Source organism: Castanea sativa, chromosome 5, assembly GCF_040712315.1.
Source record: "Castanea sativa cultivar Marrone di Chiusa Pesio chromosome 5, ASM4071231v1".
Taxonomy (NCBI): Eukaryota; Viridiplantae; Streptophyta; class Magnoliopsida; order Fagales; family Fagaceae; genus Castanea; species Castanea sativa.
In genome coordinates, this window is record NC_134017.1 from 81,330,898 (window position 1) to 81,385,559 (window position 54,662).

At 33.3% G+C, this 54,662-nt stretch overlaps 3 protein-coding genes and 3 pseudogenes across 5 annotated transcripts; 3 read left to right on the plus strand and 3 right to left on the minus strand.

Moving 5' to 3' along the window:
* Window positions 1-3,447: 3,447 nt before the first annotated feature.
* Window positions 3,448-9,584, plus strand: LOC142636575 (helicase sen1-like). 2 transcript variants are annotated; one of them, XM_075810836.1, is made up of 7 exons: window positions 3,448-3,651; window positions 5,499-6,035; window positions 6,126-7,244; window positions 7,343-7,667; window positions 7,811-8,069; window positions 8,174-8,380; window positions 8,972-9,584. In XM_075810836.1, exons 1-7 carry the CDS (start codon window positions 3,541-3,543, stop codon window positions 8,994-8,996), a joined length of 2,583 nt encoding a protein of 860 aa, XP_075666951.1. In that variant the 5' UTR covers window positions 3,448-3,540; the 3' UTR covers window positions 8,997-9,584. The 2 variants fall into 2 exon arrangements, with proteins under 2 accessions (XP_075666951.1, XP_075666952.1); XM_075810837.1 differs by having other exon boundaries at window positions 8,980-9,584.
* Window positions 8,466-23,563, minus strand: LOC142636576 (uncharacterized). Of its 2 annotated transcripts, XM_075810839.1 has the most exons (15): window positions 23,413-23,563; window positions 22,642-22,679; window positions 21,751-21,841; window positions 20,075-20,180; window positions 19,902-19,972; window positions 19,272-19,341; window positions 18,631-18,693; window positions 17,502-17,573; window positions 17,276-17,377; window positions 15,799-15,873; window positions 14,209-14,307; window positions 12,573-12,689; window positions 11,167-11,223; window positions 10,299-10,388; window positions 8,466-9,035 (listed from the first exon to the last, which is right to left on the minus strand). In XM_075810839.1, exons 1-14 carry the CDS (start codon window positions 23,520-23,522, stop codon window positions 10,329-10,331), a joined length of 1,131 nt encoding a protein of 376 aa, XP_075666954.1. In that variant the 5' UTR covers window positions 23,523-23,563; the 3' UTR covers window positions 8,466-9,035; window positions 10,299-10,328. The 2 variants fall into 2 exon arrangements, with proteins under 2 accessions (XP_075666954.1, XP_075666953.1); XM_075810838.1 differs by lacking the exon at window positions 8,466-9,035 and having other exon boundaries at window positions 10,085-10,388.
* A 2,656-nt stretch (window positions 23,564-26,219) lies between these two features.
* On the plus strand, window positions 26,220-27,807 carry LOC142635929 (flavonol sulfotransferase-like; annotated as a pseudogene).
* Window positions 27,808-30,585: 2,778 nt separating this feature from the next.
* Window positions 30,586-32,045, plus strand: LOC142636604 (flavonol sulfotransferase-like). The gene has a single exon (XM_075810875.1). It carries the CDS (start codon window positions 30,722-30,724, stop codon window positions 31,751-31,753), a length of 1,032 nt encoding a protein of 343 aa, XP_075666990.1. The 5' UTR covers window positions 30,586-30,721; the 3' UTR covers window positions 31,754-32,045.
* Window positions 32,046-35,007: 2,962 nt separating this feature from the next.
* Window positions 35,008-37,130, minus strand: LOC142635930 (disease resistance protein RGA2-like; annotated as a pseudogene).
* An 11,603-nt stretch (window positions 37,131-48,733) lies between these two features.
* LOC142635931 (F-box protein At5g49610-like) lies at window positions 48,734-50,409 on the minus strand (annotated as a pseudogene).
* Window positions 50,410-54,662: the final 4,253 nt, after the last annotated feature.

Genomic DNA, 54,662 nt, shown 5'->3' on the forward strand with positions numbered 1-54,662 from the left:
GTATCCTAATATCAAATGTGCTACTCTCACTTATAAATCTTCACTTACGAAGATTTCTGAGCGGAGGATGCGATTTAAGTCAGCAACGTTGCAGAAGCTCAAGCGTGGATGTATGTGTTTTTATCTGTAAGAAGAGACATCCGAGGAGACAAAATTGGTCAGTTTAATAATAAACATAAAGACCAGCAGCAATAGTGTGCAATAAGAATTAAAGCAGTAGAAGGTAGCAGGATTGAATTACGGGTTAGTAAATCTAATTTCTAAGAAGTCACACCTGGTTCTCCCCATTCAACTAGGCAGTGAGGACCGTCGTACCAATTTTCTGAGGCGATGAGGTAGTCGTCCTTCATACCTTTGTTGGATTTAGACAGACAGGAAATCAACCTAACTACACTAGACTGCGACTTAATGTAATACCCTACATTCTTGAGTTTGTGGCACTCGTACATAAAGGCAACATCGTGCCATGTGAGGTTTAGGCCCATTTGCTCGTTCAGAGCATCCACACTACCTAAGACCCTAAACACGTTTGGTGCGCACTGGTCTGGGCATAGCCTATGGTTACGAAGGTATTCCCTAGTCACATTTCTTATAGGGAGAGTCATTCCACCTTCTATGAAGGCGATCATGGGAAGGATTACTTCTCCCGTTTTCCTAGTGCCACCTACGGCTTCTACTGGGCAGTATTTTAGACCTACGTCATTGGGAATCTGGTATTTGGCTCTAAAACCTTCCATCCCAGTATCGGTATTAACTAGGCACTTCAATCTACCCATCTAAGAGAAGCAAAAATGTGAGTTTAAAGAAGAAAAGAAGTTTAGAGTGGAGCTGAAAATAGAATCTGAGAAGGGAGGGGCAAAGAAAGCAAGAACTTACGAGATTTGGTTATGCAAGTCTTCACGAGTTTCTGGAGAGAAAAGGTGATGATTGATACTTTGATATGATTGAATTCTGAAGAAATGAATGAAGGCGCGGGTTTCCAAGCATTTTGACGTGCGGGAGGCTACCTCGAAATTAGATTTGTCTCGCTCAAATTTTTAGGGGGCGACCTGGACCGTTGGATGTTTATCTCACTGTTGAACGTGAGGAACAGGATGTAACTTGTGGTCATAAATGCGCGCGTTCCGGGCTTCGAAGCGTCAAACGGCATTTGTAGGGAAACGAAAGGATCCCCACACATGTGGCAGTCTACAGAGCATGTGGAATGTGTACTATTTGGTTCAAAACTCTATCTTTCTCCTCAGATGGGAGAGAAAAATAAAGTTTTGAGGGGCTATTGTAGGGGGTAAGAGCTATTAAATGAACAAATGGGCTTTGGGCTTGATCAATTGGTACCAGTTTGTTTTTGTCATTAGGCCTCTAAGCCCACGAGTCAGCCTACACTGCAGAGGTCCGAGGAGTTGTTCGAGGATGAATGTCTCCTCAGACAAGACCGCTGATGACCCTAGGACTTGCTAAGAAGGTTAAAGGCACAGTTCTGGAGAAAGCTAATGGGTAAGAGGGTGATCCAAGCACCTTCTAGAAGCAAGGACGTGAGAGAAATATCTAAAGAAAAGGCTGCAACCTCCACATTAAAGACCTTGCACCTACCTCCCTGGCCGCATTAATGGGGAAATGACCTCTGAACAGTAGAGTTCAGCCTTCTTGCTATTGTTTGAAAACTTCAAGAAGGTAGCAGATGGGACAAGTATCTAAAGGGAAGATTTGTATGACACATGGAGGAGCCAGTGAAGAAGAAGTATATAAGGAGGCAAGAAAGGAAAGAGAAGAGGATCCAGACCTTTCTGCTAAACAAAAATAGGAACTAAGGATTGTAAACATTGGCCTAGAAGGAGAACACTTATACGAATCGTCCTCGGCTTACGTTCGAAGAGATCTATTTGTCATATTCGTTCATCATTTGCTTGGATTGCAACAATTCTAATAACCTGTTAATTGAACTTCCAACATCCCGAACCTAGATTTCAAACACATACTCTACAAGTTTTATTGTATAATGCTTATTGGGCCTGAGCCCAACATTCGTTTGTGGGTCCGGGTACAATTGTGCACTTACAATATATATATATATATATATATATATATATATATATATATATCATCTAATCAAGGTTGTCAAAATTGAGATCCTACTTAGGATTGTGAGAGGTGGGTGGCATTGTGGATCGTGGATCGTAGAATCAGATCTTATATCATAAAATCCTACATATTTTTACACATTGATAATGATTTTGTACGTTGAATAATCATGTAAATTTTGAATTTATCCATAAAAAAACAAAGATTTGCATCTTATGATGCAATTTGCATGCCATACATTGCTATATCTATACTAATGAAACAAATATATTTAAGTTTTGATCCAATGTATCTAAAAAGTTCAATAAATGTTTAATTAGCAACTAAATACCAAAATATTTATTAACGCATATGGAAATATTTTTCAAGTTCCAAGTTTAAAATCCAAAATAAGTTATCAAATGGAAACTAGCTAACTAAAATATGAAATCCAAAAACAAGATGAATATTAAGGTGAAGTGAACATTTTAATTATTCTCATTCTAGGGTTCTTATAACCACCATCCTAATCATCATTATTCAGTTCATCATCTATGTAGACATTGTATATTTGTATACTAAAGTTGCAAAAGAGATCAAGATACAACTCACACTCAACTATTTAAGTTATACGACTCAGCAACAATTATAGAGCATGCTCAAACAAATCAATAAATCAATATATAAATACAAGTATACTAATAAAATTATATATAAGAAAAAGCTTTTAGTAATATTAGAATACAAATTAGTATATAGATCAAACAAATCTAACAATATTATAGCTTAATTAAAAGGTAGAGAAGCCAATATAAAATTTTCATTTAGAAATAATAAAGCATTCCTTCATTTTGATTACAAGTGAACTAGAAATAAGAAAACATTTACATAGGCTAACATAATTATATATATAAAATGTCATACTAAAACAATAATATTATCACACGCAACGCGTGAGACTGCGACTAGTGTGTACAATATATGTTACTGTTAGTTACAAAATTTGGGACGTTCATAGAAGAGTATTGCACTATTGCATTGTAGTTGCATGTATGTACAGAGAATCGAATACCGTTTGTGCAAGGATTAAGGACGAAGGCAGGAAACAAAGGGAATTTGCATACCCACTTGGGTCACTTTTATTTGACTTCAAGTCAATGCCTTCTTTTACACTCTTTTCTATTTTTTATTCTTTTCTAACGTTTTTCTTTTAATCTTGTTGTGTACGTTCATATGCTTTTTCTAACCTTTACAAGGAAGTTATGGAAGCTCATATAAGCCAAAAGCATATATGTTAGGAATCTCACTTTTTCTTTCTTACATAATAGCCTCTATGTTGGTCTTTCCATAGGGTAACTTCTTCCAAGTTGGTTCCTTTGATGCTAAGCTAACCTTCATAATCTCTATTTTGAAGGGTGTATGACATTTTGGCCATTGACTGACTATACAGAAGAGAGATTTTGAGAAGAAGGAACTGACAGAATGGAGAAGAATGCGGTGGAGAAGAAAGAAGTTCCAGGTCGACTCTTAATAGATTTGGTACTCTCTTGGTCTATTGAAGATGTTCGCAATGAGAATCTTTACAAAAACCAGGTTTGTCCACCATAAAGCTCTCACCACCCTCTTCATTGTACGAAATTAAGTTGTAACACACGGAGATTGTAGAGTATTATTGATTTCATTAAAGTTTTTTAGTTAGCCAAATGTCAAAAAAATATGAGGATAACAAGATGAATGTCACATCTGACCAAATGGGGTATTAATCATTAATTTATTTTATGTTTTTGTATACCAATAGAAAGTATGTTGTCAAGTTGGTGTACACCGTACACCCTTAGTACAATGATCACTCCACAGTTGGTATAAATGCTTGTGAGATGTGGGGGCCAAGGGCCAGGTTCAAGTTTCTAGGAGGGAACTTCACACACATATACACTTAGATTAGACTAAAGTAGAAATTTTATCTTATATAAAAAAATAAAAAATAAAAGTTGGCGTAACATTAATTTCACAATTGTAGGTTAAGTCTTTGTTCATTTGTTTTTTCTTCTTCTTTCCCCCCTCTTCTTTTCTTATATCTTCTCATGCAACTATTGGGAAAACCAAGAACTTGTTGTGATTATATAGTGTATAACATCAAATACAGAGTTCCAATATTGTGACTTGATTTTTCTATATACTTAGACCAGCTGGCACAAAATTTGATGATAACTAGTAAGTTACCCGTGCGATGCACGGATAATGTTGTCATATTTTATATAAAATGGTTTTGGAGAATGTTGTATAAATACTATAACATAATTATTATAGAACTTTATTTGTAATGAGTCTATTATTAAAAAAAAAAAATGTTGTAAATTTTACACATATATCCATTATAAATAGTCAATTGCAATGATGAAAAATAAATAAAATTTTGGAGGAATATTATAGAATAAAAGTTTATATAGAATGTGTCTTTCTCTTTCTTCTTAATTCTAAAAACAAATACACATACTAAACACCCATGATCAATTACATCATTAACAAAAACCACAAATTCACAATGTCCAACCTTAACATCAAAATAGTAATTGCCGTATGTTGTCACCCAATATAAAATGAAAGCCCCCCTTTCCTTGGTTGTAGGCAACTCATACGGATTATGATTAAATGAAATAACAATGTTAAAGCTAGGTAGGTGCCATTGAAAGATTGAAGGTAAATGACATCGTTTTTTGTCTGTGTATATTTAACATGGGATGGCTTAAAGGGTTATGGTTAGGTATATATAAAGGGATAGAAGTGCAAGAGGTGAAAATTATGAATTAAAATGCAAAGAAGTTTGTGTGTATGTGTGAGAGATAAAAAATCTTGAAACATTGAACTAAATGATACAAATAATATTTATTTTTTAATTAGAAAAGTCTTAAAACATTGAACCAAAAAGTCAATAATTAATTTATTCTTATCTAGAGAATATTTTAATTTTCTTTGCATAGAATGCGCCACTTGATAGAACCTTATTACTATTAGTCCTTACTTTTTTGTTTTTTTGTTTTTTTAAAAAAAAAAAAAAAAAAAACTAAAATAGTGGGTATGCTAAAATAGTGTGTGGTGTAAGCTTAGGCAATTAATAAGATATTAATGAGATAATAGTAAAATAAGTTAATATGAACTTTTAGGTGACAGTAAAAAAAAATTAATGAAAGAGGTAAAGAAAATGCTAAATGTAAAAGTAGAGCACCACTTGGCAGAACCTCATGCACTGCCGCATGAGGTCTTTACTTTTTATTATATATATATTGATTTGGATGCGGTTACATATTATTTCTTTATGTTCCCATTTCCTAGCAGAGATACAGAGCCTTGCATGTTCAAATCATGTTGATCACACTTGTACACGTACTAAACTTTCCTCTCAAAATTGCAGTCCTAACCCTGAAATGATTCACTAACAGGTGAGACAGATCCCACTTAAATTTTCCTCAACAACAGAATACATGACTTCATTCACTTATCCACTTATTGAGGAAACACATGCTGACTTGTTATCACGCATGTCAACACTGCATCTAGCGCCTAGGTGTGAAATATCGTCATTCAAACAAACCAAGAATTTTAAACCACCCAAAGACTTTTTTTACCGTGTTACACTTAAAAGAGAGAGTGGATTGCAGAAGAATGGGGGATATGAACCTGTGGTTGGAGACATCATTGCCTTGACAAATGTGAGACCAAAATACAAGGATTTAGACAGACCCAACAGACCCTTAATTGTTGCTTTTGTTCAAAAGGTGAAAGTCAACAATATTCTTACAATATTAGCCTCAAAGCCCATCTTGGCTGAAGAACAAGAGAAGGAGAAGAGGGAAACTTTTTATGCTATTTGCCTGATAAACATGAACACAAATATCCGTATATGGAGAGCATTGAACTCTCAGCTGGAAGGAAAAAACTTAGATATCATTGGAAAAGTGCTGCAACCAAACTCTGCTGTAAGAATTTTAATCATAGTTTACTTTAGTGTTGCATATTAATGTTTTTGGAAATAATTCTTAGTGACTTTTTTTTTTAACTTCTTGTAGGCAGCTAAAATTTGTACTTCGTGCATTTCTGAAAACAATTGCAGTACTACCTATGCAGATGTGAGGTCCAGAATCAGCTCCTCTGATTTAAATGACTCCCAGAAAGCTGCAGTTCTTAGCTGTTTGGAAACTAGGAAATGCAATCATCAGAATACTGTCAAGCTAATATGGGGTCCTCCGGGAACCGGGAAAACCAAGACAGTTGGTTATTTACTATTATATCTACTAAGAATGAAATGCAGAACTCTTACTTGTGCCCCGACTAATACTGCCGTTTTGGAAGTGACCCGGCGGCTTCTAAAGAATGTGACAGACTCACCTGAGTATGATACTTATGGGCTTGGAGATATACTTTTATTTGGAAATGGGGAGCGGATGAAGATTGGTGATCGTCATGACCTTCTTGATGTATTCCTTGATAACCGAGTTACTATACTATATGAATGCCTTCTTTCATCAACTGGTTGGAAAGATACATTACTATCAATGATTACTTTGCTCAACGAACCTAAACAGCAATATCATTTGTATGGAGAGGCAGCCAATGAATGTGATAACCCTTTGACATTTGTGGAGTTCGTACAGAAGAGATTCAAATGCATTTCAAAGCGTCTGACATTTTTTATGGAAAATTTATATACACACTTACCTACTTCTTTTATTTCATTAGAAGTGGTAAAGAAGATGATCAAAGCTCTTGATCTTCTCAAATCTCTGGAAACTTTGTTGTGTGCTGTTTGTGCTACTGATAAAGTGTTATTAGAGAAAGTCTTCAGAAAAAATGTAGGCAGCGGACTTGGTCACTTAAGGGAGTTGAGTATTGTGAGAAATGAGTGCCTTCTTATCCTCATATCACTTTCTCAAAAATTCCATGTTCCAAATTTTGAAAACGAGCATGGTATAAAAAAATTCTGCCTGAAAAATTCTTGTCTGATTTTCTGCACTGTATCAAGCTCTGCTAAAGTGCATGAAGTAAAGACTGATCTGGAACTACTGGTTATAGATGAAGCTGCTCAGCTTAAGGAATGTGAATCAACCATTCCTTTACAGCTTCCTGGCCTCCGCCATGCTATTCTCATTGGGGATGAACATCAACTGCCTGCGATGGTTCAAAGCAAGGTTTAAAGTTTTATTATTATGGTTATATTTTGCTGTCCTTGATTGTTTTTATGAATTATCACTGTAACAATGTAACATCCTTATTTTTTTATTACTAGATTTCTGAGGAAGCTGAAATTGGAAGAAGTTTGTTCCAGAGGCTGGTATTGATAGGACACAAGAAACACCTTCTTAATGTCCAGCATAGGATGCATCCATCCATAAGCTTATTCCCAAATAGGACGTTCTATGAAAATCATATTTTGGATGGCCACAATGTCAAAGGAAGAAGCTACGAGAGGCGTTTCCTTCAAGGGAAGATGTATGGCTCCTACTCTTTTATAAATGTAGCACATGGAAAAGAAGAATTCGATAACAGCCATAGTCTGAAAAATATGGCTGAGGCGGCTGTGGCATCTGAGATAGTTTCAAGCCTTTTCAAAGGTATGTCTAAAGTAGCAACTAATCCTAGTCTCAATTTTGGCAAAATGTTTTGCTAGGAAGGTTAGTTATGGTTAGCTTGATCATCAACAAGCTAATGTGTTCCATAAATCTCATTTTTTTCGTTTCTCCTTTCACTCCTAAAGAATCAGTTCGCACAAAGAAGAAGATTAGAGTTGGTATCATCTCACCATACAAGGCTCAAGTTTTTGCAATCGGAGAGATGGTGAAGAAGTACAATGCAGATTCTAATGATGACTTCTCCATTAGTGTTCGCTCTGTTGATGGGTTCCAGGGTGGTGAGGAGGATGTGATAATTATCTCTACCGTCAGATGTAATAAGAATGGAATAGTTGGTTTTCTTAAAAATCATCAAAGAACAAACGTGGCACTAACACGTGCAAGGTAACAGATAATGTATAAAGTATAAACTTCACTATGGCGCTGCGAAAACTTGCTTTGAGGCTCTAGTGGTTTCTGCCATTAATAGGCATGGTCTCACTTTGCAGGTATTGCCTTTGGATATTGGGAAATGAAGCAACTTTAACTAAAAAGAACACTATTTGGAAGAAATTAGTCAATGATGCCATGGAACGGAAGTGTTTCTACAACTTCCATGAAGACAAGGGTTTGGCTGATCCTGTATTGTCCCTTTCAAAATCATTAGTTTCACTCAGTCTGAGGGATGAGTCAGAATCATCATCTACAACTAATGGGTGAGTAACATCAGCAATTATCCAACTAATCATTTTTTCTACTTTAGAATAGCTCTAAAAGAAAAGCTTAGGGAAGTTTTTTTTCAATTTAAACATGCACTTACTAGATTGTCAAATGGGACTTAATTATGCTGTTGCAGTATTGTATTCATTAAATACATCAACAGCATGTTCTGCTTTGCTTTAGATGAATAGCATGTTCTGCTTTGCAAAAATCATAATACTGCATATAATATGACCCACATGCTTGAAGAAATCCCTACAGAGAACCTGAAATTATGTCCTGATTTATGTTGTCTTCTTACTGGGGATAGAATTTGAGTATTTTAATTCTGAAGCTATATTTATTATTGCCTGATATTGACTTGAGTCAATTGTCCATATTAAAATTTGAACTAAAACGAAGGTTATACATTCATCACCAACCTGAAACGTTTCTAACATATTATACATGTTCTATCCATTTTAACTAGTCCTCAAATCCAAATGCAACCCTAGAGTATGCTAAAAACTATTAGCTGGTTTTGTCTACTTAATATGCATGCTTTCTAAGACTCCCCTCATTGTTGACATGTCTACCGCAATTCCAAGACTTTCAGATAGTGGAGACGTCTAGAGAATCCGCAAGAATGGTTTCACAGGAGGAGAGGAGTTGCTGTGCACAAGAAAGACACAAAATGGCTTATGCAGTCTCTTACTTATTACGAGGTTTCTTAGTTTGCAAAGATACATGTTATAACCAGTGTACAAAACTTTTACTAGTAGTTGAGTAATTAGGTACACTTGTTTAAAGACAAATGCCTTTGAGAGGGGGAAAAAAAGAAAAAGAAAACAAAATGTTCAAGCATAATGTAAAAATGGTGTGAATATATTCAGGAAGTTTCAATTGGTTGTTATAATATCCAATCACAAATGGGAAATTGTGAAATTTTCTTTGTTGACGACTTTGATAAAAGATATGTATGTAATTACCTAACCCTGAAATTACAAATGGAGAATTTAGCAGGAGATTCTATTAACATACTATAAATCACAGGTGGAGAATCCTTGTCCTTTTTTATCTCTTACTGATCATTGCTAAACAGAATCATGAGAGATGATTTATGAATCCATTTATCCATGTCCGGAGTGAAAGAGTTGGAAATGCTAGATCATGCAATTCTTGCATAGCAACAAACTAGGCAAGGCATAGTTCAATGCTAGAGAACACATGTCATGCATTCAATATATATATATCATTTCTCTCATAATGTGTAAATCCCACAGAATGGAACCCACACTGCAAGAGAGATGATACATTAGATAATTACTGCAAATTGCAGGGGCTTAGGCCTAAGTACCATTGTCAACCCCCTTCCTAAAAGGCCTAAGAATGTTGACTTGAGACTGGACCACAACAGTGAGGAAATATTTTACTGGCTTATTTTGGCAATATTTACAACATATATCCAGCAAAACCCTCTATTTTCTTGTTTTTAAGTTTTTGGCACATTTGTCATAAACTTAAGTATGTTTCTGGCACTAATTCTTTAAAAGGCATTTATGCAATCAAAATATGTAATGTTGTGCTATATGTGAAGCATTATTTTAGGAAGACTGGCTTGAAATTGCACTGAATCTCTGATGGTTAGCAGCAGGAAAATAAATAAATAAAAAGCTGATCCTAACATAATGTTCATCTTTAAGTTCTTTCGATCCTCATCATCATAACAAATAAATTTCATATTCTATTGATTTATTTAATTTCGTAAAGTACATATGGAAAATCTGGGTAATGGTTTTATCCTTATCAGCCAATCCTTATACATGTACATACAATCTAGAGACACACTAAATGAACTTATGAAAATTTTGGAGACCGATATAAATAGTCCAATAGTCAAAATGGAACTACATCAAGACTAAGTTATAAACGAACCATGCACAAAAAAGGCAGTAACAACAGCAGTTACCGTCTTGAGTAACGATCTACAAGTGCCTTAGCTTCCTCTGGTGCAAAGAACCGTGCCTGCACATAGGCCATAGATACTAGCTTACATCCTTGATGTGTGCAATGCGTGTACGTACTATATAGACATAATATAAGTGCCAAGGTTCTACACAAGCATGATAATCATTGCGATTACATAAAAAGATACAAAACGAGGTGACCCCTTCCCAAAGAGATCCATGGTTTTAAACTTCAACTTGTACCCAATCAACCTTGCTTATACAAAGAGGAGTCAAAAGTCGTGAGGATTTTTGCATTTGAGATACAATTATTCCATCAAAGTCCCTTAAAAATATTTTAGTTGCAAATTAGGAAAATCCAACACTTCAAGAGTTGCTCTAAACTTCAAGCCCTCCCGTGTTAGTTCAAAAGCGGAGAGTTCAAAAATAAATAAATAAATAATTTTGAGTAGAATAGAAAATATATGCGCAGGCATGCTCATTACCTGTCAACATAAGCTGTAATCTCCTTAACTCTTTTACCATTAGATATTTGGAAAATAGTCAGCATGGATCCACAATTACACAACAAAACAACCATAACAATAATAAAGAAAAGAAAAGAATGCATCCACAAAGCATAGAAAGCTGTAGTGCCTATTGTAGCTTGCTGGTATTACTTGTGCGATTGAGGTAGAATAATGCACATATGAACATAGACACATACATGATTACATGTATATTGACACATAAATATACATATATGCATTTCAAAAGACACTATTATCGATGCATACATACATGTGTACATGAATTTCCATATACATGCATATGCCAATAAATATTCACATACTCACCTGAATAAACATCCTCTCTGCATCTCCAACTTTACCGTTTTCTTTCAAAATGATTCCCTGCAGAAGAATAATACCGATAAAATTTATATGCAAGCTCAGTTCATCTCAAAATATCTAAACTAGAAGCATAAACATCAACCAGCAGTAAAGAGGGAATCAAAACCAATAAAGAACAATGATGCATTGCGAAGAACAATGTCAGTAACCATTTTGCATGCATTCTTAGGACTGTGCACTCCATTCAATCAGTAATCAGTTCTTATTTTTCCATTGGCAATTTCCTCCATATTCTTGAAAGTTTCTATTCTCTCATATCATGCATTATTCGAACAGTAGTCACACAAATCAGAAAGAAGCATGAACACATAATTATTCTTAGATATAGTATCCAGAAACAATTCACATGATCCCAGGATATATAAAAGAATACTTAACAATTAGAATAGAGTATCTACATATATCTACATGCACTCAAAGTACTAATTCTGTTTTAATAAAATATAAACAAATAAAAAATCACCTTGGATGTTTTATCAGTTTGGAAAGACATACACACCATTTTGATTAAAAAGCTTCATGATTAATTTTGCAGGAACCGCCAGTAATGAAGATTCATAGAGAGAACTCCTATTAGTAAGATTCTTGTAATACTACTCATACCCCAATGTTTACCATATGCTATATAGCATACATGCACAACACAGACACAAAATCTACACTAGGATCTAGGGTTTTTCCCCTCATTAAAAAAAATGAAACTAAAATTTCAAAAAATCTTGATGAAATATTCCTTTAAAAAATTAGATAACATGGTGAAGTTGCAAAATGACTACTAATATATATGTTAAATTACCAATTGTCCCAAAAGTTTAAACTATTGGAATATGGTAAATTTAATCATTTAACCATATACTTCTAACACTCTTCTTCACGTGTGGGCTCAAACTTTTTTTTAATAGGTGAGGCGCAACATATGGGATTTTAAATGGAAGGTAGAGTAGAAGGGACATGAATCGAACTCAAGACCTTCTACTCTAATACTATGTTAAATTTTCGATTGTTCCAAAAGTTTAAGCTATTGGGATATTGTAAATTTAATCATTTAACCGTATATTACTAACTATATATATATATATATATATATATTTTTTTTTTTTTTTTCTTCACTAAAGTGTCTAGCAATGCAATGGTTTCATAAATTGAGATCTTTATAACCGAATACTTTGTTCATTATCATATACATTTCGTACCTGGTATTGGCATATTTTGATGAGATATGCTGGTGTATTGGTAAAGAATAATTTTCATCTTAGTTCTAAATTAACAAACATTCCAAGCTATCTGGCCAGTACATTCATTACATAAATGAGAGAGAGAGAGAGAGAGAGAGAGAGAGAGAGAGGAACCTTAGCTAAGTAACCACGGAAGTCATCTGGGTGACTAGAGATGAGGCGGTCGTAAACAGATACAGCATCACTGATATGGCCCCAATCTGAATATGCTTTACCAAGAAGTAATTCAACCTGAAATAAATCTCATTGCAAAGAAAAAAAATGGCAAAAGACAACCAAGAAAAAAGCCACTGAAAATCAGATTTCATTTAAGAGAAAGCAATTAAAGGATGTCTGATGACGAAAAACATTAAAAAAAAAAAAATTGTCAAAATTTAAAAAAAAAAAAACATTAAGGAACCTGAAAGATTCAGCTATCATCTTAATTTGGTGTATGTATTCTTGAGATTTTTTTCACATGTACTCTTATATATCCACGGAAAAAAGGATTTAAAAAAAAATTGAGGATACAACAAATATAAAAAAGGAAAGGCATGTTTGAACGTCTCATATAAAGGAGCTCTAGATTTATTTTCTAGAATAGGTTAAAAAGAATTCCTTTTGCTTTTAGGCTCAAAATGAATCCAAAGGAAAACTCTCTGCCTCTCTTTGTCCCTTTGCACTAGGATTCATGTACTATCATAAATAAATAGATATATCTTTGACATTTTTGGGTTGGTATCATATTTTAAAAATCTCATTGCAAGCTTTCAAATTAGATTGGAGTGACAAACAAAGAGAAAGCAGAAAAATAGAGAAAGTAGCTAACTTGTCTGTACACAAATGATACAAAATGTCAAATAAAAAGATTGAGATGCATTCCCTCTTTTTTTTTTTTCTCCCACTGCTATTAAGGCTTTCTTTATAGAGAGAATAAGAGAGGAGGTGAAATGTTGTCTTTCTACATACTATTTTAAAATTTTAATACCATTAGTATTTCTTTTTATGAGAATCAAATTTGAACACCATTATTATTATACATTTTCAATGATACCATTCCTGAGGCTGCTTCTTTAGCTAAAATAAACAGAGGTTTTGAGCCCTTGTTACAGCCCCAAAGGACCTCGCTTCTGATGAGGCACCCAGTGGAAAAGAATTCGAATCTTACTATAGATGAGTTTTTGAAAATAAAAGAGTAATAATCAATTTTTTGTTTTAATAATAGGGTTGATAACTTGGTCTTACTCCTTTGTTATTCAGTAGCCTTTTACTTGCTAATTAGTAAGTATTATAAACTAAAAACATGATCACATAATAACATGATTCTTGGCTGCATTTAACAAAGAAAACTAATGTAAAAAATTGAATGCATGAATGTTGTTTCACATATATGAATAATTATTGTCATATATATATATGGTATCTTATTATTACTCCATAAGAATTAAAAGAGATGATGACAGCATTTTTGTGAAGGCATGCTTTCTAAAAACATTATCCACATAAAACCAAAGTTGTTTTCATTGGTTGAACAAATGTAATGCTTTAGTGAATCTAAAGGGCTAAAACCTTAGTATTGTAAGTTCTCTAGAACACTCCTTGAAAGGCAAATCAATTATGATGCAACATATTTTAAAAGGCTACACCCAAATCAAAATCAACTTTCCTTCAAGTTGCTGCTTTATGATGCTTAAAATCCTCCCTTTTTCTTTTACTTTTGTAATTTTGGAATCTTAGAAGTGTAATTTGTCATTGAGAAACTACAACTCACTTGAACAGGGTCCACCTGTTGCAAATTTGTCTCTTCAACCTTACTATCAGAGTTCTGAGAATTCAGTCGTTCACGAGAGCCCAAGAGAAATTGAACAGCCTGCATTAAAAAGAAAAGAAAAGAAAAGAAAAATGAAATTATCGCTTGCAGATATGCTTGTCTAACAGGTTGTTACATGTAACTGTTCATGAGATGACAATAATATGCCTGGATTCTAAGTAATTGATTTAAGAATCTCTATAATGATGCTTTTGGGATCCATAAAGGAGATAAGGAGCTCCACACCTGAGTTTAAGTAAAGCAAGCTAGTTTTAGCTCTCTTTTCTACATAAGAGAATATTATGTGGAAAATCGATACAAGCCAAATTCAAAGGACCCAGTCAGTCAACTGCAAGGCTGGGCAGTGATGATCACATGACAAAAATTACTTAATATTTTTCATTTTTAAAATAGAATCTGCTCTCATATATGTACAAATACCTATCAATTTAGGACATAACTAAGACAAAATGTTAAGTGAACCTAGATTGAAGATCTAATCTTACATATGGCATTAATTAATAACCCGAAAGTTTTAGAAATTATTATAAGTTAATTTGGTGTGTGTGTGTGTGTATTTTGATTGGTAAGTTACACACACAGTCAATGGGTCTTGAACCTACAACCTTACCCTCCACCTAAAACTTATAAGGGAAAAAGGTGCCGATTATGCTAGAGCTCATTGGCATAAGAAATCAATATAAAAGTTTCTATTAGAGAAAAATAAACATCTGTACATTTATGCAAGTCCTGAACATGAATTGAAGTCAGAGTAGTAATATCATGAAATCAAGATCAACTCAGCTATCCAGTAGCTGGGCTATGTGTCCAACAGTTTGGGTGAGTTCAAATAAGTGAATACAACATGTTCCACCACTTGAGTAGCTGAAAGATGGCTGACATAGAACAAAGCTGTTGTCAGCCTTTGTTTAGTTTCTTGACAGGTTTTGGTAACCATAAGTTAGGAAAAAAAAAAAAAAAACAAGAAATGATGATTCAGGTCGATTTGGGTTAAAAAGATTTTGTCATTTAGGTAGTTGGAAACCAAAACAATTGTTGAAGGATTTTCTGGTTGGAAAAGGTTGGCAACAGTTAAGAATTTTAGGGTCTCTAACAGAATAAGAAAAGGGATCCGATTTGGATGTAAAAAGGGAAGAGAGCACAAGTTTTTGGGCTGTGAACAGTAGCCCAAGAATAGTTTTGGTATTTTGGGGTTGCTCCATAGCTTTTTGATGATGGGTTAAATGGCGTATAGAGGTTTAACCTAAACCTTATGGAACTTGGAATATATGGACTTTTACTAAGCACAAACTAAATTACTATTGCAAACTCAAATTAAAAAACCCTATAACATAATTAATCAATAATATTATAACCCAATAAAGCAAATCTACAACCAATTCCATAAGTTTATGAATTAGAGAAATACCCATAAAATAAAACAAAATCAGCTCCTATCTGTTTGTATCAATGGCTAAGAATTAAATCGAGAGGCTCTTTCAAAAAAGTTTTAAATTGTGGAGCATTCAACCTAATAGCATGATGACAAACCTCATCTGGTTTCTTAGCAGCAAGTAATGAATTTGTAAGGCCACGCAGTACTTCAAAGTTGATCTCTTTAGACACCTGTTAGGTATATGAAGACATTCATGGACAGAACTAATAAAGTAAGCTAATAAATATCAATGCAAATATTTTTATTAAGTAATCATCAGCGCAAACATCTATCAACTAATAATAAAATAATAGCTCTTATTCTGCTTCCTGCAATTCCTATCAATTGTATATAATGTGATTATCAATTTCACATGCTTCCTCTTCATACAGTGCAAATTAAATTTAATATAAAATAAAAGGTTATCTGCGAAATATTTATAATGACGTAAAAACAACATTAAATTTAGGGATCAGTGTCAGTCATTTGGGGCTTAGATTGGTCACCTGCATCCTCTTAGTTGATTTTTCGTATGACTTTTCAATTCCTAAACCTTCATAGTCCTTAGGCTATCCTTCTAAGTTCTAATCAACAAATCCCAAAATCTAGGAAACCGTAATCTATGATTGAAGAAAATACTTAATTATAGGCATCTTGACTAATTTCGATTTGAGAATAATCCTCATAGATGCATACAACCAACAACCTGTAAATCGCATGCCCTGGTTGGTGGGAGGCTGAGAGCACACAGTCAAACAACAATGTTAAGTTACGAGCACCAATGCTAATAAAGGTGAGCTCATTATTTAGCATACCAAAGTCAAGCATCTTGAATTTCGTTAGTTGACAAGTTTTGCGAACTATTTTGTTAAGTAGTATCTCGAGTCTTAAAGCCTCGAGTTCAATGAAGGAACTCAAGTCTTTGAGACTCAAGTTCAAAGTGGTGGCAAAGCTGAGGTGGATTAAAAATCCACGTGGAACTCGAGTTCTTGCAAAGCATCCCAAGAAATAATACAAGAAAAGATGATGTACATGGTTGGGATGCTGTTTCAGATCTAATGGTTGGGATGGGGGACCACGAAAGCTGAAGCAGGAAGCATGTGTTATCACTTGTTATCTAGAAAAAGATAAAAGTGAATCATTTCATTTGGCTGGGGGACCAAGAAAGCTGAAGCATGAAGTAGAACAAACCTCTAGGCTCTAGCTATTGATTTGTTGTAGCTTTGGTGAATTTGTTTTGATGGGTTATCCCATTTAATGGTGGGAAACGTGAATGGGAGACATGAACATTCTCAGCCTTTGAGAATTTTTTTCCTTTGTGGAACTCGAGTCTTGGAGACTCGAGTTCTGCGTGGATTTTTTTATCCACATCAGTTTTGCCACCTCCTGGAACTCAAGTCTTAGAGTTCCTTCATTGAACATGAGTTTTAGAGTCTCGATGATAGTTTACAAAATAGTTTAAAAAACCTACCAACTAACAAAATTGTTAAGAAAATCATGTTAAATGACCAAAAAATCCCCATGTTCAGTGCACATGGCGGTCTAAACCAGCAACAAGCAGAACATTATCTTGCAAATCTGACGAAGACTTACCATATCTGAAATCTTAAATGCAGCTACACTCCCGTCATAGTCTTTGAGTTCATATTTGACTTCTCCAAGCAAACGGTAAACATCAGGGTCACTTGGTTTCACCTGTGGAGCACAAAAGTCAATAGATCAATTGAAAAACTATTATCTTGGAAGCATAGTTAAAGCACCACGTCCACTTTATTGTACATAAAATTCATAAATCTTCGAACATGGAGCATGAAAATACCTTAGTCAAGTCCTGAAGCACAGAGACAGCTTGAGTATATTCTCCCAATTCTGTCAATGTCACTGCAGCTCCCTACCAATTCCATCAAATTGGGATAGGAAGTAAAATATTTACAAAAATAATGATGGAACCAGAAAAATAATTAAATAATTACCTAGTAGATTAAGAATATATTTGTTCTAGGACTTTTTTTAGGGAAAAATTGTATATGAAACTTTTAAATGAGAGGTAAAGTGGAGATGGGGTTTAAACTTAGAATCATTTGCCATGATACATTGATAAACTACCACTTGTCCCAAAAGCTTACGTTAATAGGAAATGATGAATTTAATTAAATAAATATTATTTTAACAGGGTCAATGGAATTCACACTTGTTCATTGTGTCTTCTGTATGTTGCATGTGCATGTTGATACCATAAGATGATTAAGGTTAATCACACCTTTTCAATTGTTTTTTTTTTGTTTGAAAGTTCATGTCATAAAATTTATGTGTCCCCCTTCTAGTAATAAAAATGCAATCTACTAAATCAAGATCCCCAAGCTCCAATAATTCTTGTTATCCAACAGATAAATTTGGGTTGATTGGCTTTAGTTGGCTCCCAAATATGACCAACATGAAACCAAAAATGAGAATCTTATAATTCTTCAAGTAGATTGCTCTCTCTCCCCCTCTCTGCATGTGTGTGTGAATGCACACATGCCTGTGGGCATAAATTTACTTTAAAAGCTTTTAAACATAATTGGATAAGCGTTTTGGTCTAGATTGAAAGCCACCAAATCCATCAGGTTAGGCTCATGCTCTTAACCTGACTATAGGACAGGCGATTGGACTAAGACAATTTCTTCTATTTGCACGTTTCAACCAGCATTAACTAAAAGAATCAGCAGCATATATTGAATACAATCCCTTCTTTTTTCCTTCTTGAAAGATGAAAAGACTCCTTTAAGTTTAGTTCCAAAGCTAATTACACATATGGACGACACTGAAATACGTTTCATATAAGAATAAAATAAACATGTAGCAATAATTCAGTCAAACCAGCACAAGTACATTTCTATTTTCAGTGATATCAGCATACAGTAACAAAGAAACAGAACTGGTATCCTGCAGGACAATGAAAGACTCACTTCAAGAGCAATTGGATCTTTTGGGGAGTTTGTTAGCGTTGCCTCATAATCTTTCAGCCTAGTCTGCCACATATCAAGAATTAAATGTACATGATTAATCTTTCCTGATTTCATCAAAAGACATTGCAGAAAAACAAATACGATCAGCCAAAAGTAAATTAATAGATGAATAAATTGCTGTAAAATAAATGCACATGTAATACAAAACTACATAATAAACCAGCTCAGAATTGGAGGATCACCCTTGTTGACACCAACTAAGCCATACTTCTGTGTAGATTAATTACTATCATTATGAAACTTACCATGACATGAATGACATTATCTTTTAAAGTAGGAATTAAAATTATTGCCCCAAAAAAAAAAACAATTCAAAAAATAATTGTTCATTATGAAACTTCTGTGTACTCGGGTTGGCTGTTTTCTTTTATTTAATAAAATTTTACGTTACCTATCAAAAAAATAATAATAATAATTGTTCATATGCATTAACTATCTCCTAAACTAAAACTAAGAGCTATAACTTGCTTAGTACTTCTAAGTTCCTGTGAGCAATTCCAAGGATACTACTCGAGTAAATTTTTCTTTCCTTGATAAGTTACTCAAGAGTAAAAATTATTAGAGATTTCCAAGAATATTACCTGAAGGGTAGCTTTCTCTTCTTCCGACAGTTTATTATTAACCACAGCGCCATCCTCAGTGGGACTAACACTGGAAAATTGAAGTCATCCCAAAATCAAACCATGCCTCCAGAAATTGCAACCAATGAAATATTATTATGAGGGTCGAGGGGGAGGAGAAACAGTTAGGACAGAATAAATCAACAGCAGTAATAATATGGATAGATCAAATAGTAGTTTTGAGGTAATGAGATTAAAACATAAAATAAATAAATTTGAAAATTTCATATTTGAATAGTTCCAGTAGAGCTCCAGGGTCCCCTACGAAATGTTATGTTCCCAATTTTTGGCTGGTGGTAGTCTTCAATGATATATGCCTTTGAAAACTACAAATACTATTATGAACCATGATAATGATTTTTACATTCAAGGTATGGAATGTTGTATCAATTGGCTTTAAATTAAGGTTTTAACACTAGGCCTTTTTATGCCCCAGCAAAAGCCAGACTGAACTGTTATTTTTTAAAAGAAAAAGATATGTTTATCAGATGAGACAAAGTAGTAACAGCTAGACACAATGGAAACAACAACAGAGATGATTGATCGAAAATTGGTACAGGATAGAAGAACCTTTCACTTACTATGCCATACCTTCCTGAGGGAAGAAAGTCTCCAAGAGCAAAAACCAAACCGAAGACCAAGACAGCTACACCTACCCCAATCTTTTCATATCAAAATTGAATTAGTGATATATACACTGTTGAAGATGATGTCAATCATATCATTTTACAGGTGAGAAAAGCACAAACAGCTGAAAATTTTACCTGTGTACCAAGTCCAATCATTTTCTTCTCTGCCTCAACTGGTGCATCATAGTCAATTGCTCCGAAGTCTTTTTCGTCATCTTCTTTTTTCTTCTCGAGCGCTGACCTGAGAAGCATACAGAATGCCATAGTCATGAATAATTATTCCAAAAATGATGCACAGAGAAAAATTCATACAACTAGCTGTAATGGCCACTCTCTTGCAAGGGTTGCAAAAATGCTTTTAAGAAAGGAAAACTTAATAAGATGAATTGGCCACTCTCCCTTAAAAGCAGGGGCAATTCAACCCTGCCAACAGCTCCAAATCAAGCGCAGAGGGGTACCCAGTTGATCTAAGAAGCGATAAAGAGTAAAGACCATGATTTCCTCATGACTAAGCAGTGTACTAAGAGATAATCACCTCATTTTCTGTCTCATTTTCAATAACTTAGAGGCTTCAATTCAGTGTATGGTTAATATAAGGAGACCTGGCTGATAGGTGCTATACTGACCATCATAGTCTGTTTTCCAGATAGCAGGTTCTTGCAACACTGCAGCCATTCCATATGACTTAGCAAGCTACAATCTAACAAAAAAATACAATCACTTGTGTTTATGACTTATTATTAATATTTACAAAAGTCTATGTGATGTAGAACAAACAGTACAGGCTTTCCTGGAGCAGTAAGGGCACCTGAAATCACGACGCAAGTCCAAAATGCACTAGTAGAAATCATCAGGGCGAAGGTGTCAAAATTGCATGAAATTTGGCTAGCTGAAGGGAAACGGTCTTTTGATCAAAAGTTGTCACCTTGCCACAAGGTGCACCTTAACTTTGGTGAATTCCTCCGTAAGGCTCCAAAAACAATGATTTTTCCATTTTTAGTAATTTTTGTTTTCTTAATAACTTTTTGCTCAAAATTCAGAATAAGGTCTCGCTTGTTTGGGACAACCTTTAAGGTTCGTAGTTTATGATTTTGCATTTAACTCAATTTTCGTTAAAATCGATACTTTGCCACCTAATCTTGTGATTAGCGCGAATTAGGGTTTTGAATGTTTTCTTAGTCGTCCTAGAGTTTAGTATTTATATGCTATGTAGCCTCCAGAGGCAAAAAATACTATTATTAATAAAATTCAAAGTTTTCTCTGGTGAATTCCAAATCTATCACCTTGTGAATTCAAGGGACCACTCGTGGATTCGATGTTTACGACCAAAAGCTAACATTTTAGTCTCTGTTCCATCTAAGAAAGTATTGTGTGTGCTTTCTTCAGTCTTCCGTGACATTACTATGTATATTCATATGTTTTAAACTGTTACTAAGCATATTAATTTTCAATACTTCAGGAAAAGCTAAAGTAATCTTTTAGTGAAAAAGCCTGCAATATCATGAGAAAGTAACATACTCTAAGCTAACCTTCCATCATCCAGGATATTAAATACAATTCAATCAAACTGACATGTAAGTATGAAACTTGAAATGAGGCAAATTGTTTTATTTCCTTTCTTCAATTGAATGAGGAAAAAGATTTCTCTTCATGGATAGCGTCACATTGATGTTGGTAGAAAAAATCATTAATTCAAGGCTGATATTTCCTAAACCTGATGAATGATTTTCTATTTTGACCTGATCTCACTTCATTATTTTCAAGTAAGGACATATAAGAAGCTCATGGGAAAGAAACATAACAAAATATACCTTCTAACTGCTTCCAACCGTTCCTCAAACTGAAGGTCCAAAGAATTATTCCTCGATTTCCCATCAAATTGAGAACTTAAACCAGGTGCCTCTACAATGAAACCTTGTGGTAAGGTTAATGCGGCAAAGACCAGTAGAACATAAACAGAACAAATCTAGGAAAGTTGCATGAGGGTCCAAATTCATTAAATAATTTGATTAAAAGGATTTATATAACTTAAGAGGATGATGCTGTCTTATCTTACAAACCACAAGCATGTCCAAAACTACATGTGGCCATGCAATATCACGGCGAACATGCAAAGAAAATTGTGAGAAGACCAGCATAATGAGAAACAAGAAGTAATATCAAGAGAAGTATCAGGTTTTGGAAGCCCATGTGTGCTATACAGGCCTATTGCCTCAAAGTTAACAAAAGATTTAAAAAAAAAAAAGTTTCAAAGCCCACCACAAGTTTTTCAAAGCAGAAGTATCAGTTGAGAGATCTTTATAAAATGCTTTAAGCAGCCTCAAGACTATGCATATGATCAGATAACTGTAATCAAAATTTTAAAAAAAAGGTTGAAATGATTATTTTATTTAAAACATGTTGAAGACAAAAAAAAAATTGACACCTTGAACATTTACTAGAGCAAAATACAAACCAAAATCCAAGTTTAAAGAAGACTAATGGATTAAAATGTCCTATCCCACAAACCCTTTTTTCCCTCCTTTTTTACACATACAGAGATACACAAAGAATCAAGGGCAACATTCACGACTCAAAACATTTTTGTGCAAAATGTTCTGAACAATAAAAGATTAAATTTGGACAATTGTAGTGTACAAAGTTCAAATAAACAAATATATGAATAATTTTCCTAAATTGAGGGGATAACTATCCACACTTACGAGTAGGTACAGGACCAGATTGCTTGGTTGTTGATTTCCTGCACCAGGCAAAAACAGTGATTACGACACGATGAAAGCATTGCTATCATACAGGTGCAACTGACTATTTACAATTCGCATGTCAGAATATAAGGTCTCCATTATGACCATTTCATTGATGAGCAAACCAATCAACAAATTAACCATAAAGACATATCAGAAAGCATTCAAATATATAGCTTTAGAATAATATTAGGAATATTTTTAATTTCTCTCCTTTGGTCAGAATTTCCCTAAGTTAGTAAGTATTTACTTTCTCTATGGCTATGAAATAACAATTAACGGTAAAACTCTATACTTTTTCCTACATTTTCTCAGTAATCAAACAAGTAATGCAAGAAAACTCTCAAATAAGGATTGAACAAGTCAATACATTGTGTTACTATTATGCACACTTCACTGCTGAGAGAGCCCAATTAAAAAAAAAAATTTACAACAGAAAGCACAAATCTTTTGGTCAAAAACTTTGTTTTCTTTCCTTCACTTTTTCCTGGCAACCAAATAGAAAGATCAAAGAAAACAGTGGGTCCTTAATTTCCTATTATTCCCAAGTCATTGCTGAGAAAACCCATTACAAAAATAGCCTTAAAAAAAAGAAAGTATCAATCTTTTCTTTACTTTTCCAACATTTTATTAGCAACCAAACAGAGAATCAAAGAAAATTGTAGCTCAGACACATATGCACATATAGATAGATGAAAACACAGAGGTATGTATAGATATAATACATACGTGGGTACCTTGTTGGTGTTGTTTTTGGTTCCAAAACCGCGTCTTGTTGGGTTTGAATCAGAGCATCGTATTGGAGGCATCAGCAAATGACTTGCTGTGATTGTGGCCATTGCACAGACTCTCTCTTAACTGAAGAAGATAAGGTTTGTGCACTTTTCTCTGTGTCTAAAGTAACACTTTATAGTTATCGCCAATTGCTAAATTTTTGCCACGTCAGCAATATGATTTTTTTTTTTTTGATTTTTTAATTTGATAATTAGAATAGATGAGGATTATTTAAACTGTAGATATTTCGGTTTAAGTTGCAATGAAATGGATTGAACTTGGCCAAACTTGTTTAATTGGATTGCCGATTAGTGGGTATCATCCTTATTTAATCAAGTTAATCAACTTATTTAATGGGTTTAATTCCCGCCTAATGTACATGCATGGTACATGGGGCAGGTTTAAAAAATGTGTAACCTCATTTTTTTTCAACAATAGTTTTACATGATTTATGAAATCTTACGGATAAAATTCGTTTACTAACAAACAAATAAGGTTGTTTTAAAAAAAATTTACACGCTTTTTATAATTCAAAATTGAGTTAAGATTAGGGAACTTTACTATATATATCACTAATTGATAATTAAATTCTTGTAATTGAGAATTTATTGTATATAGCTTAAAAAATATATAATCAATAATGATGCTTAATTGTAAGTAATTTTATTGATGTCAGAAAAATAAAATAAAAATGCCAAAACAATCTTATAGGGGGAGTTAAATAGTATAACAACACTCAAATCTCCTCAAGAGCTTTGTAGCTTAATATACACATTTTGGTAATTTTAACTAATATGTTCAAGATTTGAATCACTTCTCCTTCAACTTTTATTAAATTATCACCCAAAAAAAAAAAACTCAAATCTCAAAGTACAAAACTTTTAATTATAGCTTCCATGCACCAACTACCAATGTCATATAAAACATAGTTTAATGCATATGTCATTTGCATTTTTTGGAATGCAGCTTTTATATATATATATAAAAGATATTTGTTTTAGTTTTGTTAGTAAAAAATAAATTTTGTTTTTGTCTTGGAATGGCCCATATGGCCACATATATATGGGTTAGAGAATGGGCCATATGGCCATATATATATATGGGTTATAAGAATGGGCCATATGGCATCAAATTCTTTTTTTTTTTTTTTTTAAATAACAATTGGCATCAATTTGGAAATTGAAAATGAGCCTTCAAAAACCCAAATCATATATGTGGCATTAGAGCGCCCTACCAAAGCAAATATAAAAATATTTTTTCAACTAACTTTAAAAAAAAATCCAATGAAATAAATTCTTCACTAAGAAAAAGTACAAATGATGTCTGCATTATAACCAAAGATTAAGTTTAATAAGGATATGGTATAAAACCCAAGTTTTACCTTTCCAATCTTAATATGTAACATCATCATATTACACGTTAAATAATAGACACAATTACACTTAATCAGTTCTAATTTTCATTTGAAAATTTAACTTAACTGTGAGTTTATTAAGATATTATTATGTGTTTTAGAATGTATTGCGTTTTAAGTAAGAAATTGATGTGATAATTTCTTATTAGATGGTGTAAAAGATGAGTTTTATACCACATCCTTACCAAATTAAAAAAATGCGTTTTAAGTAAGTGTATATTTCATCTGAATTTTACATAATTGTCTTACTTGGGGCCCAAAACTAAAAGTTTTGAGTCTTCGAAATTTCAGTGCTATCATGTTGCCTGACGCCACTCAAACAATTACTTCAAATTTGTTTTACATGACTTTACAATTTAGCATCACTATTAATTATATGTTTTTATACTGCATTTAGTTCTCAACTACAAGGGTCATATAATCAGTTTTAGTGAACATATAATTAAGTTTTTTATTCAGTTTTGAGAATGTAGTAGCTTATTTTATTCAGTTTTAGATCTTTGAGAGGCGCGTCAATTTTTTTTTACCTAATATAGTTTGATATCTACACTTCAAAAGGTAGTTATATTTTTTTTTTTCATTGTTTCAACGGCTACTAAATACTAGATGATTAATAAAAAAAAAAGCGAATTTGTTTATAGAGTTATTGTATTTTGTACTTATTATTCTAATTCTTATTGTTGTGAACTAACAATTTCAATCATTAATATTATCAAAACAAAGATCCACAACTAAATGAAAAATGATATTTTAATAGACACTTTGATTTTATATATCAAAAGGAAAATTGTAACAAAATTCCATACAAAATTAAATATAGATAAATTTAACGATATAAAGGAAGGACGAATTCCATTTTGATATATCAAACTCCTATTTGTATCTTTATTTTGTTTATATATTTTTTCTATTTCTTATTCTGGAATGATCCAAGAATTTTTGTCCAAGTTTTGGTCTCCCCCAACAAATTCTTGGTTTTGTCATTGGTTGGCATCTTCGCAAAGGATTGTTATTATTTGGTGGTGTTAGGTGTTAACAAGATAATTATCTTGTTATCCTTCATCTTAATAATTAAGGCTACTAAGCACGGGATAGGTTAGCTCTTCTAGGTTGTTAGGATGAGATTAATCTTCTTAAATACAATTTGATGTTTATTTTTTAATGCTATGTATAATAGGTGAGTAAATCCCATTTGTTGCATGTGAGAGTAAGACACTAATTATTTCATGCAAAAAATTCACAAAATCTTTTCTAGTCTTTCACGATTAAATCACTTTTTGAGACATTTTGAGCTTGGTGACAGATCATTAGGTTAATCTTTTGCCATCTTTAAATTCAGAAGAGGCACATGTTAGAGCTAGCAGAGCCGTTTTTGGGCAATGCAAATGGCAGGAGTCATGTGCCTATTGTTGCAAATGAAATGATATCTGATCTAATTAGTTTGAGTGAAGGTGTGAAACTTTTTAATGACCCTATCCTCTGAAATGGCAAACTTGAAAAGCAAATGATGAACTCAACTTGCTTTTTATTGCAATGGCTTTCTTCCCCATTCAGGTTTACATTTTCAATATATACCTAGCTAGCTAGTTTTGCTTTCTACCAATTGACTCCTCTTCTCTTTCAAAATGAAAACTTTGGTTCAAAAAGAAACGAGAAAGAAGAGTGTAAGGTAGCGTTTGGATCCGGTATTTCCTACGTTTCAGCGTCTGCATTTTGGACATGGGACCCACGCTACAGTTGCAGACAGTAAACACGCAAAAAACTCAGCTTTCCTTTCTTTTTTTTTTTTTCAGCCGCTAATGTTGACTTTTCCTGTGAACAGTGTATCCATATGCTGTTTATGAACCCACAAATATCACTTTTCAGCCATTTTTTCATTAAAAATAGGTTTCACGGTACTATTTATACATTTAAAAATTATTTTGCTACAGTATTTTCAGTTTTCAGTGTTCAGTTTCAGCCAAATAAGTTCTATCCAAACAGACTCTAAGTCTGATCCAAAAATCCATAACAAATACAAAGAGATCATTTCTACCATCCCAAGAAGAAACGGTGGTTGGGTTGTGGATCTCTACCAATATGAAGGTTTTTGGTGCAGTGCACACGACTTAAGAGGAATCCTGTCAGTTCAAGACCAGTTCACGCCTCAACCTAATGATGTGATTTTGAGTAGTGCTCCGAAATCTGGTGCCATTATGACCCAATTCCATTTCAACAAGTCTACAAGCCCCTTACTCACCAGACTGGCTCATGATTGTGTACCTTATTTGGAGTTCAAACTTAGCTCAAATTCACAAAAATTGGATCTAGATGTTCCACTTGTGGCTACACACATTCCTTACACTTCCTTACCAAAATCCATTATGAATTTTAGTTGTAAAATTGTTTACCTATGCAGGGATCCAAAGGATGTATTTGTCTCTCTATGGCACTTTTCTAACAAGCTAAGTCCTAAGGGCATGGAGGCCTCACCCATGAAAGAAATTCATTTGCGAGGTGCGTTTGCGTTCTTTTGTGAAGGATTATCTATTTTTGGACCATATTGGGATCATGTGTTACAGTGTTAGGATATTAGAGAGCAAGTTTAGAATCCCCAGAGAGAATACTGTTTCTAAAGTATGAAGATCTAAAGAATGAGACTATATATTGGGTAAAAGAAATTGCTCAATTCATAGGTTACCCTTTCTCGTTGAAGGAAGAAGAGAAATGTGTAGTGCAAAAGATTATAAAGGCCTAGTTTGGAGGTGAATACAAGTGGAATCATACAAGTTGGAGCCATTGTGTCAAAAGCCAAAACCAATGCCTTTTTTAGGAGTGGCAACATTGGAGACTGGAAGAATCATCTTACACCTACAATGGCAATACGACTCGATCAAATAATTGAGCAAAAGCTAAGTGGTTCTGGCTTGACATTGCATGTCTCATCTAAAGGATGAATCTACGGTACTCCTTTCATGGCTGGCATCAAAATAGTTTAAAGTATGGAAACTAAATAAAAAATGGCATCAAGGCTTGATTTAGCATGTCAAATTAACACTAGGACGAATGGTTTGATAAAACTTGAAATAATTGCAACGTCGTGTGTAATCTGAAGCCTCAACGTCATTATTGTTCTCTTTACTTTCTCTTTTTCTTTTTTCCTTTTTTTCTTTCCCTTTTGTTGTATGGCTTAATTTTGAAGATTGATATGATCTAGACTACATCAAGATTAATGACCTCTGCAACTTGTAATTGTACTCTTATCCATATTGTATTGTGAGGTCGCTTGAATTAATTGGTTAGGTGCATGAAAGATATCATGCACAAGCACAACAATTATCTGCATGTGTCGCGGAGGGTATTCAAATGATTGAATTATGAGACCTAAATTTGATTCTAATGGGGTAGCACTATAGTGTGGCAGATTGGCGTTCAATGTGAATAATAATATGTGCCCATTACTAGACGACACATGACCTTATCCAAAAACTTTTATATTGTTTGGGGCCGAGAAACTCAGAACTTGTTTTGGAATTCTGCTGACAAACTTTGATTGATACGAGAGAAAACGTAGACTCTGACTCATTCTTATAGCTAGTACGTTTTTGGGTGTTGCTAATGGCAGGACATGCATGTGCCTACATCTTATTATTATTGCAATGAAATTATATGTATTCTATAAATTACTTTTGAAAAGCAAAATGATAACCAACTTACTATTTATGGCCTTGCTTCCCATTTAGATACGTATACATTTCCAATATATTTCGAGCTAGTTTTGCTTCCTAGTTCCTACGAATAGAACTCTCATCACAATGTCAACTGGGTGTATTTCCAATATATTTCGAGCTAGTTTTGCTTCCTAGTTCCTACGAATAGAACTCTCATCACAATGTCAACTGTACACCCAGTTGACATTGTGATGAGATGGGTTGACACCCATCTTTCTAAGTAAGCTATCTACACTGTCTAATATCTTAAATATGTTTGGGGAAAACTAGGTGGGACATAGTCTATAGAGGATTAGGAAATCCCTCATTACCCTACCCATGGGAATCTCCACTCCGCCTTCTATAAAGGCAATCATGAGGATGACGATGGCCTCAGTTGGTCTCTTGGTGTATCACTCCCCTAAACGACAATGTTCTAACTCAACCCTAGTAGGAATATTGTATCTAGCCCTCAAGGTTTCCTTATTTTAAAGAGTATTCACCAAGCTAGCAAACTTACCCATCCCAAAAAGTGAAAGAACAAAAAAAAATATAATAATGGAAAGAGGGAATTATATCCTAAGTATGAACTTAAGGTAACTTACGAGAGTAGAAAGCTAGGCTCCTTAGGCAAACTCTTTGAGGGACAGGTGATTTTCTCTAAAAGTGAAGCGAGCTATCTTCACACCCCTTTATATAAGGGTAAAAAGAGAGCAATAATTTTCCCGCCCATTAATTTGGTAAAATCTCAGCCGTTGGATCTCCATCACATCGTAGAACGTGGGGGACACGCAGCCACTTGCTACATTAACTGCCACATTAAGGATACTGAAGTGTCAAGAACGTGTAAGGGACAGGTGAAAACACACTTCTACATGGTAACACATCCAAAACGTGCCAACCTCCTACCTCTTTCCAAAACCCCACTCCCTCAAATGGCAAAGAGAGTGGAGTTTTGGGGGGTTAATGTGGGAGGGTGAGGCTCGAAGGAGGAATATTACCAAGCAGGTCCGACCCGAGGAGAAAGTGGGCCCTGCTTCTCACTAGCCCTGGCCCAACACATTGATAAGAGCCCCGATGTTGAAACTGAGGAAACGGATCGCTAGAGGAAACTGAGGAAACGGATCGCTAGAGGAGCCCAAGGAGCGAACACTCCTCAGAGGACTGTAGATAAGCTACTTAGGCCAGAAGATTGGAGACCGAGGAAAGAATTTGAGACGTGCAAGTAAAGAAGATGGGAAATTTCTAAGTAAAGTACCCATCACCTTCACATTCAATACACTGCACCAATTCAGTTGGTCGCATTAATGACAGAATGACTCTTGAACAGTACCTTTACAGCTTGCAGCATACTCTAATGGAACAAGCACCCAAATTAAAACTAATAATCATACAAGTGGAGGGTTGGAATGCACTTCAAGTAGCTATATAAAATTGATTAACAAAGACCATGGGCCTCCAAGGCTATGAATCATGCGAGGTAGTGCCAGGCAGGTAATAGGATACGTTTTAAGAAATGATTGATGTGACACTCATGCAACATTACATTGTTATAATTAGTATAGATAAAATAAATAAATAATTGGTTAGGTGCAATTTTTTTTTTTTTTTTTTATGAACAGAAAATTTTATTAGGTATATAAATACACCTAGCGTAGAAACACAACAAAAAGAAAGGAGATTATACAGCATGAAACACATGCTGTATAATCTAAGTAATTGGTTAGGTTCATGATTCAAATGCACGACAATTATTTATTTGTGTCGAGCAGGGTAGTTCAAAATGATTGAAATGAGATCTAAATTTGATTCTAATGGGGTCTATCTGCCAATTACTTGATTAAAAAACGAGGACACATGACCATTACTTGATTAAATTTGGTTCAAAAGCCTTTAATTGTGCGATTGATTCTGCCGACAAACTTTGATTGATTCGAGAGAAAATGTAGACTCTGACCCACTCTTATAGGACATGCATGCGCATGTGCCTATTGCAATGATATTATATGTGATCTATAAAGTAAGTTTTGAATAGCAAAATGATGTACCTAACTTAGTATTTATACTAATGCCCTTGCTTCCCATTTAGGTATACATTTCCAATATATTCCGAGCTTGTTTTGCTTTCTAGTTTCCACCAATAGAATTCTCTTCTTCCAAAATGAACCAGAACCATGGTATAACGTGTAACGGGCCAGAAGAGTATTGGTCTGATCCAAAAACCCATGAAAAATACAAAGAGATCATCTCAACCACGCCACAAAGAAAGGGTATTTGGGTAGCGGATCTCCATCAGCATGAAGGTTTTTGGTGGAGTGCATACAGTTTAAAAGGAGTCTTGCGGGCTCAAGACCACTTCATGCCACAACCCAACAATGTGATCTTGAGTAGTGCTCCAAAATCTGGCACAACTTGGCTAAAGGCTTTGAGTTTTGCAGTTATGACGCGATCTCATTTTGATGAGCCTGCAAGCCCTTTACTCACCAGACTAGCTCATGATTGTGTTCCCTTCTTGGAGACTGAAGTTCGCTCAAACCCACAAAATTTAGATCTAGATGTTCCACTTTTGGCAACACACATTCCCTACACTTCCTTGCCAAAATCTGTTATAGATTCTGGTTGTAAAATTGTCTACATATGCAGGGATCCAAAAGATGTATTTGTGTCTCTTTGGCACTTTGTTCGCAAGATGAATCCTAAGGCCACGGATGCCTCAGCCTCGAAAGATCTGCATTTGGAGGACGCATTTGAGTTTTTTTGTGAAGGATTTTCTTCATTTGGACCATATTGGGATCATGTATTAGGGTATTGGAGAGCAAGTTTGGAATCACCAGAGAAGGTACTATTTCTGAAGTATGAAGATTTGAAAAATGACACTATATCCTGTATAAAGAAACTAGCTCAATTCATGGGTTACCCTTTTTCCTCGGATGAAGAACAAAAAGGTATGGTGCATAAGATTGTAAGCCTATGTAGTTTTGAGAACTTGTCTAGTTTAGAGGTGAATAAAAGTGGAATCACGCAAGTTGGAACCAACTTCTTGTCGTTAAAAAATAGCTCATTTTTTAGGAAAGGTGAAGTTGGAGATTGGAAGAATCATCTTAAACTTGAAATGGCAGTGCGTCTCGATCAAATAACTGAGGAAAAGCTTAAAGGTTCAGGCTTGACGTTTCACTTCTCATCTAATGCATGAACTGGCGGTCTACACTCTTTCATGGCTTCCATCAAATTAGTTGAGTATGGCGACTTAATAAAATGTGGCACAAAGGCTTGTTTTAGCTTGTCAAACACAATGGAGTATTATCATTTTGGTGTAAGGACGCATTCATAGGTTAATAAATTGAGGCTAGCTGATTCCAGTGAGTGTTACATGATGTATTAATGTATTTTTTTAGTGTCTTTTAATTGTTGTTACTTAAGATTGCAAGGTCATGTATAATCTTGACCCTCAATACCATTATTTTTTTTTCTTTTGTTCTTTGGCTTAGTTTTGAAGATTAATGTGATTTGGTTAACATCGGGACTAATGACTTCTGCAATAGGGAACACATAATTGAAAATACCCTACAAACGAAATAAAGGAAGAAAGCAGAGCACCAACTTGCAATTTTACTCTGTTTCAGCTCGCATTGATACCACATGTTGGCACTTGTATTGTATGTCGATAAGCATTAAGCAAGACCTTTCAGGTCCCTACAAAAGCGTTGAAGATCGAACCTTAAGATTGAGGGATCCATCTGACTTTTAGAGCATACGCTGTGTTGACAGCAAATTTGACCATGCAATGCAATAGCAAATGTTGTCTGTAAACGCAAGGCTCCTGTGTTCTTTGCAATGCTCATGTGATAGCTATGTAACAAGTAATTGATTGCACCCAAGAGCCAAGTGTAGAAGATTATTGGGGCATCAATGCATCATGGATTCCTCTCGTAAGCACTAGTTCAAAGCTCTAGTGCCGCATCCTGAACAGATCTGGGAACAGGGTGTAGTGATTTTTAATTTTTTTTTTCTTTTGGGAACAAATTTGGCAGAATGACAGATATGAGTTTGGTCGAATAAAACAACAATAAATGTGAAAGAACGGAAGCAATTGACCACAAGAAAGACCATGTGAAAATTTGAAATAGTATGGAACATCAAGAAAATATAAGAAGGAAAAAATAGAAAAGATTAAAGTGCTTCAGTCACTAAGACCCACATCCACACCACCAAAGGCCAAAAAACTATATTTTAAATTCACTGGATTTGATAACACATTACAAGGGCATATTTATAATGGGATTTCATATAAAAGTTAAAAATAATTTGAATTTGAATTGCATATTAATTGTCTAAATCCCATGATATCTCTAGCAGTTAATCTCATAATTTTCTCTTCAAATCAATGTCCTGATTTTGTCTTCTTTGACCTGGAAGGTGAAATATACTTTCCAATATATATATATATATATAAAGATATAGAAAGTTGTCAAAACTGCAATCTAGATTGTAGATCGATCCCATGATAGATATTGGGTTGAAAATTATTTTATTCTGTTTTAGCTTAGGCTTTTTGTTTGGGTTTTATAATTTTATCAGTGTCCTCTTCTCGTTTATTTAGGAGTTTGCTTCATTTATGATTGCATATCTTGCTTCTTTTGAGCATGCCTTTGGCTCTTTGTAATTTTAGTTTGTATTTCTCAGTAATTCTGATTGGTATAATTATTATTATTTTTTTTTTTTTGAGAAAGTGATTGGTATTACTTGAGTGCAAAGTTGTATCTTGGTGTATAGTTGGTCTTGTTGTAGCTTAATTTGGTACGTAAACATTTATTTAACTTCTTGGATAAATCTATATATATTTAAAAGTTTATGCGTAACTTTATTATTACTATATTTATATTGCATCATCTCATCCATCACGTCATTTACTACATAATCATTTTCTTTCTTATTTAATTTTTATTCTTGAATTTTGTTGACAATATTAAAATATTAATTTTTTTTAGAATATATTAAATATATAAATAGATTGGCTTTAGATATTGATCTTGGGTAGTTTTAACTTTATATATAACTTTGCATTTACACATTCATCTACTTTAATTTAAATGTTTATAACTAAGCAATAAAATCAATGAAGAATCTAAAACCAAAAACAATGTCTATACATATCTATCTATACTATTATATAATAATGGAAGTTTTAAAATAAATTTTACAAAACTCTTTTTGTGTCATGTCATTAGCAACCTTTTTTAAAAAAAAAAAAATTTTGCAATTTTTTTGCAATTTTTACTTTGTTTAACCTTTCATCTTCTTCAACTATTGTCTTCTTAGTTCAATTTTTCATCTTCTCCAATCATGGCTTCTTAAATTTTACATTTGATTTCCTTTATAAATTTTTAAATTTTCTCCTTTATATTTTTATAAATTCTATGATTTCACTTTTTTAAACCTTTCATCTACTTCCACCCTTCCAACCTTTCATCTTCATAAATTTTACAGTTTCACTTTTTTGAACCTTTCATCTGCTTCCACCCTTACTCTTCCAACTTGATTTTCTTATAAATTTCTTTTACTTCATTTCCACCTCTCTCCCCTATTCCTTCCAAGTTGTTCACTGCAAAAAGGTCAATATTCTCTCTCTCTCTCTCTCTCTCTCTCTCTCTCTCTCTCTCTCTCTCTCTCTCTATATATGCATTTTTTTATTGTTTCAACCACTTTTTTCCCGCTAATAGTTCTTTTTGTTATTGTTGATCTACTTGTCACTTCAAATTTGTTTCTTTTTTTGAAAAATTTATATAAACTTTAATGCATATCTAGGTATTTTGGTATTCCAATTCTTGGTCAAAAAATTTTTTTCCTTTTCTATTTTTTTAGTGATTCATTTAGATGTTAAACTATGAGACTTTACTAAATTTTGATTATTTTTAAACCATTTTGGGTGAACAAAATTGTAGTTCTTTTGTAAAGAAAGTACTCTTAATAATTGTATTAGAAATACTCTATAGTGCCACTTATCTATCTATATATATATATATATATATATATATATATATATATATATATATATAATAGGTGAAACAGAGAGAAACTCTAATTGCAATTCTAAATTAGAATCCTAATTTTGTGCCATATGTCAAGATTCATGTGGTTCCATTTGTCTAAATTTAAGTGGATCAGTTATAATTCTGGTATGCTCCTTTTTTGTTTGTTTTTTCCACACTTGCGTATTTCAAAGTTCATCTCCCCTTCTCCAATAATAATCTTCATATACAGCTCCCCCATTGTCCAATGAATGCTATGGAATTTGATAAGAATCTCTCGATATCAATGATGCATTTATTTGGGTATTTTTGTATCCTATATAAGAAGAGGTTTTCCATAGATTTGGATTGGACTCACAATTTTAATGGTCCTAGTTTATGCTTCCTAAGGTCAATCTCCCAATCCCTTTTGGAAATACTACTTTTTCTCTATAAAGATTAAGATGCTTAAATTAATTAGTTTACTCATCCCCTGAGGTAATTTCTTAACACCATAGTAAATACTCGAAGTTTGTAAATTACATAGATTACACATGGTTTCAAGTAATTCTTCTATTTGGACATTCTTAGATATAAGGAGACACCTTATATGTATCAAACTTTCCACTGCACATGGAAGTTTCTCAATCAGACAATCCAAAATTAAAGTTTGTAAACATCTAAAATGTTGGAATGAGTTGGACAGGAACATGCTAAAGTCATTAGAATATACAGAAGAATGAAGAAAGAGAGTCCACAAATTTTTTTCATGGTAGACAGGTTCAAGAGATTCTGGACATGTTTGGTACATATGTTTAAACACATATTTTCAGTTTTTTTAAAAAATTACACGCATTTTCACACACTTTTTTACTTACACGTATTTTTAAAAAAATTGAAAACTGTCGTTTAAACACACATACCAAACGGGCCCTATTTTTTTTGCATTTTTTAAATCTATCTCCAACTTCTTATCACCATTGATTTCAAAGCATTCATTTTTTGTGATTGATTGGGCAAAGTCGTGCACTATGTCATGCATTTTGCACCTTATTATCTTGTCATCATCCTCATCTTTCTCAAAATCTTGGAAGAAAAAGTGTATGGCTAAATTTTCCAAGTACTCTTCCACTATGATTTCCATCTCCATATTTGCCTTTGGCTCGATATATCCCAATGCCATCCACTGGATGACCAACTCATCTCTAACGAATGGATAATGATTCCACAATATGAGAAACAACGTCTCACTATTAAGGGTAGTTTAGAATAACTCAATAATAATGGTGGCAGTAGACCCTTTTCAAAGTCTTCTAATTGCCACAAACCACTATCTAAAGTAGGCTGCCATTGTTCTCTTCTTCTCTTGTTGTGCATGACACTCCCTAGAGTCTTTATAGCGAGTGGTAAGTCTTTGCACTTATGTGCTAGTTTTCGACCAAGGTCTTCTAGATCCTTATGTTACTCTAGATCCTTGTTAGAAAAGAGTATTTTACTAAACAACATCCAGCTGTCGTCCTCATTCAATTTTCCCAAATTAATCGTGTGGGAACTCTCCATCATCTTTGCAACATTGTTTTTACGTGTGGTGACTAAAATTCTATTACCTTGAGCAGCACATATGAGTACATTTTTGAACAGCTCCCACTTTGTGAAGTCTTCAGTCCACACATCATCTAAAACAAGAAATAATTTTTTCTCCCTAATTAAATTACAAATTTCACGCAATAGAGTTTGAAATTCAATAACTTTATTGAGGGATTCATGTTTAGAGTCGACCTCTTGAATAATTGCTTGAGCAACCTTGCATTGATCAAAAGGTTTAGAAACACAAACCCATATTCTTATCTGAAAATGGGCTTGCACCGCGGGATGATTGTAGGCTAATTGGGTAAGAGTTGATTTTCCAACACTGCCCATGCCAACTAAAGAAATGACGCCCAGATTTCTTTCTTCTTGACTACCATTCCCTAATATTAATATGTTGTTGACTAGGTTATCCCTATCCTCATCACAACCAGTTATATTAGACACGTCAACAAAGGAGGTAGTTTTTGGTCGCTCCATTTGTACAGATTGCCTTGCCAAGTCAAACCCATACGTCATTTTGTCTTTGAGAATCTTATCTAATGTTTCATTAAGTTCTTTTATCTTGTAACCAATGTCATGACGCAGAGAAAGGTTATCGACTTGACGGAAACAACATGATGGAGAGGGGAAGAAGGATCATACCTTCTTCTTCAAGGCAGGAGCCTTACTATCAGCTAGTTTTTCTCCTTCTTTCTGAATATGCGATTTGATCCTTGCAGTGTTCCAGGTGTCCAACACGTCGTCCATCATGTAGTATGCGTCTTTGAGCTTTTCAAACCAAAGCTTTAAAGCTGGATCCGTCACTTGTCTTTCCTCAGCATTGTTGAGAATCACCTGGACCATTTCAAGATTCTGTTGAAGCTTTTGAACTTCATCGTCAACGCTAACAATCAAGTTTATCTCTTGTTGAGCCTGCTGAGCAGCGATGGAACCCAACTGCTTCAAGAGATCATAAACTATTGCGTCAGCCATACCTTGGAGATGAAGGTTTGATAGATAGATAGATAACAAGAGAAAGTGAGAGAGGAGAAAAGGAAATTAATTATATTTGAGGTGCTGGTAATGGTCTTCAACGTGAGTGCTGTGTGGGGCTCGCATATTAGCAAATAATTGTTAAAAAGATGTTTGCGACCGAATAAAGTAAAGACTGGGGTTCGCATGTTTGTGACTTGTGAGAGATAATTTTTGCAAATAAGACCCAAGAAAAAAGGATGAATAGAGTCGGAGGATCTTTTTTCTGGCGCTGTTAAGATAGCAACATTTATGCCAGCAATCTTTACAAGCATTGCTTATTGTCTTGATAGTAGAATATTAAGGTTCGAGTATTTGTGTTAAATTAAGTAAAGAGAGTCACTTTATCATCATTACTTTTTGGACTTTGAAAGAAAAACCGTCCATGCATGCATGCTGTTTCCATGCTTTTACATTAGCTTGTTATAGACTCATGCGGTGCATGAAAGTAAATAAATTTTTTGTAATTGTGATATGATATATAATTTTTTCATTAAATTGTGTAAACGATAATTTGTTCTCCGAAAAAATTAAAGAATTACTAAAATTATTTTCCACCTGTTCATTTTTACAAATAATCATTTTAATATTTTGGGTGTGTTTGTTTGAAGTGGTCCATATTTTTCTAAATTATATTATGGTACGTTATATTTTCCTAATTTTTTTTTTACAATCAAACTCTTTAAGTTTCAAATATATTATTGTAATTTCTTTTTTTTTCTTTTTCAAGGAGATTATCATGATAATCAAAACTTATCATCAAATTACACCCAATATTACTCAAATAGTTGACAAACACATTCAAATACATGACAACGTTGTATTTTGATATAAAATATAAATTCAGATTTTCACTTTCAAAATAACTACTACAAGAAAAAAGACATAATACAACAAGTATTATGTAGAGTTTTTTTTTTTTGCTAAGCAAGTATTATGTAGAGTTAGTAACAACTGTATTAGAGTTTTGAACTTGTCTTGGCCTTGATATAGATATTGATGTGGATTATGATATGTAAAGTTAGTAACAATGGTATTATTGTTTTGTACTTTTCTTAGTCTTGATATGGATATTGATGTGGATTATGATATTTAGAGCTAGTAAAAATTGTATTAAAGCAATGTAGTTGTCATGAACATGATATAGATTATGATATGTAGAGTTAGTAACAATTGTGTTAAAGTTTTGCACTTGTCTCGATCTTGATATGGATATTGACATGGATTGTGATATTTAGAGTTAATAACAATTGTATTAAAGCAATGTACTTGTCTTGAAGTTGTAATGAATATATATTCTGTATTTTATCTGTCATGTCAATATATAGTTCTAAAAATTGACCAAAAAGGCCAAAGACACTTATAATATACCAAAGTATGAGATGGCAAGATTGGTTAGAATGAAGCATAACTATAGAAACCTCATTTTGTACCCATTAATAACCATTGGTCCCCGGCCCCAATGATAGGCTTGACATATGTCAAACCAAGGGTAATTAAAGAGGTGACGATAATTTGGAAGTAATCACAACTTAGAAGTGCTCAAATCACTTTGAAAACAATACTGAAAAATGATATTTGCTCACTTTTTTATCATAAATTTTTATTTTATCCACAAATAGTATTTGAATGAGATTTGTTTCGTTGTAAATTAGATATTCTGGGATTCAATTTTAACTTAAATTTTATCTAATTTTGATTTAAATTGAGTAAGTTATGACCATTTGAAGTTGGACCAAAATTTCAGTTGAATTTAGGATTTTTGGGAAGCATGCATACGCATGCAAGAAACTTGTGTATGCATGCTCATCCCTAGGTGTTCATAACTTTAGTTTTGGGCCCCCAAAATATCATTCTTTGATGGGGCCAGCCCCTAAACCCTTTGAAATGTCCAAAGGCCTCTAAATAGCTCTGAAATCCCTAGTTTTAACGTATCAATATTCATCTTATGTCTCCAATCCAAACTCTAGTTAAAAAAAGTGCCTACATCTTTTCTAAACTCTATTCTCTCTTTTCAAAACTAAAACACAACAGCTAGCATGTTTTTTTGACATGAGTCAAAACATTTTTCTAGCAGCTTACTAAGGTAGAAAGTTTTTTCTTAATCTTGTTTTCAATTAAACTTTGTTCTTGAGTTGTGATTCTTAAAAATTATTGTGTTATTTAATTTTCTTGTTCCCTCAATCAAATCTTTGTGTTGTAGGCACTGAGGGGTCGGTTAAAAACCTCAAACTTGTGATCCTAAGTAAGGTAAGTGTTCTTTTCATGAACTCCTCATTTGCTTAATATGATTCACATGGGTTTCTTGATTTAGTTTCTTTAACTTGTTATATTTGATTTGTTTGATGTTTTTAATTATGTTTGATATGAATTAATCTGGTCTTGGGCTGATTATAATCTGGTCTTGTTGGTTATTGTGTCTTTATTTCGTTCCTATATTTTATTAACATGTTCTTTGTTATATTTGAAAACATGTTATATTTGATTGTTGGCATATTTATTTAATGCGTGTTAATCTAACCATGATGTAATTATTTATTTATTCTAGTGTTTATCTTGTTAATCTCTTTGATTTAAACTCAAGTATGCAGTTGATTTAACCTAAAATGTGATTTTTACATATTATGTGTTAAGGATGCATACGCATACTTGAGTATGCACACACATGTTTTCAAACATGTGTATGCATGGTTAAGTATGTATACGCACCCTAAACGCAAATTTGGACAAAAATCTTGTTTTATTAATTTAGTTGTTTTTCATATATTTTTCTGATCTATTTGGCTTTGAATTCTCTCTATTTTAGGTTAATTAACCATGTTTAATTTTTTTCCATGTTTGTTTTAGTCTCTCTTTTTTTTGGGTTTATTTGTGATTTTTTTTCCTTTTGTGCTTATTTAATTGTTATCTTTTCCTTTTTAGTATATGTTTGATTGTGGTTTTAATGTGTTTCCTTTTCAATTATTGTGTGATATTTAACATGTTGTGTGTGTTATTTTATTTAAGTACATGATGTATTTTTAGGTTAAGGCTTAGGGCTCTCTTAATAAACTCTTTAATTAAATATGGCCTGGCAGCACATAATGGAGGCCGGCCCACAAGCTGGGCAATCTTGGGTGCCTAGCACCTTTTCAAGCCGTATAAAAACTCCAGACCCATAATTTGATATGCATTACCTATGCATGTAAGTAAGTGTCCCAAAATGCCCAATTTGGTTCCTGGACCCAAAACAAGTCATGACTCTATTTTCACCCTCAGCCCAATCCACTCCAGGTCGAGGCGTACTTCCCACGAGAAAACCACTCATCGTGGGTGTGGTTTGGCATGACCAAATTTCTTTGCCTATGTTAACAAACAATTACAGATTTTATAATGGATTGGCATGACCAAAAACATTTGCAGACTACCAAAGAGGAAACTACATACTAGAAAATACAGATTGATTGTGCTAGTAATGTCTAAACAGAGGAGCTTAAAATAATTGAGTGAAAAAAAATTAGAGTCAAAGTACAAAAATACCATACAATGATGGTTGAGAAATTGTCTATATGTAAAATCATAATTATTGACACTGGCGTTTCCATTGAGGTGAAAAATATTTCTCTTAAAAGCATAATTTGTAGTCTTATTACATGATCACTTTAATTTTTTTTTCCCGGTTTATATTTAGGTGGAAAGTTCTTAATAATTGATGTCACAGAAGCCTAAAAAAAGCGCACACGATACTCTCTTGATGGAACAGAAACTAAACGGTTAGTTTCTGGTAGTAAACCTCGAGTCCACGAGGGGTTTCCCTAAATCCACAAGAAGAAGAAAATTGGAATCCACCAAAGAAATAATTTGACAAAAGTCTATGTTTATTGATAATAGTTCAATTTGCATCTAACGGCTACAAAACATATAAAAACTAAGAAAAATGTCTAAAACCCTAATTCACACTAATTACGTGATTGGGTGACAAAATACCGAAATTTACCAAAAATGGAAAAATTGAGTTAAATGCAAAATCATAAACTACTGACCTTAAGAGTCGTCCCAAGATAGACGAGACCTTATTCTGATACTGTCGGCCCAATGGCCTCTATTGGCACTCCCCTTTGATCTTGCATTGTGATTTCTTGTGTCCATGCTGCTCCAGAAATAGGGATGAAAATTTATATCCGACCCACGGATGCTCGGCCCAGCCCAACCCTAATGGGTCGGATTTTACCCGGCCCTATAAATTTTAGGGTCGAGTATGGGTTTTTAAAATTAAAAATAAAAAAAATAAAAAAAACGACCAAGAAGGTATGTGTTGTTTGTGTTGTCTGTTCTACATCAATAATGCTATGAACACAACCAACAATTTCATAACATTCCCAGACTAGCATACCATTATACCAAAAACTTTAAATTGGAGTTGTGTTGGGCCCATGTTTAAATTGACATGCAAATTTAGAAATGTTGTGAAATTATATTGTATCCTTAGCATTACTTGTATCAATAATTTTGGTATTGGCAAGGTTCACACATGGCAAACTTGCACTTTGGCTGATATTGAGTGAAAGCTCCTTGTCACTGCTTTTTTTTTTTTTTTCTTTCTTTTTAACTTTTTTGTGGGGCTTGAAATAAATGAAGGCCATTATGTAGAGAAAATGATTTAAGTGTAACCTAATCTGTGGGGCTTAAACAAAAATGTGGCAAAAATGCTACGACCACAACTAAAGCCATAATTTTTGTCACAACTTAGCTAGGTAGCAAATTATGAGTGATAAAGTAAAAGTGGTGAGTCTATGTGGGTCTACAACTCTACCGTAAGGTGTGCAAAAGTTATGATCATAGCATACTTAAAAATACCGTGGTTGTTTTCAGTGTTGAGTGTTAGCTGAAATTTATTTTATTTTACTTTTTAATAAGAAGATCATAGGGAAGGAAAAATGTGAGATTTGAACACCAGACATAAATACCACACAAAGATATCATTACCTCTAAACTATCACTTGAACCCATGCAAAACTCCTTGCCACCTTTATATATTTAATTTAGGCAAAAATGTAAAACTAACCCTCTAACTTTTAGTCTTTTTCATTTCAGTCCTCTAACTTTCAGTTTTGTCATTTCAGTCCTTTAACTTTCAATTGCTGTCAATTTATGAGTAAATTAAACAACATATCCTTGCTACTGCCCTTCAGTAGCCAAAGAAAACAGAAAAACAATACTCGCCTAACTAACGAATGAGTGAAAAGTAGTTACCTACATCATGAAAGAACAAGAAAAATCAAAATAATCAAAACCCATACTAATAAGAGATTGGACAGAAAATAAATAAAAGTGCCAACAGCTTTAAGAAAAATTAATCTCCAGTTTATGGTAATTAAAGGTAATATTATAATTAACCAGAAAGAAGAAAATATATATTAGATTAGCAAGTAGTGGTCATACGAAATTGAATGATCGGTGGGAATGTGTTGATGATTTTGCCAAGTTAATTTGATCAAATTTATCAACCGACTTTATTATTTTATTTGTTTTAGAATAGAAATTAATATGATATTGAGATTGGATGGATGAGAGTTGGAGTTAATTTCGTCTATTTGCACAATCTATCAGATATTTAATCATCAATCCATATATTTATATTTAATTGATTTTTTTTTGCAAAAATAAAAGAAAGAAGTAGTTATCTCTAAATGTTGGAAGACCTTCCTTCTACACAACCTTAAAAAAAAAAAAAATTTATTATTATACAAGATAGAAGCTCCTTCCTGGAGACTTGAACTCCGACATTTACTCCTCACACTCCATAAGCTTTTACACTTGTGGAGTAACCACCTCACTAAGGGTGCACGGTGATCCTTCTACACATTTTCTAATTGTTTGGAATGTGAGAAATCTTGGGTCAGTCCTCTCTTGTCCCTCTTTTGCAACGTTAGTGGAGAAGTGGACATGAATTAATCACCAATTTCTTTATTGGAGTAGTATGAAGGAAGTCTGGCATCAATTCAATTGTCAAGAAATGAACACGTGACATTATTATAGTAACACCATTATCTTTTTACTCTTCTTCTCTCATTCCTCCTATCCCAATTTATCGTTCCCACTCTCTCAAATATCCAAATACGATTTTAACTCTTGGGATTATTATTATTATTATTATTATTATTATTTTGTCCCGTTCCTATTTTTGTTTTTGGATTATATTCTCAGAAATTCAACTCCCAACTTTTCCATACTACTCGAACCAAATGTGTATAATGATTCAAGTAACAACAACTTCTTGAAAGTTCCCAGTCTTCGGTCTTTTTTTAGGTTAGTCGTTAAGAAACCTAGATTATATAAAATTTAATAAAAAAAATAACTTGAACATATTGATATCACAAAAAATTGCAAATACATAATTTTACAATTTCCTCTTACAAATAAAATTAAGAGGAAAAAGAGATTGATGAGAAATTAAGTAAGAATTGATAATGCTAAGATGAGAGCAATAAAGCCAGAAATAGTCTGATGTGATGATAGAGAAGATAAAAATTGAGAAAGTAAGAGAGTAATGAGATACATGTTGCGATTGCATGCCAAGCTGTTGAGGAGATCTCACCAAGGAGAAGTCACAATCACAGTCTCTCTCTTGGTATCGTTTTTTAGGAAAATAAAATTAAGGATTATTTATTTATTTTTATGGAATGGATTGAACAAGTTATGAATCTAAATGATTAAGGGTTTTTAATTTTTGTTTTTGAATGAGTTTTTGCTGAATATTTTGTTCAATTGTTGTTATTTGGTCTAATCTTGTTTATATTTGGGGCTGTTTATTAAGTTATTTGTGTTCATTTTTATTGTTATTTTAACTTTTATTTTTATTTTTTATTTAAGGGATTAAGGATTATGTTTGGGGGACTAAAACTATTTTTGTAAGTAATGCTATAAACACAACAAAATGTCACAACAACAAAAAAAATTTAAAATTAGCTATTAAGAAAAAGCATATGTATGAGTTGGTATGCTAATTTTGAAATGTTGTAAATTGTTTTTACTATGTCCTTAGCATTATTCTTATTTTGATTGAATTCAAGTTCTTGAGATTATCAAGTCAGGGTGATCAATATTTTTTAAGGTAGACAAAACGTGTCAATTTAGACGTAGCATTTAAAATTGAATAATTCATTATCCTTTTTAGTGGATAAAATTAACATTTCAAGTGTCCCTTCATTTATCTACCGTTATAGTTTTTCCTCTTCCAAAATTTCAATTTTTCATTCAAGGCAACAAATTCACTATGATAGAATAGAAGTTTTACAATAGATTTTTCCCTAAATCTAAAGCTACCTCTTGTAGTACTTACTCACGTGATCACACGTAATTTCGAATCCACGAACTCTTCTATCTAAATTTGTTGAATACAAACACTCATATTTGTGACTTTGAGAGCTCCACTCAAAGATTTAGATCATCAACACTAACATTCTAGTTTGTTACTTCAAGACCACCTTTGAAAATTTAAATCTCTAGCACCTTTGATGACTAGTGATTTCAGCAACTTTTACAACACCGAATCTTGAGTTTCTTCAAAGAACATTGCCGGTAGAAGATTTTAGAGGACTTTGGGTACAAAAACCCTAGATCTACAATTGGAGGCACAAGATGCACTCTTCTCTGTCCAAAAAGGGTTTTCTTTAAATGCTAGGAGAATTAGATATGAAACCATAGTCACTTAATGGGCTTAATAAGCTGTTGGCTGAAATTAAATTATGCAAATCCAAGTCTCGATCGGTCAAACTTGTTCTCTCGATCGGTTGAGCAAGGCAGATTTTGAATTCTTCTTTCTGCAACTTGTATGTTCTTGAATCTTGACCTGTATAAACTTGAGCACTGTCTAACAAACCTTATAGACTCTAAGATCTATATCTAGACAAGTTTGTGTTATGGTTTGCCAATTGTTCTAAACTTTTAGAACCTAACAATCTAGATTCATACTCTTAACTTGTAACATCAAAGCATGATGGTCAGAAACTATAAATTCAAAGCCCTTAAAATTAATGATACTAAACGTAGACCCACGCGATGCGTGGAAATACTATTAATGATCATTTTGTGATTGAACTTATTTGAAAGTAAAATTTTCTATAATAATTTGTTAAGGATCATTTTGTGAATTGCTAAAAGAAAAATCTTACTCCATAAGTTAATAAACTATCATTACTAAAAGAAATAACTAAAGATATATATCATAACTTATCAGATTATTCAAACAAAATTTTGTCAAGAAATCATTTAAATCAGCCATCAAATATATGGCATTCCTTAGAAGATATATTTAGTATAGGACATGATCCTGGATGTTTTAGACAGATCCAAGGATGCCACTAACACTTCCCGCTTAAGCAAGATATGCTTACATGAGTAATATAGTTTTGAGTTCAGCTAGCAAAAATAATCAACACGAAGGTATGAGAGAATGAAACAAATAGCATAAGACCATTTTGTAATTATTTGCAGGTAAGTTAATTACACTTTTTCCTCCGCATATTTTGTGATAACAAAAATGAAGGTCAGTTGTCTTTAACTAAATTTAGTCTCTATTTAGAGTGCATTCAGTGCTCTAACTCATAGGTAATTGCTTGAGACACAGAATCAATATAAGATTACAGCCCAATTTTAATGAACTTTCTTTTCAATAGTTAAGTAGAGGTTCAGATCAATCCAACAATTTCTCAGGTGTTAACCCTTTATTCTGTTAAAATAAAGCTATTCAAATGAATGAATTTTATTCTGTTAACTCTTTATTCTGTTTATATATGCTTGTGTTTCCTTGGACTCGCAGGGTTACATGCAATGAAAGATGTGTTGGCTATTAGGATTTTTGTTTTTGGGTACTAAAATATTAATTACACCCTCTAAGTTTGATTTGAGTCTCTGAAAATTACATCTGGACCTATAAAAGAAAATAGACAAGTCAATCTAATTCATGCCCAAGCCTAAACGTTGTCAACAATTTTAGAGGTACAAGGTTGATTTAACTAGAACCCACAAAAGGCATGTCATTGACATACATGAACAGAAAGGCAAGAATTCAAATTGCTATCAACCATCAGAGATTAAATTCAAATTTGAATTGTCAGAGACTAAAATCAAACTTGGAGAGTGTAACACCCCGTATTTTTTTTATATCAATTTAATTATTATATGTAAATTATAAAAGAGGCCTACAATTAAATAAATTAAATTGATTTGGGCCTAAGATATTAAAAGTGAGATATATACTATGGAATATGAAGCCCAAGTGAGGTGACATAATTGAATATATATGGGTTTTGTTAAGTCTTAAAAAAAAAATTAAATAAATAAAACTCTAGCTTTCTTCCTCTTTAGTCACACGTGTATTTTGCTGATGGGGCATCCTTTTACTTCAGCCGACTATTGAGCTTTGCTTTTTTTCACTGTGGCCGTGAGATTGGAGTCTACAAGTATGGTTTGTTACCACTCTTATCGGAGGCGTCTCTTACTGGTGTACCTGATAGAATAATAGGGCTATTCTATGGTTATTTTAAAATTGTATATAGCCTTGTTAATTCCTCCACCATCTGTCATGCACCTACACCCTTATCATTGTCCAATATATACCCAATAACGTCCTTTATGTCTTGCGGCATCAAGAGTTATGAGTCATTTATTAGATGAACTGAGATATGTAATATATGGCTAGAGAATCATCCCACGTTACAGTGAGGAATAGTGCTTGAAATTGCTTTAGTAGCTAATAGGACAATAGGCATGACTTCATAAAATCTAACCTATCAATATATTAAATGTAGAAGGACTTTTAGGCATACATTCTGATCTCATCAACCCCCATTTATCCTTATATCATGGGAAAGGATGTCTTATGATTATTATTATATTAGACTAGGAGTGATGGATATAGCTACATGACAAGAAAGGATGTGAATTGTAGATTGATGAGATTTCCCTTATTCGGCCATTTTGAAGTCTTGAATATTCATGACTAGATCAATGGAAAAAAAAAAAAAAGAATTTTGGCAGCAATATTTTTTAAGTGAATAAATGAAAATTTTTGGATATATTAGTATTGTCTAGGATAAAATTGTTTAAGCATAAGAATAGATTTTTGAGAAGGAAATTGTGTATTGATAGACCTATCTTTGGTGTTGCTAGGTTCTAATTCTACTGATCTATTGTGATTCAAGGGAGGTTGATTTCTTTTATTGAACAACTAAGAGGTAAGTGGTGTTTGCTAATTTTGGGTGTTTTTTTCGCAAACAGTGTTGATTAATTAAACTATTTTATATCAAGAAAATATGTTGTTATTCTATATATATAAATGGATATTTTATAATTGCTTGATGTGCACATAAATTATTCGTTTTATGAAAAACTTGTGGGACAACCTAAATATGTTTAAATTTGTATGTGTGAATATATCCTTATATTTTTTAGAATTATGAATGAGATATTTTTATGTGAGCATATGAATGGATTATTTATGTGAGCATTTTGAATATGTTTTGAAAACCTATGGCAAGTCTTAATCAAAAAGCTCAGTATTGTGTTAGTCCTTAGCAAGGGACAATCATACTGCAGCTAGTCCTTAGCAAGGGACGGTCCCAGAAAAGGGGACAGTGCACATTTGGTAGCTCCTTAACAAGGGAGTGTACAATTGAGGTTTCAAAAAGAAAGCTCCTTAGTAAGGGAGTGCACCTTTAAGTTCCAAAGAAACCATCCTTAAGAAAGGGGATGAAAAGGAGGTTCCAGTCCCAGAAAATGAGATAGCACAACCCTGTCAACGAGGCGTAAACGTTGACCACGAGTAAAGCCTAAGAAATTGTGTTTGTGATGGTATTAATATATATATATATATATATATATATATATATATATATATATATATATACACACACACACACACACACTATGATGGCTCACTATATAAAGATTATTATTTATTTTATATGAAATATTTGATGATAAAATATTGATGAGGTATGAGTAATGAATTATTTGTAAGAATTATTTTTTTAAGGTTGTTCCCACACCCCAATGTTAGTGAATTCTACTTATTGAGTTATCTCACCTCTCTTTATTTCCCCTTACAGATACATTAGAGGGATTATTGGAGTAGAGATTACTGGGAGTCAATAGTTACGAAGTATTTGTGGGACTGAAGATTTTATTTTTATTTTTTATAGTATTAAACATTGTACTGGAAATTATTTTGAGGATGTTTTTAATTTTTGGTGGATTTAGAGCTCTGACATTTGTGATGAAAATTTTAAGTTATTGGATTCTTTTATTTAATATTTTTATGAATTTTTCAGATTAAATAGAATTTTATTGCTTATGTTTTTGGGGCGTTACAGAGAGTGTAATTAACATTTTATTTCCCAAAACCAAAAATCCTAATAGCCATAACACATCTTTCATTGCATGTAACCCTGCGAATCCAAGGAAACACAAGCATATAGTAATCCTCAAACCATTAACTATAGTAAATAACTAAATATCCATGAGGAGAGCAGAAGGATTGAATTAAAGAACCCACAAAACGACTTTCTTCGGCGTCTTGTCTTTTAGAACTGACAATAAGAGACTAAACTAAACAGAGCAGCTTCCTCTGCCGAATTTAATGGAACCAAGCTCGTGGAATAGGGAAGCACCACTAGACAAAACAAGGAACTTGGACCCAACTTGGAAAGAGTGCAATGTGATAAAAATATAGCTTGGCAGACACCCTGATTAACAACAATCCATCTTTGAAGGCCAATGGAACCATCCATGGGTCCATATCATAAGTCACCCCTTGGGTCATACAAGTGGAGAATATATACACACACCAAAATCTACCAGGTGTAAGAAGCTGGGAAAAAAGTAGGTAATTCTTGATGAATAGACAATCATGTACAACAACATAATAGAAACTACTGCAGAAAATTGAAACACCAGGAAAACAATTTGCTTTGATTCTAAAACTCAATCCATGTTATACAATCATGATATTGAAGTAGACAGTGGAAGCAAACACCACAGCACTATGCTAAGAAATCAGAGTCACACTAAGTAGTTGGAATCACATAGAATTATAACAAAATCTAATAAGGGAAACAGAAACCATAAAGCAAAATAATGAGGCAAAAAAGAATTGAGATGTAGAGATACCTCAACTGAAGCAGGTAAGTTCTGTCAATATTTATAGACCATGTGGAAAGAAAGACAGGAAGGAAATCAGATAGGCAGCCGTTACTGTAAAACGGAAGAGTAGGAAGGTGGATAGCTTTCAAACTCTCTGTTTTCTCATGCTTACCTGAAGGATTCAACGTTTTTTTTTTTTTTTTCTTCCTTTAAGCTTAAAAGGCTCACACAAAAGTAGATTGCAAAACCGTGGATGCTCTTCTTCAGTTTCCTGCAAAGACTTTTGAGTGTCTTAGTTTCCATTTGAATTGAAAATTGTCTTCAAGGAAACATATGCGAAGTCCTTTTCCAGAGATCATTACATATTGAAGTCGCCCTTCAGAATCTCCAATCCATGCGTGAGGGACAGTCTCGAATTCCATTGTGGAGACCGGTACCCAAATTAACCAAGATAGACGCTTTTGTTCTTGACTAAATTGTTATTGCAGTGGCAGACCTCATATGATTGTGTCCAAGCCCCATTTTCTGATGAGTATACTGCAAAAGTATAGTATAAGTCCTCTTCCTCAGTCTCAATCTCCAACTGCCTGACTCTAACCAGTTTGAATTTAGTAGAACTGTCTATGGGATCCCAAGTTGGGTCAAACACCAGTCCTATGGTGGTAAGATTGTCAAGTGCACAAGTTGATTTTAATTTAATCCACTCCTTGTTGGAGGGATTGCAGACATAGATATCAGGGTCTTGAGCTTAACCAGGAAAGCAACTCTGACAACATACAAGCCCATTGCATGATGCTAACATCACTACATCCTCAGGAAGGAAATCAAACACCTTTTGATGCACTTGTTCACCACCTTCAACTTCATCTTCTGATTCAACAACAGGAATGTAGCTAATTGTTTTGATATCTTCATTGCACCACTGATACTTCCCTTGGAAGATGAATCCTGATACAATGGGCTTTTGCTTTTGTAATTGGGCCTGGATGAAGGGGCGGTCAGATATGAGTTGGTGCCAGCCTTTGGAAACACACTTTAATCCTAGAAGAATCTTTGTAGGCAAACGGGATAGCACGTTAAAGAGAACATCAATGTTGAAGAATCCAAGATTCTCCATTTCCTGAAATGGAATTCACATAACTTTAAAAATAATTACAAGATTTACAATGACAAAGATGAGCATTGCAACAGAGACAGTAGCAGTAGTCCATGGAAGTTAATATTGAAAGCACAGGAAAATATTCAAACACTACTGTTACATTAGTGAGAGGATCATCTACACTATAATAACTACCAAAAGCACTACTATAAAAAAGGCAATCATAGGTTGCCCAGAAAATCATTAATAAAAAAGAAGGTGGGGGGGGGGGGGGGGTGTTTAGTGAGGCTTTTGGAGCTGAGTAAGAATCCAAAGGCTGCCATTTTTGCCTTGAATTCAATACACCAAAACTAAGATTAATCATTTTGAAAGCCCCAAAAAGAAAAGAACATTCAGAAAGAAAGAAAGAAAAAGTAGAGCAAATAGTGATTCTAACCTTTTCATGCCCTTATTCATTTGTTCATAAGATTTGTTTTTGGTAAAAATATGTTCATAAGATTAAGTATAGTAACTTTTGACTTTGTATAAATTTTTGAAGAAGATAATTAAGAGGAAGACAGAAAGAGAAATGCAAAAAGGAACATGATGGGCATGAGCATGAATCAATGTGTAATATTTAATTGTTTGTAGCTACCAACTAAAAAAGATGAGCAACAGAGCCAATGGGGTAAAAAAAAAAAAGCACAGAAAAATATTTAAAAACTAGTGTTACATTAGGGAGTGGGTCATATAAACTATTAGGACCAAAAGCACTAGTATGAAACGGTAATCCTAGGTTTCCCAGAAAATGTTTAATAGTAAAAAGTGGGGGTTTTAGTGAGGCTTTTGAAGCTAAGTAAAAATCCAAAGGATGCCATTTTTTTTTCTTTTGAAAGCAATCCACCAAAACTCAGGTTAACTACTTTGATCCCTACACAAAAAAAAAAAAAAAAAAAAAGAAAAAAAAAAGAGAGAGAGTAGAGCAAAGAGTGATCCTTTTGTGTTTTGCCTCATTCATTTGTTGATAAGATTAAGCATGCATTTGTTAATAAGATTAAGCATGGTACCGTATAAGGCTCTGTACAAACTTTCGAAGAAGAAGATATTAGTAGGAAGACAGAAAAGAATGAAGATGAGGATGAAAGTGAAATGTTTAAATGTATGTTCTTACCAAAACCAACAACAGCAGAGTCACCTCTCTATCTATATCTCTGGAGGGAGGACTGAGAGAGTGTCACTAATGATAACAGAGCAGTGGAGGCAGAGGCAGAGATAGTGTGTACAGTGTGCTTTTTAGTATAAAAATGGAAGGAAGATGCAGAATGAAAAAAAGAGAGTACAGAGTAGAGTAGTAATTATAACAAGGTGGAAGTACCCAGAGACACATAATAGAGAGTCAATATAGTTTAATTAACATACTGATTTAAAGAAACTAAATCAGCCAAGAGATGTAATTTGCGTATCATGCTAACAGCGGTCCCCGTGTGATTCCATCTGCTCTCTAAGGTACAGTGAAACTGCAATTTAGACAAACACCATTAACTCGGGCCTACTGTATACATTATTCTGCTCATCCTCCAGTGTAGGATAAGCCGCCACAAGTCATTCTTTGTAATATAATAACATTATATTATTATATACTATATGTATAATGCAGTAGGATAATATTTAATCAAAGAGAATATAAAAGATAACAACTTAAAATACAAAACTAAATTACATCAATCCAAAGTAGAATTCTATTTAACACAAAATCATCAATCTAAATAATTGATGCAATAAAAAAAATTAAACAAAAAATGAAAAACAAATTGAGAGAGAGAGAAGTAACATTTTTTGTGTGAGAAAAGTATGCATAGAATGAAAAATAAAATGTCAAATTTATAGTAAGATGTTGAGAATAAGAAAAGTCAAAATAAAAGAATATAAAAAGATAAAGAAAGAATGATATTGAGGTAGAAAATAATGCGGAGATGAAGAGGTAAAAGGGAGGGAGTTTTAATTTTTAAATAATGGAGTTTTTAAGCCACCTTAAATGAGAAAATGTTTAAAAATATATATAAGAAAAATTGGAAACAAAAAATGATGACATGACTACTGATGTGGCTCAACGTGAGTGTAACAATATTAAATACTACGCTTCACCTTTTAGTAATATATAGATATAGATGTGTGGCACTGATATTAGTGGTATGTATCTCACATGTATGTCAATAGCATTTCTCAATATGTCATTCTCATCAATATATATATAAAAGCAGAGACCTCATTTTGTGAGGGTCTAAGCTTTTGCCAAGTGGCACCTCCTATGAAGTTTCTCTACAATCATCCAACTCTCCCATTAATTAATTGAGTTTACACCACAACTCTCTCTCTTCTTCATGTCTTTTAGTATACCAAATGTTTTAGTTTTTTTTCTTTTTTAATAAAAAAGGAGACTAATAACAAGTGAGATTGAGATAGATAATCTTATAGCATTTCTATTGCCTAAATTACACTAATCCATATCTTTTATTTACTATAATCATTATTATTTATTTTATTCTATGGGAATCCTTATTATTTTATGATGATGAATTTACATACAAACATCTCATAAACAAAGTTTTCCTCCTCTGTTAGTCTTTTGTTTTTTTTTTTTAGTATGACAAGTTTTTACGTTAGTTATATAAAAAGTTTCTACCTTTATGATTGTATAGATGCATTAATCACAACTTGCCTCCAAAATAACGTTTTGGTTTTTGCCTTTTTGTTTTCAGATTTTGCATATTATCAAAACTTTGCTATAATGATTAATGTAGGATTCTAAACCTTTGACTCCCCCAACCTCTCTCACGCTTTGCCTTCCCCTCTCAACTTTGACCATATGCTTCCATTCTCTTTCTCTCTTTAAAAAAAAAAAAAACCTTTAATAGTAAAATTTCCTAAACTACTGCTACTCTCAAATTTTGTTTCCATACTTATAATTTTTTAAAACACCGGGCCAATGGAAGAAACCTATTGCTCTTGTGATCTTTTGTTGTAGCCAGTGGCTATCCATCGCACATTAAGTGACCTTGACATGTATGAATTCAAGTTATCTTTTGTTACTTTCAAAAATTCATTTCTTCACTTACAATCGGTAGGGTTAAGATCGTGAGATTCTATGTTTTGCTATTTTCTTTTATAGGTTGTGTTATTGTGTATATCGATTTCCAAAAGATGCTTGAAGTCTAGAACTGAGAAGTCGATAATTGTTTATTTAGTGTAAAAGTCTCATTGTCATTATCCTTTCAAAATTGTTTAATCTTAGCATATGACTTGAGTAGACTGGTCTTTTCAAAATAAACAAGAGCTAAACATGTTGTAAATCATAAATTGGATTATAGGGATCAAGCAGTTATCATCTAGGTTTTTTTTTTTTTTTAATACAAAATAAAAATCCTACTCTAACCAAATCTAAGTGTATATGTGTGTGAAGCTCTCTTTTGGAGACTTTAGTCCCGACCCTTGCCCCCATACATCATACCCCACCCCACAAGTACTAATATTTGTGGAGTGACAATCATACCAAGGGTGTGCGGTGGTACGGTGGAGGGGATTTAGTCAATGGCAATTGAATTTGCAGAGGAAAAATAACACAACTATTCAATTTGCATTAGACTCCAAAGCTTCTTTCTCGAGTAAGTTTCTTGATATTTCAATGAAGAAATACAAATTGACGTTTTTCCTACAATGAATTGAGTTTTGGGTTAATGGTTTTTTTTTTTTTTTTTGAGTTTTGGTTTAATGGTGATTGTATAATTCTATATGTTGTGTGTACTTTCTTTTCTATGAATTTCAATAATGTATAAATTGAGGATTTTAGCATTTGGTTCATAAAGTTTTTTTTTTTTTTTTTTTAATTCTAAATTTCATCTCTATTTCATTATTTTGTTTAGCTTTTGTCACTTTTTATAATGAACTCATTACTAACACAGTTCTATGACAATTATGATCTAATATATGTACAACATTCTCCAAACTTATCTTATATAAAACATTATAATATTATCTGTGCATCGCACGGGCAACTTACTAGTTGTCATTAAGAGTAGAGTACGTTGTTGAATCAATGTTTGTTTGTTTATGATCTCTGCCTCTCTACTCTTTACTCTCTACTAGTATGAGATTAGATAAAAGAGAAATGTATGCAAGTCGTGACCCACATACACAAGCCGAGGCTTACTTTGGTCTTTTTATTTCTAAAAATAGATTTTTGCTTATTCAAAATGTTGTATTTTCCATTTTAACACTCTTCAAGTCAACTTAAT

Bases quoted from the DNA above. Each gene is read 5' to 3' on its own strand.
- LOC142636575 (XM_075810836.1), top strand. From the start codon at position 3,541: ATGGAGAAGAATGCGGTGGAGAAGAAAGAAGTTCCAGGTCGACTCTTA. The intron at 3,652-5,498 runs GTTTGTCCACCA...ATTCACTAACAG, and splicing joins AGAATCTTTACAAAAACCAG to GTGAGACAGATCCCACTTAA. The intron at 7,245-7,342 runs GTTTAAAGTTTT...TTTTATTACTAG, and splicing joins CTGCGATGGTTCAAAGCAAG to ATTTCTGAGGAAGCTGAAAT.
- LOC142636576 (XM_075810839.1), bottom strand. From the start codon at position 23,522: ATGGCCACAATCACAGCAAGTCATTTGCTGATGCCTCCAATACGATGC. The intron at 22,680-23,412 runs GTATGTATTATA...TGCCTGGTGCAG, and splicing joins AACACCAACAAGGTACCCAC to GAAATCAACAACCAAGCAAT. The intron at 21,842-22,641 runs GTAAGTGTGGAT...GTTTCATTGTAG, and splicing joins ATCTGGTCCTGTACCTACTC to AGGCACCTGGTTTAAGTTCT.
- LOC142636604 (XM_075810875.1), top strand. From the start codon at position 30,722: ATGAACCAGAACCATGGTATAACGTGTAACGGGCCAGAAGAGTATTGG.